Source organism: Rhipicephalus microplus, chromosome 7, assembly GCF_043290135.1.
Source record: "Rhipicephalus microplus isolate Deutch F79 chromosome 7, USDA_Rmic, whole genome shotgun sequence".
NCBI classification, from domain to species: domain Eukaryota; kingdom Metazoa; phylum Arthropoda; class Arachnida; order Ixodida; family Ixodidae; genus Rhipicephalus; species Rhipicephalus microplus.
Window position 1 is genome coordinate 158,046,711 of NC_134706.1, and position 72,089 is coordinate 158,118,799.

Consider the following 72,089-nt stretch of genomic DNA (forward strand, 5'->3'; position numbering starts at 1 on the left):
CATGAATAGCAACAAATTTAGTTATGCAAGGTTAACTCACCGATCGCAGCATTTAGTAGCCGTCAGTGTCATGAGGAACCAAGTGTGCTCTAGGGCCAACAGGTAAAGAACATCTGCAGACTTGAAGCTGCCGATAACAGCAATGAAGGGCTGGCCAGGCGTGCACGTCCATTGAAGCAGTGCAAAAACTGGCCATGACTGGCTGTTCTCAAGGCTCTTGTGCCGTTAGGAACGATGGCCAGACGAACTCGGAAACCTGTAGTTAGCCGGCCTACAACTTCATCCAAAGCAAGGCACCAGTGAAATCTTTGCTATTTTGGGGGGCCGGAAAGAAGCTTGATGTTCACAAGCCCTCGCAGGCACGTATAACTATCAAGTTCTTACAAAAAAAAAACACGTTATTTCAAGCGCGCTGCTAAAGTAATACGATCCAAGCATAATAAAGCATCTCGCAGCTTCGGTTCGTCACATCATGGTGCTAGGGCTATGGTTATCGCAAAAAGGAGAAGTGACAAGTCAACAAACAAAACCACCAAGCTCCACCACCGCAACTTCGCAGGGCAAAACAGTTATCAACGCTGTCTTCCAATTTTCGGTCACACGAGCACAGCTTTTTCACAGGTCTTGGAAACGTCAACACAGCACCACTGTTCACGATGAACGTTATTTTACTCCCAAAGACTAGATTACTCACAAAAAATAGAACCGTATGGGCTAACCAGTGGCGAAACAAGAACCGAACACAGCGCGTAGTTCATACGTTTCTGTACGTACTTTGAATCATTCAAGTAAGGTGCCAAAATGCTGTAAATCCGAAATGTCACGCAGCACCCACCTGAGAGACTGGAAAGGGAAGCGAACGAACTCTTACTAGCGCACAAACAGACATTGCAGCCTCCTGGAGTGCTACTTGACGTAGATTCACAGGCGCGGCTCTCGCTTGATAAACGCAACAAGGCACAGACTTTGCTACACGTCAACGTACACCAATACAGTGCCGTTGGTTCTCACACCACTTAATAGCACCGATATAGCAGCGGTAATCACAACACATCCAGTCGAACGCTGAAGGAACTCGAGCGAGAGGCGTTTGCTATAATTCGCACCGACCAATTTGCTGTTTACGACGCCACGTTTTTTTCGACAACTGCGGAGCACGTTCGAGGACATGGAGTAAGGAAAACTGTAAAATAGCTCTTAGAAAGTACTTGCGCATTTTTTACACCGTGAGTAAATTTGCTCGTATGCGCGAGGGAGATAAGATGACAAACACGACATGCGTGCCAGATGAAAGAAGTGTTTTGGCAACGTCACGGAGTGAGCTGATGTTGAGGGTATTGCTTTACAACCAATAACAAGCTGTGCCTGTCAGCCAAGCCGTCGTCTGCTCGCGTTTGTCGTCTGCTTCGATCAGAGCATGCGACGAGAGATTCGTCTTCGCAACGCAATTATTCCCAGGTCAAGTGGTAGCTGCGTCGCACAAAATACATGTCAGTGGCTTGCTCTACGTTTGAATGATCTTCGTGCGCCAAGTTAAACCGCTGATAATTGTCGCAGGGACGAATTCAGCCATGATTTGCTCAAAATTCATCAGGGTTCTCCTATTCGCGGTGTCATTTTGAGTTTTTTAGGGTCATTTTATCCCGACTGTTTGCCTTATAATCACTTTCCAGATCAGTTTCTCAACAGTGAAGGTGGAAATGCTTGATTTTTTGTAGTTCCATGCGTAATGACGCACACCCCTATTACGCTTCGGTTTACAAAGTACGCGCCGTTCCAGATCCTCCCAAAGTGTATCGACAGCTGTATTTCAAAGATCGCATTCATTAGACAACTATAGCCAATCGAGGTAAACTAGAGCACAAGCTTTAAGAACCACTCACTGAAAAGTTGCCCTCATTTTTATTTCCAAGAGCTTGCAAGGAGTGTGCTCCCATTAACCTCTTTTGTGGCAATTTCCCCCAATAAGGCAAGGATTTCGAGTTGTACTTTTAATTGGATGAGGTGGGGGAAACACAACAACATAACAAATAAAGTTGATACATGCCGCGCCGCGTTTGAATGCACCGACCATTTACGTAGCACATTGGTTTTAGAGCAACCAAAAATCTTTGCATGCATAACTTTACGCCATTGACGCCAAATAGGATTCCTCGATTACTGCGACTTCAAACTTATTGGATAACGGTGGTTTTCAATACCATCCACTGCGTACAAGGGAAACAACCCACAAAACTCAAAGCGTCAAAAGAAAAAAAACGCACCAAGAGTCATCAGGCAGCCATTCTTGGGCGTGAATTAACTCAAAACCAGGCAGGGAACCAAAGTATACCACCGTGGTGGCAGGTTCTAAGTAGCCATAATGTTCCTAAGAGTGATCCAGACCACTCATAAGTTTTTTCTTAGCCACACTAATTTTACGCAACATTTTGCTTCGTGAATCCACTTACGAGCACATTTGGGTGACGTAAGCAAATCTAGCAACTGCGACACCATTGCCTACTTGTTCCCGGGCAGTCACAGCGCGCTTTATTGCAGTGGTCGATGTGACCACGATGACCTCTTACTACGTTTTTCACGTTTCGTGAATCGACCTACGCAACAAAATTTCTCTTGCACTAAAATGTTTTCATAAGTGAGTTTTGTGAATACCACTCCTCATACGCAAGAAGCTAATCAATGAGCTAGCACTGAGAGGGGAAAGAGAGGAATTCAGAGTCTTGCTTCAGAACAGGTACTCGGCTATGATTGACGAAACCAACCTTGGCGTAGATGCAATGAATAATAATCTGACAAGCGTCATTATGCAGTGTGCATTGGAAGTTGTATGTACGGTACCTAGACAAGACACTGGCAAGGTGTCCCAGGAAACGAAAAAAAAACTCATTAAGAAGCGTCCAAGCATAAAAGCCTCAAGTACAATAGACAAAATAGAGCTGCCAGAGCTTTTGAAGTTGAGTAGTAGGCGTAAGGTATCTGATGTAGGAAGGTATAACATGGGGAGAATTGAATACGCTCTGAAGAACGGAAGAAACCTCAAAGCAGTAAAGAGGAAACTTGGGATAGGCAAAAATCATGTGTGTGCGCTAAGTGACAAAGAAGGCAAAATAACTGCTAATATGAATAGGATAGTTGAAATTGAAGAGGAGTTTTACAGAGATCAGTATAGTAGCCGGGACAACCACGAACTCACCGTGAAAAATAGCAGTAACCCTGAGGGCACCCCAATAGCATTCATGGAATTCAGAAAAGCATGCAAAGAAGCAAAGCTGCTGGTGAAGATGAGGTAACACAGATCAACTGAACGATACAGAAAAGATTGTTTTAGAAGAAGTAGCCACCTTGTTTACAAGGTGTCTCCGGAGAGGAAGAGTACCAGAATCTTGGAAAAATGCTAACATCATCTTAATACATCAGAAAGATGACAAGTACTTGTAGAAATACAGGCCGATCAGCTTGCTCTCTGTCATAGTCATGCTGTTTATGAAGGTAATACGTAACAGAATTATGGCAACATGAGAATTTAATCAACCTAAGGAACAAGCAGGATGTATAACAGGCTACTTAACAATCGAGCAAATTCATACTACGATTCAGGTAATATGAAAAAGCTCAGAATACAGCCAATCACTGTAAAAAGCCTTTATAGATAACGAGAAGGCGTTTGATTCAGTAGAAATATCAGCAGTCATGCAGACATTGGACACTGCGGATACTGCAGAGTTAGAGATAAGTGTTAATGGAGAGTACCTTATTAATCTGCGCTTCGCTCATGATATTGCATTGCTGAGTATTTCAGGGGACGAATTGCAAATCATGATTTTTGAGTTAGACAAGAAGAGCAGAAAGGTAGGTAATAAAATTATTCTGCAGAAAACAAAGGTAATGTACAACCTCAGAAGAAAACAGCGCTTGAAAATAGGTAATAATGCACTAGCAGTTGTAAAATACTATGAAAAACGTAGAACAAGTAATAACCGCGGAGCCGGAGCACGAGATTGAAGTAGCTAGAAGAATAAGAATAGGGTGGAGCACAATTGACAAGCACTCTCAAATCTTGACAAGTAGATTGCCACTATCCCTTAAAAGGAAGGTATATAGCTGTTGCGTATTGCCGGTATTCAGAAAAGGAGTGGAGACCTGGAGACTTACAAAGAGGGTTCATCTTAAACTGAGGATGACGCAGCGAGCAATAGAAAGGAAAATGGTAGACGTAACCTTAAGAGACAAGAAGAGAGCAGAGTGGATCAGGAAGCAAACTGGGGTTAATGATATGGCTGAAATCGGAAAGAGGAAATAGACATCGGCTGGGCATGTAGCGCGTAGACAGGATAACTACTGGTCATTTAGGGTAACTATTTGGAGTCCCAGGGAAGAGGAGCGGGTTAGGAGGAGACAAAATTAATGGGCAGATGAGATTAGTAAGTTCGTGGGTATAAAATGGCAGCAGCAAGCACAGGACCGAGTTGTCTGGCAGCACATAGGAGAGGCCTTTGTCCTGCAGTACACGTAGCCAGGCTGATGATGACGATGGTGAATCCTTTATTTCATGACAATTCGCGCAATTCCAGTCTTTGTCTCTCTTTTTTTTGTTCTACTCGATCTTTCGACCAGCAGAGTACACTTATTTACCTATTTTCCTTTTAGGGTGCATTAGGCTTTACAGAAAAAAGTGGGTAGCACAAAAATAAAATATAAAAAGAGACGTAAATGTACAGAATGTAATTAAAATACACGGGAAGCAACACTAAGCTTTTATAAGCTCCAGATGCAATAGGTTAGCGCATCCTTGAATGATAATGCGTCCATGACGCACGTGATAAATGATGACGGCGGTTCCACTCGGCAGTTGTTTTTGGTAAAAAGTAGTTCGAAAAAAAAGCGAAAGCTTGCGCGGAAGGCGCAGCAGAGTCACAGCGAAAGCTAAAAAGAGCGGCCTTTCAGTGGCTTTTCTAAACACTAATTAAGTAACCGCTGCAAGTACGCTTGCCCGGTACTCTCTACGGCTATAATATTAATTCTTGGGTAATGAGCTGGCATTCACTAAGCTATCCTTCCTCATTCTTCTGAGAAGCGTGGTGTCTGCTAAGCACTTGCAAGAAATTATGTGTCAATTGTTCGTGCAGTGGCTCATGACAATGGGGAATTATGGCCGAAGTGTGCATGCGCCACAGTTATTAGGTGACGTATAACAAGCTTTTGTATTAGGTTGGAGCATTAGACGACTCCCTTTTTTACGCTATTCGCAATGCGTGACGCCTGGCTCTTCTTTGGCTATTCTAAAATAATTTATTGTTCATATTAACGCGATTTTTTTCCCGACATCAAGCCTGCCTAAGGCAAGTTTGCCAACAAGTGCCAAGCACCAGCGTGGCTCAGTGGTAGAATACTGGGCTAGTACGCATCGGACTGGGTTCGAGCATCACTGTGTTCTTATACTATGTTATTTCTCTTAATCCATGGGAAGTGATTACGGACACCGGTGGTCGCGGCGGCAGTGGACAACTACTGCACCACGGGTGACCCGAGTTGTGATTCAATTACAGCTTTCGCTGTAAAAAACAATACTTTGTAAGAAAGCAATGAAAACTATAAAATGATGATCAAGAAGCGATGGTATCTATCATGGTGCTAAAAAAGCTCTTGTCTAAGTGAACTATTTTCGTAGTTAATTTTTTTAAACACAATGTCGAGAAATGTGTTATGCGAAGTTTCAAATCAGTAGTTTAGAATTTCTATTTCCTTTGTGAAACAAAAGCTGTGCAGCAATAGTTTGAAATATAAGCGTGCTGAACAATTTTGAAATGATTCAGTGATAGTTGTTCACGTTTGTTTGACCGGAGTACAAGGCAGAAGAAACATTCTTGAGCTTGGCTCTAAATAGTACTTTGTACACATGGTATTTTAAAAGACATAGGGCTCTGTACAAATATATATGTGCCTGAGTGATCAGTTGACATTGATATTATTGTACTCATTGTGTACAGGCTATGGAATGTGAATGGTGAGCTAAATTCCCATATATTTTTATGATATGATGTACTGGAAGTGGACGTTATTGATGTACGAGCTGAAATATGCGGCTGAGTAAGAATGGCGAAAGAAATTCCTGATTCATTATTTAGTGAATTCAGGAACTTTAGCCGCGTTTATCAGTTTTTCGTGTATGTAAACGACCGCTACAGAAAATGCCTCGTTGCCGTAAAAACAAGCCTTGTGCACGAAGCAGAGGAAATTGCAATCGCGCTAGCCTTGCTGTGCTGTTGAGCCCATTCCGCAATATATTCCGACACTAAGACAGCTACACGAATGTTCGTGGCTGTTCTAGTAGCTAAAAGCACTGAAAACCTCACCATTAACGCCTTAAGAAAGTACGAGAGCAAACAAACCCTTATTGAAGAAGAGAAACTTCAGGTTCACGTGTCCTGGTTCCTAGTACACATTATACAGATGCCGGGACTCGACCACTGCAATCCCAACGAAGAGCTCAGCCGCCTGGCGCGTGATTTTACAAGCCGCACCACGGACAACAACCCCTCAAGGCATGGGTGGTACGAGATTCTCTGCAGCCAGGACACAGCACTCACATACCGCGAGATCACTTCATATTACCGAAAACAAAGACGCGCCTTGCGAGCACCACACCCGAAATGTAACAAAGTACAAGAAACATTGCAAACACATACGTACATAACACCACCCTCCTTACGCAGAGTCCCACAGTTGACCCTGACACACCACCCACATGCTCGCTTTGCAATCAAACACATGCTTTGGCTGTGCCATACCCGCAGCACAGCACAACTAAACACCCAAGAGGCTTAGCAGGAAGTCTTCAAGGGCAACGACTACAAGCAGCAACACAGGCGGTCCAGAGGGCCCGGGCTTTTGGCTTGCAGCGCCATCCTGGGCGAAGCCTCCAGGCTGACATAATGGTCGCAATGGCCCCTACTCAGCCTCCTCCGGATATATTCAATAAAGTCAATCTCACTTACGCACTCAGCAACTTTCGTCATTGTTAGCACCAGTTTGCTATGTTATCTAAGTCTGATTGAAGAATAAAGTTATTATGCTCATTGGTTATACAGTGGCTTCATATTTCTAAACAAATACTAAGAGTAGTAGCACAACTGCATTCCACTACTGACCTTATTTTAGTCGCAATGAATTGACTGTTCTTCTGGAAAATTAAGCTAGCTGTAGAGCCTTAGCAGCCATTGGTTAGGGTGTTCAAATATAGTGCATGTCCTCTGGGGAACGAAAAAAATCTAGTATTGCTGCTACTGCTGTCGAGTCAAGGACATTGCTACGGTTCGAACGTGTACTCAGTGATTTCTTTAATGACTGAACCATGATTGACTGAGGTAAGTTACAGACAGAATTTTCTGGAAGCATGACTTTCCTCAATTGAATAGCAATTTGAGACACCATTTACAAAATTGTGTGAATCATTTCGTTTCACGTGTGTATTGATTGTGGTCATGAATGAACAAGATAGATTGAGCTTTGCATGAAATCGCATGAAATCAGCCTTCATAGGAAGCAAGTCCCCATTAAACTTCATTTTGCCATGAACTCTTGCACGGGATAATTTCGCTCAAAACACTGTTACGTCCCACGGGTGGTTTGTTATGCCGTTCCCCGGTTGGTTTTTTTTAAAACACAATTTTAACAGCGAAGTTGTTTTAACTTGGCGTTCGCTGTGAGGTGTTAACAATCCCTATCATAATCGTGAACGTCACCAGTCTTATATTACATTACCAGCCTCCTAGCATCATACATAGCTGAACCTACAGCGTACAATGCAATTACTTGCGTGCACGTACCAATTCTGGGGACACGCAGTTTCTAGCGTAACCCGATTTATTTGTCCCTGCATTGTCGCGTGTACACATCTTAGAAACAAACGGAAGAAGAAGTTAATTACTAATGTGTTCCAAAGCCCAGCTCTGAAACACCCATTCGTCATAAATCGGTAGCCCATCGAAAAGGTTGATGATGGAAGCAGCTCATTCTTCCAGGTAGTGCATTTTGCGGCTAGAAGCTTGGTTAAGAAGAATAGTTATTGTAACCGATACTTGCTAGAAATATGCATGAAACACACAATACTATGCATGTTTAGGTACTTTTACAGCTGTTTTTTCACAGTTTTTTAAATCAAAACGAAAATAAATACAAAAGCTGAGACACAAATTTGAATAAGTGCTTCATACTCCATTTTAAAGCATATAAGACTGCTGTTATGCTGCGTGAAAAATAAGGAATAGTCCTAGTTTCCGATATCACTAAAGTTTCACGAAAATTATATAATGTCAGAAATATGATTAGTAGAGACCTCCATATATTGTTAGAGCAACGCATTTTTGCGGGGGAAAGCATTCGAGGTAGATAAGGTAAGCAGTGTAGTTATTGTTCTTTCTTGCTACATTTAGCGAGTAGTTACTCTGACCAGAATGACATGGCTTTGATTACCACCATGGTGGTAGCTTTACGATGGAAGGTCAATGTACCGTTCAATTCTAGCGCACGTTCAACGATCCTCCGCAATCAAAATTATCTGAAGCCTTCCACTGCAAAGTGTATAATAGCCCAATGTTTTTTTAGAAACTGATCTTCGAAAACAAGTGAGCGTTTTATTTTTGCTATGCTAGGTTATACACCTTTTTCTTTTAAATTATTGATGTTTACTTCAAATGCATGGGGCACTCAAAGAATATATGTTTTAATCATTACTATAGCGATGAGCAAGCACTTCAGACACGTTTTCGCAGTCCCTGTCAGCGACAATGTCAACGCCGGAGTCACCGTGTAGGGCCGCGAAAAGTTGAGTGGTGCTAACAGTCCCCTGTGTGTCGTAGGTTCCGTACACGTGTGAAATCAAGCGCTTGGAGCTTCTGATTGTATTTCAAAATGTGAGGTAATACGGCAGCCCCCTTCCATTATTCGAATAGCTTATGAGGAGTCTTCGAGAAGAGGCTTGCGAGGCTCACAAAAAAAACGGCAAACTTTAATCGGTGGGACGTGGTCCAGGGTGCTGTATTTTTGCAGAGATCACTACAAGTCTTACATCCTTGGACGTGCTGTGATCTTGCCTCTTAGTTTCCGGCTGATGGATAACAGCCCAATGATAGCTTCTCTCGCTGCATTACGATGGCCTCCTGTGTTGCTTCACGTCGCATGGTAATTGTGATCTATGAACCATATTCATAAAACATTTCAATTTCTTGCTCTTGCACTGGATGATTTGTTTCTGAAGCAAAATTGTGCATTACACAAGTTTACGTAATTGTTACAGAACACATTGCATTAATGCAGTCGTTGATCAAACTCAATTCATTGAGATTAACTGAACAGTCTAGAGAGCTTTGTCATAGACATTGCATCATGTGAGTATTCTGGAGTCATCGAATCAGATGAATATATAAACATACTAGTGTGTGAAAAGAAATAGAAACAAGGCTGCACCTATGTAAGCCACTGTTCAATTTTTCGTTCATCGTTTGTAACCGCAGTGTTGTTAAAAAAACAAATAGTTTTGATACAACAAGCAAGGTCGACTCTGGCATCGTTTTATGAAAAAGCAGGTCCTTACATACGATATTGATTGGTTCCGAGTGTTGAAGCTTGCTTAACAATACTGAAAATTATGGAAGCCAAAAAATTTTATCTTAACGAGTGTTCACTGCACAATTGAGCTATAATTTTTTTTCATTACTTCATACAGCACATTCCTAATCAGCGATACACTCATTGGTGTTTTTTTGCATTATTTTGTATACGTTTGGTAAAACATTCAATCAAACACTTCTTCAGGGTACAATTATTAGTACGTATACATTCATTATATCCACTTATATTGTGCTTGGCATAATGAATATACACTTATCCCAGGTTCTTTATTAACTCTTTTTGAGCGCTTACTATTCAGTCGGTGACTTGAGTGAACGGCAGGTCTGTGCCAGTGCTGCATACTGAACACTACTCTTCGCACACTTGCATCACAAGTCAATGTCAATGTAGATCTCCTTTGCGATTCTGACGCACTGCTTTAATATGAAAGTCGTAACACACCATCGGAGTTTAGTTGTTAGGGTTCAAGAGAAACAAAACGTCAAAAATCAACTCCTACAATAGAGTTTATTGAAGAATATTTACGAACGGTGTGTTGCTCGTAAGCATAAAGCGAAAAGGTTGTTCTGTTACTGATCTCCAATTGAACACATTTGCCACAGTCTAAGCAACTGCAGATCACACGTAACATATGATCTAAATAAGAAAGTAGGTTTGCTCAATAGTTCCAGTTAGCCATGGCTCCCCTCCAGACTTCTTTTAGTTAAAGAAAATGTTTAAAAGAAGGTCTCTATAGTTAGGAACAGTTTTTCTCCTTTGCAGCCCACCATTTTTACACAAACAGCATGTAAGTATCATTGTCTCATTTATGATGTTCCTTCAAAGATATGATGAAGCTTAGAAAATGAATAAATTAAGTGCGAACACGCAAGTAGAAAAGAACATACTAGGCTAAGCAATGTGTTCCGCTGTCTCAAAGCAAGCGTAATATGTCTTATAGCGTGATAGCCATAGCAAATGATGTTCTTAGAGCGTACATTTCATGATGTGACTCTTGCTCGAGCAAACTAAAAATCGGGCAGAGCCAAATATTCTAGACGGAATTATTATTTTATATTTTTAAGCCCCACGGTACCAACTGTGGACCTGCCAAATTTTCAACAAGGAACTTCTGAATGACAAAACATTCCGCAATTTACTCAACCGAATTCGCTCTCGACAGTGTTTATGCTATTGGCAGACAGTCCTAGTGTCTTGAATAAAATACATAAAATAGGAGCGTTCACTTTGTCAGAAGCATCAAACTATTAGGAAGCATTACTGCTGTTAAGCCCATGGAGTAATTTTAACGCGCATGTAATGTTGCTTGCAGATGAGTACGTGTACAAAAATCTTTAACGTCTGCGTCATTCGCTTACGAGCACAAAAGTTGAATTTTCCTCCTGCAGCTTACATATGTAAAACAGTAAGACAACCGTGACATAACCTACAAACCCGCATCCAATGTTTTGCTCCGTTGCTTTTCGTTTTTTCACCTTGAGACTCAGTAACAAAATTACAAAAGAATGAATGTATTGCTCTGCCTTAGTAAAAAAAAGTAGCATGCCGTGGAAAATATCTTTTGCCAGAATAGATACTACGCCAAACGTGGTGTATATATGACAGCCTCTAACACTGCTTAGTGAAGTTCAAATCTTTAGCTCAGCAGCTCCTTTCGTATTACAAAAAAATTCTGATACTATCGAGTGTATGGGTGGATATGTTTTTTAAGTGCTGATGTGTTTTAGTATCCGTGTACTTATTGATATTCAGCGATATATACAGATGTGTTATATTGTTGAAATATTCGTTAAGTATAGTTGTCTTGTTTCTTTGTACTTGTCGTTATGCTCAGCATTCTTAACAATTAATTGTATATTTTCAGTTGTTCTTGTGACAGCTCAAAGAATATTTAACGTGAAATCATCAGAAACATTATTTGTGTACACGAGGCTGTAACAAGACGAACAAAAATAAATTGGCCAATCCTACGTACAGTGGGAATTGATGATGTGCGAAGCACGAATAAGAAATGTGGATATGTCACTCTTAAATCAGCACAACGTTACGAAGTGGACGTAAATGATGCCGTACATGACTTCTGTTTCGTGATTGTCGTGTTTGGATGTGTTGTTTACGTTCGCCCTCTATCCACGTAACGTGATACTAATTTTAGTATACGTGTAACTAGGAAAACGGCCGTGACCACACTACTAGCCTGGTATGTAAACATGTTCTTACATTACACTTGTGTCAGGACTATCATGTTCGCACCAGTCATATATTTCTTCATTCATTGACATAACGTAACACCAAACTTGACATATGTGGAGCTAGGAAAATGCTCGCGACCGCATCATGGAGGGCCAATCATGATAGGGCCCTTCAATCATGAAAGGCCCTACCAAGCACAACGACAATACGTTATCAAAACGCGAGCACACTACAGTCTGACGCCAGGCACGGCCAGCATCCGTCGGCATGGCCCGACGGCAACTACTTCGAAACTTGCGCCGATGCATTTCCCGAACAACACTGCGTCTCCCGCTTTTCGTGATGGAGGGACACTGGGCGCGCTAAAACGCGCATGCGTCAAAGCAACGCAGCGTCGCGCGCGCCTGATAGTATATGGAAGGACCGGGGCCTGGCGTGGCAACGCTGGCAAGACGCGACAAAATGAACGCCGGCGAGCACGCACACCACGTTCCGTCAAAATGTATTAGCATCTTGGGTGTGTCATGCAGTCATGTTCTCACAAGACACGCATCTCATGATTATCATGTTTGCACCAGTCACATAACTTCGTCATCCATTGACGCCTCGTAACACCAAATTTCGCATGTGCTAGCGAAACGGCCGCGAGCGCATCATCAGTGTAGCAAATAGTCATGCTGTTACACGACACGCATTTCGTGATTACCATGTTTGAATGTGTCATTTACCTAGGCCACCCGTTTGCGTCGCATAATACGAAGTTTGGCACATGTGAAGCTAGTGAAACAGCCACGAGCGCATCATGAGCGTAGCCTGTAGTCATGTTGTTACATTACACGCATCTCGTGTTTATCATGTTTGCACCAGTCACATGCCTTCTTCAACCATTTACGTACCGTAATACCAAATTTGTTTTGTGTGACGCTAGCGAAAGAGCCGCGAGAGCATCATGAGCGTAGAATGTACTCATGTTGTTATATAACACGCATGTCACGATTTTCGTGTTAGGTTTTGTCGCTTGTGTCCGCCATGCAATCATGTCATGCCATACAAGTTTTGAACCATGTCATATGAACGAAACCACTGCAAGGGCTTCAGGACCATGAAATGTAAATCATGAAATTCATGACATACATATCACAATTTTCATGTTATGTCTAGTCAAATATGTTCTTCATGCAGTCATGTTGTGCCTTACGGAGTTTGGTATTTATACCATTATCGAAACAGCCCGGAGAGCTAACAGTCGTAAGTGGCTAGATAAATAGATAGGTAGATAGATAGATAGATAGATAGATAAATAAATAGATAGATAGATAGATAGATAAATAGATAGATAGATAGATAGATAGATAGATAGATAGATAGATAGATAGATAGATAGATAGATAGATAGATAGATAGATAGATAGATAGATAGATAGATAGATAGATAGATAGATAGATAGATAGATAGATAGATAGATTCAAACTCGCTGAAGTTCGCTATGAACTGCTTCAAATTTATACTGTTCGTGTAATTCTCCATCCATTCACTTTGCTTTTCAGGGTACAGACAGCTCATTAATATACCATATACAAGTTCCTTGTCATCCATTCTCGCTAGGATTTTTCGAAACTCTCAGACACATCAAAACTACAGTAAGCAAGCTGCGCGCTAAGTAATATTAGTATTTCTGACATCATCTAACAAAGCCATTTTATACAAACTAAATATGCATTTTAGTACAACGTTGAAGATTCGTGTTCTTTCCTTTTTTATGCTCACACATTTCCCAGCTTTATTACAAACCTGATGCGAAAATTACAAATCTGCTTCTGCGCATCATTAAAAGACATGTATTTTAAATGAGTCTCATGAAAAATGTTTTCCTTGTTTGATCAATTTCAACCTGCTTATTATCAAGGCTGCGGATTCTAGTTTATTCAAGTGCTGATTTTTCTTCCTGCCCTGTTTAGTTAACTTTTCTACCTTTATGATATTTTTTTGCTCTCTCTTGTGGAACGTAGAGTTTTAGCAAACACGATAAAAAAGGCGTACACACAGTTCCAGTTGCAAAGTGCAATTGCTGCTTGACAAAAACACCGAAACATTGGCGCCAGTGTTCTTACCTGTAGAACGACTTTCATTGTTGCCATCACATTGTCCTAATTATTCTCCTGGTTGGTCCAGCGTTTACATAAAACGTTCTTGTGCTTTTTGGGAGGGCCCAAGTTATTAATAATATACTTTTGGTATACTTCATTTCCTTGTTTCTAGTGTTTTCTAAAGCAGCCGTTATTTTATTCCAGCCCCGTGTGCAAGCGAATCTCTGCCAAACTTTATGGGATTGGGGAAGGTAAGTTTCTTCACCTGCGTATGTGAAGCTTGGGACTGTTTCTTCCCAGTCACAAAGAGCCTCACATTGAGTTAAATATTCACACGAATTACATGATAACATTCATATAAAGCAAAGCGTTTACCTGCCTAGTCTAAATGCTTTAATGATGTTCATAATTTTGGCATTTATAATCCAGTGCTCACTGTTGTTTATTCTTTGCGTTTAAGTCTAAATAAAAAACGGCATCATTTATAATATGTGTACCGGATCATAGTGGCGCCAGCTCTGTGCCAGCTTGAAAGAAGACGTTGATGTCCGTGTGGCTCGTGCTTGCTGGGTTTCTGCCTGTACCATCTTGTTGCGGCTAACACTTCTTCATTAATAACAAGTGTTTTTACGTGAACTCGCTCGTTGCTCGGTGGAAATGTGCTGGGTAACATCCTGGAGCTCCGCAGCCGTAAGCTACCATTTGATTCCGTAATGACCGAGCACGTAGGTCCCCCACAAGTCTCTTCCACGTCGCCGCCTGTCATGTGCCCTGATGTACTTCGTCTGCGTGACCCACCAGTCTACAACGGCACTGAAGATCAAGATGTCGAGGACTGGCTGGTAGAGTACGAGCGTGTCAGCACGACTAACAAGTGTGATGACCCTGCGAAGCTGACTCACGTTATCTTCTACCTGACAGATTTCGCCAACCTATAATTCGCCAACCACCAAGCCGACATCACCACCTGGTCGGTTTTCAAAGAGACCGTGACCTCGTTTTTCGGTCGTCCAGCTATGCGCAAGCTTCGCGCTGAACTTGGCCTGCGGGGACGATTTCAGCAAAACGATGAAAGCTTCACGAGCTACACTGAGGATGTGATCGGCCTCTGTAAGCGATTGGATGCGGGGATGACGGAGGCTGATAGAATAAAGCATATAATGAAAGGCAGTGAAGACGACGTTTTTCATATGGTTGTGGCCAAAGACCCACAAACCGTCACGGCCATGATTCAGCTCTGTCAAAATTTTGATGAGCTGTGCAAGCAGCGAATTTCTACACGTCGCGCAAATACGCAAACAGTAGATATTTCGGCTTTGAAGCGCAAAAAAAGTGACCCCGACTACACCGTACTGATGCCTCTAATTCGGCAGTACATCCGCGAAGAAGTTGCTCGACAGCTCTCTCTTGTGGCCACTATCAACGAGACCCCCCACAGCATGAGACTACTCACTCCGCCGTGCTGTTCAGGCACAAGTTTCCGAGGCTCTCCCTTCGCCCACGACACCAATATCAGGTACTGCACCGCTGACTTCCGCCGACCACCTTCCACACCGCCACTCCCTTCATACTGCCCGGCCACCAAGTACTACAGGTCGCCTGCTTCCGTTTAACAGGTAAATCAACCCTTCTCGCCACCTCGAGCACCTGTTAACTCTTGGCGCACTCCGGATAACCGGCTCTTCTGCTACAACTGCGGTATTCCAGGGCATGTCGCGCGCTACTGTCGTCGCCGTAGATTCTATATAATGAGGATCAACATTCCGGCAACATTTCTCGGCAACCAGAATCACATGTTACACCTGATGCACCTGACCCCCGCTCACGTCGACCAGACTTGAGCCCACGTCGGTCTCCTTCATCCCATCTTCGGTCTCCTTCTCCCATGCTTCGCCATTGCAACCACGCCCAGGAGGAAAACTAACAGTCGCAGTTCCCGAGGCAAGAACTGCGCCACCGACGAAATTTCCAAGGCCTCAACTTTCGCCCCCTAACGAGATTGCCGTGTTTGTGGAAGGTTTTGCCACAACTGCTCTTGTTCACACAGGTGCCGCTATTTGTGTAATCAGTGAAGTGTTATGCCACAAACTGAACAAAGTGATTACTCCACCGCTTGATATTTCCTTACGCACAGTGAGTTCGCAGCACGTCCAGCCTTCTGCCACATGCACTGCTCTTGTGGTGATTCAAGGGGTTCTGTAGATCGTTGAATTTCTCGTCCTTCCACATGCGTTTCATGAAATCATCCTGGGATGAAATTTTCTTTGCGCTAATCATGCGGTTGTCGACTGCGCCCGTGCACAGCTCGTTCTGTTTCCGTTTAGCACGACATTCGTAGATCTCTCTTGCTCACCTAAAAAGGTGACCGTTGCCATTGACGTCGCCATCTCTGCTTTTTCAGTCGCCTTGGTGTCTTTTTTGTGCAACTCCGTCCCTTATTCAACTGCCCTCTTCATAGCGTCGCAAGAATGCGCTCGTAGCCAGAACCTTGTCGTCCCGTTTGCCGCCAAAACGCTTGCCGATGGTTCCAGTGCCGTGTACGTATGCACTGTGTTCCCTTGTCCTGCTACCTCATTACATGGCGAGTGTATTGGTGATCTTGACGCTTATGATGCCATCTTTCCTTTCGATGCCCCTTCCGATACGACGCCGATGTCCGTTGATGCTGTCACGGCTGCCACCGCACCCTCACTACCTGACGAAGACGTTCGGTCGCGCAGCGTGGACACCAGGCCTACGCAAGACCAGGGCAACCAGCTCATTCAATTACTTGACCATTTCCGTGCCTCCTTCGACCACGGACAACCTCCCTTGGGACGCACGTCAGTTGTCGCTCACCATATCGACACCGGTATTCATAATCCACTTCGTCAGCACCCCTACCACGTCTCGCCAGCTCAGCGTGACGTCATCTCTAAACACGTCGACGAGATACTCCAAAGTGGTGTCATTCAACACTCACACAGTCCTTGGGCTTCGGCAGTGGTCCTCGTGCGAAAAAAAGATGTTTCCATTAGGTTTTGCGTCGATTATCAGTGACAAATCAAGATCACACGCAAAGATGTTTATCCCCTGCCACGCATTGATGACGCCCTGGATTGCCTTCAAGGTGCGGAGATGTTCTATTCACTGGATCTGCGCTCTGGATATTGGCAAGTGCCAATGGCAGAACCACACCATCCAAAAACGACGTTTGTGACCCCTGACGGCTTATATGAATTGAATGTAATGCCATTCGGTCTTTGCAATGCACCGGCGACTTTTGAAAGGATGATGAACAGTGTCCTTAGGAGGCTTAAATGGCACATCTGTCTTTGCTGTTTAGATGACATAGTTGTCTTCTCTGGAAATTTCTAAACTCATCTTTCCCGTCTGTAACAAGTTATCCAGTCCCTTACAGCAGCCGGGTTGCAACTGAACTGGCGCCCGCAAACTCACACTGTGAGTTTGTGGGCCTTCTTTCTCCTTCTCAAAGACTCCTTCCTTCGAGACGACGTGGCCGAGAATGATTCTCGGCCACGTCATCTCGAAAGAAGGAGTATCGCCAGACCCTGCCAAACTGCGCGCCGTTGCCGAGTACCCCAAGCCTACCACCCTAATGAAACTCCGTAGCTTCGTAGGCTTTTGCTCGTATTTTCGGCGTTTCATCCGCAATTTCGCTTCTATAATCGCCCCCCTAACTCAGCTTCATTCCAGTAGCGTGGACCTCTCGGGCTGGAATTCCCATTGCGATGTCGCATTCACGACGCTGCGCCGGCTACTCACGTCTCCACCAGTTCTCCACGACTTCGATCTCAATGCACCTACTGAAGCTTACACAGATGCTAGCGGTGTCGGCCTCGGTGCCATTCTCGCTCAACGCAAGGATGGCTGCGAAGAGTACGTTGTCGCCTATGCCAGCCGTACCTTAAGGAAGGCAGAGTCCGAAAAAGGAGTGCTTGGCTATCATTTGATCTACAGAAAAATTTCGAACTTTCCTTTACGGACGTCAGTTTGATGTTGTCACAGATCACCATGCCTTATGCTGGCTAGCGTCCATGAAAGACCCTACTGGCCGTCTCGCTCGTTGTGCTTTACGCCTTCAGGAATACGACATCCGTGCTGTTTATCGCTCAGTACGCAGACATTCAGAAGCCGATGCCCTATCCCGTTCTCCGCTGCCTCCTGATCTTGCCTGCTTACCAACTGCCAGCTGCGACTCGTCATCACTGAGCATCACCGACATGTCAGCCGAGCAGCACAAGGATCCCTGGATCAATTCTCTGCTCGACTTCCTCTCTCACAGTTCGGTAGAATCTAATTCACGGTCCTTCTCTCGTCAAGCAAGACACTTTGCTGTCCGTGAAGGCTTGTTGTATCGCCGCAATTGCGAGACGAATGGCCGTAAGTGGCTGCTTGTCATCCCCCGTCATTTGCGCTCGGACATCGCGCTGTCTTTCACGAAGACCCCCAGTGTGGCCACGCTGCAGTCTTCAAGACCTACTCTCGCCTTCGTCTATGATACCACTGGCGCGTCATGTATCGGCACATTCGCCAGTACGTTCGGTTATGTGCTAAGTGTCAACGCCGCAAGACGCCTTCTCACACCAGCACTGGCCCTTTGCAACCCTTAACCTGTCCAGCGAGACCATTCGACCGCGTCGGAATTGATATTTATGGTCCTCTACCCAACACTCCTCGAGGCAACCAGTGACTTATCGTCGCCGTTGATCAATTGACACGCTGCGCTGAAACATCTGCGCTGCCTGCTACCACTGCGAAAGACGTTGCATCTTTTCTTCTTCACCATCTGATTTCGCGGCACGGTGCACCTCGTGAATTGCTGAGTGACTGTGTACGCGCGTTTCTCTCGAACGCCGTCGACGAGCTGCTCAAGGAATGCCGCACTGTCCATCGGAAAACCTCGGCATACCATCCTCAAACCAATGACATGAGAGAATGCTTCAATCATACCCTTGGAGATATGCTTGCCATGTACGTGTCTGACGACCACACTAATTGGGACCAAGTGCTCTCTTTTGTAACGTACGCGTACAACTCTGCGCCACAAACAACCACCGGCTTTTCTTCTTTCTTCTTTCTTTTCTCCTTTCTGTACGGACGTGAACCGTCATGCTCCATGGACACCATTCTTCCGTACAGACCTCACGTTTCCGAAGCGACGCCCGTTTCCGAAGCAGCTTCTTATGCCGAAGAGTGTCGTCAACTCGCTCGCTCGTCTACCGCGCAAGACCAATGGCGCCAGAAAACTGACCACCATGCCTCTGCATCTAGTGCCCACTGTAACCCAGGAATGTTGGTTTGGGTCTGGGTCCTGTCTACTCCTGCTTGTGTTTCCCCAAAGCTTTCGTCGAAATACCATGGCCCCTACAGTGTGCGGCGACAAACATCTCCCGTCAACTATGAAGTTGCGCCCATCGATCCACCTTCAGACCAACGCTGCCGTGGGCGTCAAACGGTTCATGTATCACGCCTCTAACCGTGCTATGACGCCCCTGTCGTGTCGTTTCCTTAGATCGCCAGGTTGGCTCTTTTCTGCGCAGGGAGTAATTGTACCGGAGCATAGTGGCGCCAGCTCGGTGCCAGCAAGATAAAAGACGTTGACGTCCGTGTGGCTCGTGCTTGCCGGGTTCCTGTCTGTACCAGCTTGTTGCGGCTAACGCTTCTTGATTAATAACACGTGTTTTTACGTGAGCTCGCTCGTTGCATGTTTCATTGAAGTTATTCAAGTCAGTGTTACAAGAATTTTTCAAGCTATTGGAAACCCAGTCTTTTCATATGTGCTGCATAAAGATTATACCAGCGTGGTGTCCGATGTATAGAAACAAATTAAGTTCTATGTATAAATTACTTTGCTTGCTGGCTGCCGGAGGTATTTGAATTCACAGTAGCGTAAATGTACACTGGTGGAAAGCATGATGCAATGTCATACTACCTGCCTGTGACTTCACTCGACAAGAAGCGCTAAATTCAACATGCTTCCGGCATGAGCCACGAAACAACAGCAAACAAGCGCGTTCACCAGCCTCCTTGCTGCTGGCTTACGGCTTATTTGCAACAGATGGAGGGGGGTGGTGCGAATGAGGAAAACAGTGCCTGGTTGCCATGACCATGCTGCTGTAAACAGGAGGGTGAAGAAAAAGCAGGCGCTCATTGATGATGTGCTTGCACAGCAGCTGGAAGCTTTGTCGAACAATTCGCAGGCAGCGATTCGGTCAGCTGGAAAGAAATTTTGACATTTCTTGAGAGAAAACAAAGAAATCAATCGGTCGTCCCGCCGTGGTGGTCCAGTGGCTAAAGTACTCGGCTGCTGACCCGCAGGTCGCGGGATCAAATCCCGGCTGTGGTGGCTGCATTTCCTATGGAGGTGGAAATGTTGGAGACCCTTGTGTTCAGATTTTGGTCACGTTAAAGAACCCCAGGTGGTCGAAATTTCCGGAGCCCTCCACTACAGTGTCCCTAGTAATAATATGTTGGTTTGGGACAGTAAACGCAACATCTCAATCAGAAATCACTCGGTCGCGAGCGGTGCACATTTCGGGGGAGAGGGCACCACCGCCAATGTGCTCGTACCCTAACAGCAATCCCAAATATTAAGAGAGAGAGAAGGAACGTAGGAAAGGTAGCGAGGTGAACTAGACTATGAGTCCAGTTTGCTACCCTACACATGGGGAGGGGGAGAGGGGAATAAAAGAGAGAAGGAACGATAGACACATGTCACACCACACACAATGCCGAGTTTCACAGGCGGTCCCTTAATGAAGTTGCTGACAAGTATCTCAGGAGGGCTCATGTGGCTTTCTGTGCTGATGTGCTGCGCGACCAGGCTCCTAAGATCTTTGCTTCATTAAATGGCCGGTCGTCTAGTCTATTCAAGGCACACTGAAGAGTCCGGCGATCTTCATCCAATGGGGCACAGTGGTACAAGAAGTGTTTAATAGTCTCTATACTGTTGCAGCTTGGATGAAACACTTAGTAAATGGATGAATCCGCCATGCAATGCGATGGCTGAATCACTTAGTAAACGCTACCCCAGTCCACAGCTGGCACAGCATTTTAGCGTCACGTCGACAAATCTTGGATGGCAGTTGTTTCTGGAGTAATGACTTAAGATTCTTAGGGTGATGATTGGAGTTAGGTGGAGAATTCCAGTGCGCAAGCATGGCAATATGCGCAATGTGACGAAGTTCTCTAGCTGCGTCTACTGTTGACAAGGGTATTAACAGTGTGGGCACTCCATTGTGGGCACATCGGGCAGCGCCGTCCACGAGGTGGTTACCACTGATGCCACAGTGGCCCGGCAACCATTGTAAAACAATGTCGTGTCCTTGATCAGCAGCGCGATGACAAGTTTCCTTAATACGATACACCATCTGGTGGTAGTTTCCACGTCGTAGACTTCGCACGCATTGAAGGGCTGCCTTGTAGTCGCAGAAATCGGCCCATCTACTAGGGGATTCTTGCGTAACAAACTCCACAGCGGCTCGAAGAGCGGCGAGCTGATTCGACGTTGGATTTTCTTTTGTAGACGTCGAGCGTCTCGAAGGTCATGAATCGAATTAGTGCGCCTGTACCTCCTCTCCGCCCGCCTACGAATCGTTCGTAGTCATTCAAGTTCTATGCCAAATTCTGTACTCTTTCATGTGTATTTAAAGGCGCACGTAACCTCTTCCATCACATTTTTCATTACCTCCTCGAGGCCGCACACGATATCATCGCATGCCTCTTCCACCTTTGCCTTGTACATTGTCTAAATAACTCTTCTGTTAGTTGATGAGGAGGAAGTTGCAAAAGCTGTGACCGTCAAATACGTCGGAATATGATCACTGCCGTGAGTCTCAATATCAGTGAACCATCGCACTTGTTGGGTGAATTGGCGTGAAACCAATGCAAGATCCAAGCAACTGGTATATCTCAAACCACGCAAATACGCTAGACTGCCGTCATTCATAACGTTAAGTTCATGGTGTGAGGCGAATTCAGCACGTTTCCGGCCTCTGGAAACACTCTATGTGCTTCCCCAAAGCAAGCCCCGCCGTGGTGGTCTAGTGGCTAAGGTACTCTGCTGCTGACCCGCAGGTCGCGGGTTCAAATCCCGGCTGCGGCGGCTGCATTTGCGATGGAGGCGGAAATGTCGTAGGCCCGTGTGCTCAGATTTGGGTGCACGTTAAAGAACCCCAGGTGGTCAAAATTTCCGGAGTCCTCCACTACGGCGTCTCTCATAATCATATGGTGGTTTTGGGACGTGAAACCCTACAAATCAATCAATCAATTCCCAAAGCAAGTGATGAGCATTAAAATCACCAATAACAATCCAAGGTCCATGTGTAGTGGTCAAGATGTCATGTAGTCTTTCACCATCGAACTGACCAGATGGTGAGATGTATGCGCCGATAAGTGTGAAGGCTACCTTCTTCTTTGCAACGCGGAGGCATACGTGTTGATTTCCGTTATGGGGTTGCACCATATGTGGAATGTAGGTCAAATCTGTGCAGATATATATAATTACTTTGCTGGGCTCACCCCATGTCGATGAAGCGAAGGCTTCGTAGCCAGAAAGCTTTATCGCTTTTGACAAATTTGGTTCACATATTACTAATATAGGAAATCTGTTGCGGAAAACGTATAGTCGAAAACATAAGATCCGTGATTTAGGTCCTCTGGCATTCCACTGTTAAACTGTCGCACTACGTACTTCGTCTTGGAATGAAGGCGGTGAAAGAGCCATTTTGTCAATGCGAAGTTGCAAGCACTGGACTAAGGGCATTCAATACTTGCACTGCGCATCGTGCTGTAGGCGTGTTCGTGTTGCCTATAAGCGTGCGAATGGCATTCATGAGAGATTTGATCATCGTCAAAATTTCTCGGCCATGCTCTGTCGCCTCATCTTGGCGAGATGCAGAAAGTGGTGCTACCGGTGCACGTTCCAGTTTTTCTGCAGGGGTTATCGTTGGAAGTGATGGCCATGCTTCTTCCAGAGCCTCCTTTTCAGGGGCAGCATTCTCAGGGGACGTGTTCCTTCTGTCCGGCGGTGGTAGTGAAGCCGATTCAACGAAAGAAGGCTTTACAGAAGACTTGATACTGTGGCCAGGCTTTCTAGATGAGCGTCGCCGACGAGAACGATGTCGCCTGACGACAGCAACCGCTTCTCGGTGAGTTGAACGGTCCCTCACCATTTTCTTCAAAACCGAAATCTCCTGCCTTATTTTCGGACACTCTTTTGATGCGGCGTCGTGGGGCCCTTGACAATTCAGGCATTTATAGGATGTGGTGCACCACATTTTGCCTTACAGTTGTCGGCAAAATGTGGTGCACCACAACGAGAACATGTTGTAGGATTTCCAGAGACATGACCAAATTTCTGACATTTTTGGCACTGAAGCGGCTTAGGAATAAATGGCCGCACAACATGTCGGAAATGACCCTTCTTAACATGTGTCGGCAGGCAATCACTCTCAAAGTCTATCTTCACACATCTCGACTTCCCTAGACGGCACACCTGTAGTATTTGGGGCCCATCATTAGCAGGCTTAATAGGAATCGGCAGATCTTTGTTCGAGATGGTCACATCAATGCCATATATGACGCCTGTAGTTGCCTGATTTCCTAGCGGAATGATAGTGTGAACATTCATGCCGCCAAGGACGGTAACTTTGCTCAGTGAATCTAACGCTGACACTTGAGCGACGTCCACTGCTACAACATTTTTCCAGGGATTCACTCTGATATCCCTAATACTGTTCGGCACCAGTGCCTCGAGCTCGGAAGATACAGCTTGCCTGTTCAGTAGTCTCATGTTGGTGGATGGTTGCATAGGCAAGAATAGGACAGTGTACCTCGGTGGGCTTTGCGGGGCCCTCCCTGCAGATGCGTCCATGCATGCCCTAAGCACCCTCCGCTTTGCTTTCTGGCTCATGACGGTCACGTATGCGTTGTCGGAGCTGTCAAGACTCTCGGCAGTGTCAATGAGGGTAGTCTCGCTGTCACTGAAAAGGCAGTTTCGCTTCCTTGAGGCTGCTGGCGCTGTCGCCGGCAACTCGGGTGGGCGTGCAGATGAGTCCACTTCCATCGCCGTCGAAAAGGGAACTATGTTCCCCGTATAACTGCGAAAATAAGTGAAAAGTCTGAAGATCAACGGCAAACACTCAGCTACAGCAACGCTTCGTCTTCCCCCAAATATTAAATGTAACACACGAGGCAGGTTATTCACAAGACGCCCAGTGTTGTTGAACGAACAATGTATAGAAAAAAATTTTTTCTGGCAGCACACTGTCACTTTTGTCTTGTGTCCCTGCCAACACAGACGCAAAAAAAGAACTACGGCAATATTCAGCATTTTCACTTTCTAGACAAACAAAGAGCTCCGAAATACATATGTAAGTTTCTTCAGTGTGTCGCTTATGCAGGTACAATAATGAAAAAAAGCCTTCTAAGGTCCCGGGTCTGGCATATGGATACTAGCGGCAGCATATATTTGAGAGAGCTGTCTGTTAATTCACGCAATGGTGAGTTATTTACTTATCCCTATGCCTGATGAACAGGTGTAATTCCGTTTATGCAAATGCGCAGACAAGCTACTTTGTCTCCATGATTTTTCGCTGCACTGCGCCTTCTCAGTCAAAATTCGTAATTCCTTTTGTCTTGATTTGTTATCCCGTCTCAGCGTTTGTGCGCATGGCTTATTTTCTATAAACATTTCCAAGTAGCTAAAGTGTCTAGCGATCTGATGTTTTGTGAACAGTTAGTACCTGGTAATCACGCACCTCAGGAGCAAGAAGGTCTTTGTCGATTGCTGCGGCGATTTATAGCATGAAGGAGATATCTTAACTAGCTTTAGAAACTCTGCGAATAGACGCCATCTATAGGAACCACGGAGCCATCTTTCTCAACAGCGTGTCTTTTTCAACAGCGAATCACTTTAAGCTCCCGCAAAATCTATGCCGTACATTTGTTCAAAGTGGATTACCCCTGGTCCACAGAAAAAAAGGCAGCACTTCACCCAATCATCGGGTGAGTGCATCAAAATTGGGTCATTTTCATTGCTTTCCAGTGGTTCACTAAAAACATGAACGCGACAGTTACCCTAGACAATGCAACACAAAAGTCTATGGCGGCTGCGAGAAACTATCATCATCGCTAACAAATATGTGTCACAGAAGTTCCATAAAGCCCGGCTATCGCCATTCTTTCACAAAAAATTTGGTCCTGTATCTCAACGTTAATCAGCAAATGTCGTCGAAAGATGATAGTCTTGCATGTGGAGAGAGTGAACAAAACATTTATTTGATGTTCTGCGCAAGAAATTGGTGAATGGTATTCTGGAGGCGCTGCGTCAGAGTGCCTCGGATGTATCATTTGCCTATGTCGTCAATTCGCGTCGCGTAATACCGAGTTCCGTAGATGTGTTGCCAGCGAAACGGCCGCGAGCGCATTATGAGCGTAGCATGTAGTCAAGCTGTTACATGACACGCATCTTATGTTTATCATGTTTGCACCAGTATCATACCTTCGTCGTCCATTCACGTCCCGTTATACCAAATTTTGTACAGGTGAAGCAGGCGAAATGGCTGCCAGCGCATCATGAGCGTGGCATGTAGTTATGTAGTTACATAACACGTATCTCATGAATATCATGTTTTGCGCCAGTCACATACCTTCGTCGTCCATTCACGTCCCGTAATACCCAATTTGGTATATGATACGCTAGGGAAACGACAGCGAGTGCAACATAAATGTGGCATGTAGTCATGTTGTTACATGACATGCATGTCATGATTTTCATGTTAGGGTCTCCCGCTTGTGTTTGCAATGCAATCGTTTGATGCTATACCAGTTTTGCAACATGCCATGTGAACGAAACCACCGCGAGAGCAGCAAGACCATGAAATGTAAATCATGACATTTATGACAGGCTTGTCAAGACTTTCATGTATTGTCTAGTCAAATATATTTTTCATACAGTCATGTTATATCATACCAAATTTGGTAGCGACACCATTATCAAAACGGCCAGGAGAGCTAAAAGTCGTAGGCGTCTAGACAGATCGATACGCTCAAAGTCACCGAAGTTCACCAAGAAATGCTTCGCATTTAAAAACCGAATGGACGCCTGCCAGAATCGGTGCAGTGGCACATCACCTCTCGTCGGGACAGAGCCATCCTGAATTAGTGATTGGTTCATCGGGATTGTTACGTCATAGTGAAGAGCGGCGATAGTTAGATGCGCAGTATACAATTGAATAGTGGTACACTTTACCTTTTATTATTAGATTGTTGCCGTGTATATAAATATACCATTCACACGGCATGTCAGTTTGAATCCTTCCTTTCACAATTTTTAACCTCACAGGTATGAAAAAAATTGGCAGCATGTCAACGGAGTGAATGATGGAGAGTGCGGCGAAGCATTCCCCGTCCATTCGTTTTTGCTTCCGTCCGTCAATGCGTCCGTCTGTGTGACCGTTCATGCGTCCATCTGCCCGTCCGTGCGTGCGTCTGTTCATGCGTCTGTCTCTGTGTTCGTCCATGCATCCGCCCCTGCGTCCGTTCATGCGTCCATTCACGCATCTGTCTGTGTGTCCATTCGTTCATCTATTCAACACTCCAAGTTCCACCATTTCGTATCTTTTCATAATATAGTGCCCATATAGAAGCACCGCCATTCAGCGGACATTCCAAGGACTAAACGAGAGGTGGCACACGCACACTTTCTTACGGCTTCCGCTTCGGGTCTATTTCCCACCTTTAACCACCTCGAGTTGATGGTACATACTAGTTCACTGTATTCATGGCACTGCGGCCCAACGCACGCTAAATCTTTCTAAAACCAAGGAAGTTACGCCCAGCAAGTATAACGTAGAAACCTTTTCCTGTCAGATAGTGCTCAATGTACATGCCGATGGCTGCTAATGGGAAATGAGAGACAGAAGAACTCGGCTTTTACTTTCTTACGGCTTGCGCTTCGTATCTACTTCCCACCTTTAACCACCCCGAGTTCATTCATGGCATATACCAGTTCATTGTATTCATGGCACTGGGGCTCAGTGCTCGCTAAACCTTTCTTAAACTAAAGAGGTTGCACCCAGCTAGTATAACGTAGAAATCCTTTCTTGTCAGATAGTGCTCAATGTGCATGCCAATGGCTACTAATGGGGATCGCAGCGTGCGCGTTAACAAAAAGCCGAATGCTCCTGCCTCTCATTCCCAATTAGCAGTCATTGGCATGTACATTGAGCACTAATTTTTATTGTTCAACAACGCTCAGAAGAAATCTCCCACCAGCACCACTTTGGAGGTGAAAATGTAACAATTGTTACACACAACGACTACGAGGAACGAACGGGTGCCGCTATAAGGAGCTTCGCCCCTAAAAACTCAAAGAAACGCGTAAAACACGAGCTGTTGAACCTCGAAGATACGCACCATACTAAAAACAAGGTGGGAAATGCTCGTTCTGCGAGAGTGTGACGAACACACAGTTTTCCGGTGTACCAAAACTGCTTGCCAGTTGATGGCACCGCCCCACCTGCTGACGCGGTGCTAGTGGAAGGGATTCATTACTCAGCCCTCCTCCTTTTAAGGTTAGTGTTTGTTACGCGCGGTGACTAGACTTAATTTGTGAGGCAAACTATGAAGCCTGGTGATATATTCCATACCTGTTTCACCCGTTTTATTATGTTTAATTGCACCACGATCGGCGAACGTTTGAGCTCACATAAAACAAGTTGATTTTTCATACAAGACACAATATGCATCTACTAATGTGCAATACTTATTGGTAGTTTGCGTCTAAAAGAAGAAACAGCGAGTTTCCACAGAACCAGCCAGGAGAATAATTAGTGAAATTTAATGCTGTCTTGTAGATTTCCTAATAAAGATAAAAAAATTTCTCTTTACAGAATCAAAGAAAACGGCCTGCTGCTTCGTTATAAGGAAGTTAAAAACATCAGCTTGTATAGTTTTATCGATTCATCGGTAAAGCGTGACCAAGTACAGCCATAAACTGCCCAATTACACAAAATATTTCATCAAGTTTTCCTCAGAGCACTAAGCGACTTCGCATGGAAGTCATGCGAATTGTATTCTACTAATAGTCACTAAATATTGTGGCTCTGCTATGAAAAGAAAAAAAGATATTCCTACACAAACCTTCATTATTTCGCCCATTTTCATCGAAACGTAAATAAATTACTAATTAGTTTATCTCCAACATCTCTTGATAGAAACCTTAAATGGCACTTTGTCTAAAGCCACGGCGAATTCCGCTTTGTTAAATTGAATAGTTTTGCCGTGCTCGCAGTACAAAGAAGGCTTGTACAGCAAGAAATGTTTTTGTTTGTCACACTATTTTCATTGCTACTAGGTAACGCTTCCGACCAGGCATTAACACTAGATGTAATTGAAACTAGGGGATAATAAGCTTTATGATGCAGCCCAATTCAGTTTTCTTTGAGAATTGCTGCGAGCCCAGTGCATCCGCAAATAATGCGTAAAAGACGGAGTGGTTGCAGCCGGAGTTGCACTACCACCTTAAAGACTGATGTGTTTGGAAACGTTGGCTTAGGCGCGGTAGAATAGATAAGCATATTGAGTGCGCGAACGCGTAGGAGCGTTACTTCCGGTTCCATGGCTGTTGTCAGCTCGATGTGCTAACCGCGGAGGCACGAACGCATGTGTAACGCCGGTGCATTAGCCACTCATTTCGTTGCAATTCACGGAGAAAAATTCTTTAAAAAGACATGAACATTCTCTTGTTGCGTCTCATTATATATCTAGAGTTTGATTATATCTTGAAGCAACTAATTATATATATTGTGACAAGTTATATATATATATATATATATATATATATATATATATATATATATATATATATATATATATATATATATATATATATATATATATAGCCATGGTGATTGAGTGGCCGTAGCGTTGCAGATAGTCCAGTAGATCCTCCGTGAGCGGTCACAGCGTGGTTTATTTCGACGTTTCGGCCTAGAGTCTGGTCTTCATTAGGATGATGAAGGCCAGACTCTAGGCCGAAACGTAGAAATAAACCACGTTCTGACCACTCACGGAAGATATACTAGACTATATATATATATATATATATATATATATATATATATATATATATATATTAAAGGAGATTCATTGAGCGGAAAGGTTGATGCTTGGAAGGCTTGGAAGGCGATGCACCAGCCGCAATTTCCGAACTCGAGCCGCTGCTGCACGCTCGATGCTGCTGCCTCTGCGCCGGAGTACTACCTCTTCTTTACCATGGCCCCGCGGAGAAAAAAAAAGGAGCCATTCTGGCGACTTAGTCCTGTGCAGGCGGCGTTGAACCGTGGTACTGCTTGAGCCTCTGGACGTGTACAACCTCGCGGTTGCGACGTCGCAAGTCTGACGGTGGCGTAAAAGGCTGAATGAGGTAATTTACTGGCGAAGTTTGTTCGAGAATACAATATGGCCCATCGTACTTTGGAAGAAGTTTGGAAGAGAGCCCAGGTGTGCGATGCGGCACTGACAGCCACACAAGAGCACTCGGAAGAAAAACGAGAGTTGAGGTCTGGGCATCATCAATTGCTTTTTGTCTGATTTGGTCATCGCAGGTAAAGCGACGAGCTAACTGGCGACATTCTCCTGCGTGTCCGGCAACGTCCAAGATCGGTTGGCACTCGAACGCGTCCTGTCGATAAGGCAGAATGGTGTCAATGGTGGGGAATGGGTGACGGCCGTAGAGGAGGTAAAAAGCGGAGGAGCCTGTTGGCGCTTGCGTTGCCGTATTATAGGCGTATGTAATGAATGGTAGAACTAAGTCCCAGTTAGAGTGATCAGGCATCACATACATATATAGCATGTCACCGAGATTATGATTAAAGCGCTCGGTAGCCCCATTGGTTTGAGGGTGGAAAGCGGTACATGTGCGAAGTACAATAGCACACTCAGCGAGCAATTGTTTAATGACGTCGGACAAGAAGGCGCGGCAACGGTCACTGAGGTGTTCTTGAGGGCTTCCATGACGCAACACAAAATGACGCAGTAGGAAAGTGGCAACCTTCTGTGCTGTAGCCGTTTGAAGAGCAGCGGTCTCAGCATAGCGCGTTAGGTGGTCGATAGCAACTATTATCCACCCGTTGCCAGTCAAGGTCAATGAAAGTGGCCCATAAATATCTATTCCGACCCGTTCGAAGGGTCGCGAAGGGCATGGTAAAGGCTGCAGTTCACAGGCAGAGGCGTGTGGTGGAGCTTTTCGGCGCTGACATTCGGCACAAGAGCGGACGAAGTTGCGGACGAAGGTATACATGCCACGCCAGTAGTAACGATGTCGAAGCCTTTCGTAGGCCTTGAAGACTCCTCCGTGGCCACATTGTGGATCAGCGTGGAAAGAGGAACAAATCAGCAACCTCAGGGTTCGTGAAACGACGAATAGGCACTTGCGTCTCTGTGGTGCGTAGTTGCGTCGATACTGAAGCGTGTCACGTGTCGAGAAGTGTGGAACTTGGCGTCGGAGCATTCGGGTCTTTGGAAGTACAGAAGTGTCGGAGAGATGATTGAGAAGAGACGCAGTCCACGGATTATTGCGTTGTTCGGTAGCAATGGTGTGAAAGTCATGAGATGACAATGTGAAATTGCAAGCGGAGTCAGCTGTGGAATTCTGGGACAGGGGGAACGGGAAAGGGCATCGGCGTCAGCATGCTTCCGTCCTGACCGATAAACCACGCGTATGTCATAATCTTGAATTTTCAACGCCCACCGAGCGAGGCGGCCAGATGGGTCTTTTAACGTCAAAAGCCAACACAGCGCGTGGTGGTTCGTCACGACGTCATAAGAACGACCTGATAGATATGAGCGAAACTTTCCAAGGGCCCACACAATGGCCAAGCACTCCTTTTTTGTGACACTGTACTTGCTCTCAGCCTTGGTAAGTGTGCGAGTAGGTTATGCCACGACGTATTCCTGATGCTCCGGTTTACGCTGTGCGAGCACAGCACCGAGGCCTACACCACTGGCGTCGGTGTGAATTTCAGTTGGAGCTTCACGATCGAAATGGCATAGAATGGGTGGCATCGTGAGAAGCCGTCGCAAGGTGGGGAAAGACTCGTCGCAGGCAGGGGACCACGATAAGAGGTCTTTACAGTTGCTGAGAAGTTGCGTGAAAGGTGATAAAATAGAGGCAAAATTTCTGACGAATCGCCGGAAATACGAACACAAGCCGATGAAACTTCGAAGTTCTTTGATGGTGGCAGGTTGCGGAAACGCCGTAACAGCTCGCAATTTTCGGGATCCGGGAGGATGCCTTCCTCGGAAACAACGTGACCCAAAATGTTCGGTTGACGCATGGCAAATTGACATTTTTGAGGTTTATTTGCAAACCGGCATTAGTCAAGCAAGTAAGGACGTGCTGAAGGTGACGTAAGTGGGTGTCAAAGTTAAGGGCAAAGACCACGATATCATCGAGGTAACACAAGCATATCTTCCATTTTAGTCCACGCAGGATGTTGTCCATCATTCGTTCGAACGTTGCAGGTGCATTGCAGAGTCCGAAGGGCATGACGGTGAATTCATATAGGCCGTCTGGCTTGACAAAATTGGTTTTGGGGCGATCGACCTCCGCCATAGGCACCTGCCAGTGGCCTGACCGCAAGTCTAACGAGAAAAAGAACTCGGCACCCTGTAAACTGTCCAAAGCATCGTCAATACGCGGTAGTGGATAGACATCCTTCAGCGTGATCTTGTTCAATCGCCGGAAATCGACACTGAAACGAAAAGAACCGTCTTTCTTTTTGCCGAGGACCACTGGAGACGCCCATGGACTCTGTGAAGGTCGAATGACGCCTCTGCGAAGCATGTCGTCTCTTTGGTCAGCAATGACGCGGCGTTGTGTAGCGGACACGCGATATGATCGTTGTCGCAGCGGTGAGTGGGACCCAGTGTCGATGTGGTGTTCTACTGCTAAGGCATGGCCGAGAGATGTTTGTTCAGCGTCGAAAGAATGGCGGTAGCACTCAAGAATGGTAAGGAGTTGTGAACGCTGCGAAGATGTCAAATCTGCACCGATGAATGGTTGAAACATGTTTGCCGACGTTGAGTCAGCCGCTGAGACGACAGCCAGTTCACAGACGGAGGTACAAGGCACCTCATCAGAGACGGATATAATTCTGGTAGAACTGATTGTCTCGACGTGGCCAAGGTACTCGTGACAAAGTAGTGATAAAGACGACGACTCATGATTATAAATTGACATTGTGGTTGAGCGCTTTACAAGGTCGAGAGCAGCAAAAGGCCGGGGAAGGGCTCTTCGGGCGACGAATATTGGAGATGGTGTGAAGAAGACCGTGCCGTCGGATATGGAGCTGCATGAAACTGTCACTAACATAAACGAGCATGGATGGATGGAGGTGTCGTCGTTAACGACAAGTTTAGCGGCAGACTGGGTGTCGACGGAAACTTGGTCATCCAGTGAGCAAAATTCAACCTCAGCCCCAGCACAGTCGATTACGGCGTTATGACGCGACAAAAGGTCCCATCCCAAGATAATACTATGGGAGCACGATGAAAGAACCATGAACTCTAGAGTATACAGAACGTCCTGAATTATCACGCGCGCTGTACATACTGTGGTCGGTTCAACAGGTCCAGATTATCGCTTCTCACTGGCTGTGCGAAGCAATAATCAGGAGAAAGGCGTCGTAACCTTACGAATAGAGCAGGAAAATCTAACATCTATAAGAGAAACAGCTGCACCGGTATCTACAAGAGCGACAGTAGGAATATTCTCGACGAACACATCAATAACATTGGTAGGTGACATATGAGGACTTGGGCAAACCGAAACTTGCGCAGTTTTTCCCTCAGGAACTGCGTCGTCTAGTTTTCTTCCTCGTTAGGCGCGGGTCGTCGACGCATAGGAGAAGGCGAGCGGCGGCGTGGAGAGGGCGAGCGAGGACGTCCCGACCGAGGGCGGTGGTCCTCCTGTTAGCGGGCTGGCATTGGAGTGAAAGAACCGTATTGCGCGTTGGAGTCAAGCGGGAAGAAAGGCTCACGGCGGTTTTTATTGGTGATATGCGTCCGGCGGCGGCATTACCTTGCGAGATGTCCGAGGTAACGACAAGCGTAACATATCGGGCGATTGTCGAGGGTGGGCCACGGGTTGGCGGTGTTAGCGCTGGTCCAGTGGACTGGAGCTGGCGGATAGCTCGCGCGAGGCTGTAACGGAGGCGCAGGCGCCTTGCGAGTTGGCATGGCTGCAGCCGCGGCGTAGGTTAGAGGAGCAGCCACAAGAGTCTGCTCGCGAGCAGCTGGTAAGGCCTCGGTAACCTCTCCCTAAATGACGCCACGAAGAGACGACGGTAATGTTGTCGTAGGTTCCAGTGTAAAGGGCACCAAGGAAAGCTGTCTTGCGAGTTCTTCATGGACAAATGCTTTTATTTCGGCTATTAGTGACGCTTGGTCGTGACCATTCATCACACTAGACAGTGATGCCAAATCGTGCGGTGGAGGACATCTTGTCAGAGCTCGCTGCTTCCGCAATTCATCGTAGCTTGGCAGAGGCTAAATACGTCGTTAAGAATGGTCGGGCTTTTTGCCAAGAGCATTTGAAAAGCGTCGCCGTCAATCCCTTCGAGGATATGCTTATATTTTTCAACTTCCGTCATTGTGGTGTTCAAGTGTCTGCACAAATTGATGACGTCTTCTATGTAACTAGTGAAGGTTTCACCCGTTTCTTGTGCGCGTGTGCGTAAACGTTGCTCGGCACGAAGTTTTCGGACGGCAGGTCGATTGAAGACTGCTACAATCGACGTTTTAAGTTGCGGCCACGTTCGGACGTCTGCCTCGTGGTTTCTAAGCCAAAGGCTGGCTACACGCGCGGGGTAGAACGACACGCGTGTCAAGTTATCTGCGTCCGTCCATCTGTTTAAAGCGCTCACCCGTTTTAAAGTCGAGAGCCAATATTCAACGTCGTTGTCGTCAGTTCCGCTGAAAATTGGAGGCTCCCGCTGAAGAACACTGCCTGGACAGGTGGCCGGAAGAGATGGAAGCGTCTGCTGATCGGCGTCCGGCATAGCAGAAGGTAGCCGTCGAGAACGGAGTTCCAGGATGGTAGCGGGAAGGTGTAGGGGACGGTACCCAGCACCTCCATCAATTATAAAGGATATTTATTGAGCAGAAAGGTTGATGCTTGGAAGGCTTGGAAGGCGATGCACCAGTCGCAACTTCCGAGCTCGAGCCGCTGCTGCCTCTGCGCCGGAATACTTCCTCTTCTTTACAGTATATATATATATATATATATATATATATATATATATATATATATATATATATATATATATATATATATATTATAACTAGTTATATATATATGTTTGGGTGCTCTCGTGGTCACCCCCTTAACGTAGCGTTAACCAAAGTTAGCATGGGACGGTAACATGTTTTATGAATATGATGCGCCGGTGAAGACATGAATAATATCACGATCCCGTCGCGTACGTTGTTAGGTACTTGCGGCTAAACAGAGGCACACGCCCAAAGGTGGGTATATGCCGCTGGTATGCGCCACAGTTTATTGACACTTAGTATCTACCCAGGAAAGAGGAGAATACACATGGGCAATTTTAACGCGCGAGCGTAAAGAAAAACCCAACATCGGTAGCGTCGACCCGACGAATGCAAAGAACAAATTTCAGGGTCACAGCTGGAATCGAACCCAAGCATTCTTCATAGCAATGAAGCATTTCACCAAAGAGCTGCGCCAGGTCTCGGAACTACTTTTAAAATAGACGCCAATGTTCGTGGAACGTCAATAGTGGTTGTAGTGCTGCCTACGCAATGTTATGAACAGTACATATGTACTCCTTTCATAGAGCCGTCATGTTGAGTTAACGTCAATTGTGTTTAGTCGCCATACGCTGAAGTTGATTTTTGTCGCGGTGTCCAAGACCAGCATCCTCGCGAGCATCAGTGCTTTGTATCAGCTTCTGGTGTTGGTAAAACGCATGTTCCAGTTGGCATCTTTGCGCAAGTGCAACGAACTGGTTTTGTAAACATCTGCAACTGTTCAACTTATTTCTGTGCGTGCAACATTACTAAATTTATTTACCGTCTTTTCAAGAGGTGTCACTCAATGAAAAAATTGCAACACGGTCACCTTCCCTCCGCATACTTTGCATAACTTTGATTCCCAGCTACGTGGAATCTGCCGAATTATTTTGTGCTAGCTGCCCACCTCATTGCCTTTGCCTGCGATAAGCCTTCTTCGATTTTGCTCACCCATCCATCGACCGAAGTGCCGCTTATAAACTGGAATGATGTCGCTGTAGAAGACCTTCAATGGTTCACAACGGGCTTCATTCGCCATGAACTTTCGCGCCGTAATGTGGAGACGATTGAATCGAAGGATAAAATAATTGAGCGCTTGCTTCATCACGTAGCCGACGACCGTCCGCCATCTGGTGGCTCCGACTGGACAGCTGAGCAGTCGTTTTCAAGTACGAAAGTGCTGAGTGACTTATTGCAACAGTTTTTGAAGTTGTCACAGCGGCTGGTGGTTTCAGTCTAAGTTACCACGTTGCCTGACCTCTCGGATTAAGTGCCAACCTTTAATGGTGACGGTAGCATTTCAGCACACCGGTGACTTGAAGAGCTTTAGCGTACCCAAGTATTGGCGTGATGAACACCGTCTACCCTTCTCGCCGTAGCACTTGGGAAGCTCTGTGGCTCGGCTGCAGACTAGAAGAGCGTGGCAGGAAACTGTTTCGACATATGGGAAAATTTCAAGACTGCCTTCGAGAGCAAATTTGGAAACAACCATACGCTCTTGAAGTGGCAGCACATGTTCACCAGACGCGTCCAATCAACCAGTGAGATCCTCGTTGGCTACACTTTGGCGAAACTGCGCTTAATTTCAAAATGTCCCGTCCAGCTGACAGATTCTCTGCGTAATGAATATCCCTATCAGGGTGTGCGCGACGCCCACGTGGCAACAACTATCGCTGCACAACGACCACCATCTGTGAGCGCATTTCTTGCCATCAACGCCCAACTCAACCGAATTATAGAGCATACCTTTGTTTTTACAAGTCGGCCGCCCATTGCAGCCAGATCGTTAACGTTACGAGTGCCCCTCTTACTAGTGCTGCAGATTGGTTCTAGGAATGACATAGCTTCTTCACAAGTCAATCCGTCTGCTTTGTCAGTGCCACATCGAATTTCGTCGTTACCCCTGGATCAACAAGGCACTCGTTATCTTGCAATTAGTTCCCGAAATGGCGCACCTGCGTTTAGCTCCGGGGAAGATATAGGCAAGGCCATATGTTAAACTGTCGACAACCAGGCCATCTTGCATCGAAATGCCCCCGTTCCGGAACCAGTGCCCCGCTACCCAGCCAGCAAACAAGTTTTCCCTTCATGGTGTGCCTTCAACCTTCAGAACCACTCGAAGGCTCTCTTGTACAGTGCTCTGTGATTCCAGCAGACATTCCACTAATCGGCATTGTAGGCACATTTCCGGACAGTGGTTGAAAGCACACCATTCAATCGCTAGAGGTCATTGGATCTGCCAACCTGCTACCATGAACCGAACCTCTCTTATCTGTTGTAGGTTGTGGTGCCGTCATGCTGGCTGGTACATTTTGTACTCGGATCGCTGTGGGGCCTATTTCGGGAAGACTTGTTCTCGTTCTGACTAGAAACCCCTTGCCTTTATTCTTCGGGGAAGACTTGTTTGAAGCCGTCCACGCTGATTTCCTTGTCCGGCCGTATCATGCACCAGAAATTCACCATCCTGACACGGGTATTATCATGCGATGCCTCGAAAAAGTACTACCATGGATGTGCAAGGTTGTTGTGCTACCCAGCTCTACGCCTTTTGTTTTACACAGACGACGTCTTCTACAGCTTGTTCTCCGTTTTAGCCGTTGCCACACAAAACCCAGCCCACATGGTTATTTATCGAATCAAATGAAGGGTTACCTATTGTGATGCTACATAAATCAAACGCGGTCCAACTTTGCTCGAATTATACGACGTTGAAATAGTCATTGCCGCAGCCACGTGATGCGCACGCAAGTCCCCAGTTACAACAAGAAGACGCTGCAGTTCAACACGTATTGCACCAGCATGTAGACGACCCTGCCACAGATTACAATGATTTGGGGCTTCACAAAGGTACTGACCACTCTACTGCATTTCTGCCAGATATAATATCATATATACGTCTTATGCATAGATCCATAAAACGAGGATGTAGATTTCATTCAAATACATTGTCAAGAGCTTCATGCTAAAGACTCAAGCGTCAATACGGGACGGCTGGTCCCAGAACATCACCAGAAAGATAGCCAGCCACTGCGGGCTAATGAATTCAAAATGCACACACAAAAGGAAGCCAATGGAATCATGCACTCAGCCGTACTAAAACATTTCATGTTTTTGGATGAGCCCCGATAGCATCTCAGCTGTAAGATTGAGGCTCTCAGAAATGAGGGACCAGCACGTGGTGAGCAGAGGGCCAAGAAACAAGCCACCAATCCAGCTGCTAAACCAGCCCAGAAGAAGCGACCCAAGCTGAGACGATGAGTCCTAGCTGCTGCGCACTACATAAAATAGGAAAAGATATTGCAGGAGGCAGCTGCCTTCTGCCGTGACAGCTGTGCAGAAGAAGTTCAGAAGAAGCGGGAATGTCACTGGGCTCTGGAAAAGAAGGAAAAGATCAAGGTCAGAGGTGCTCATATTCTTGATGAAGTCATCGCTGAAACGGTGCGAGAAGAGACAGCAGACCAGCGCAAAATGTTGGATTTATGTACTGAGCAATTGGAACAACGTCAGATAGAGCGCCAGCAGAAACTTTGGGACAACGTTACAGCACGCAGAAAGACCAAGCCTCAGACAAACATTAGTTTCCAAAAGGAGGACCAAATTGTTCCAAGATTCTGGGAAGAGAGTGGTGTTTATATTACTGCTGGACTATCAGACATAAAAAAACAGGGTGGCAAGCCCAACGACCATTAAAATATGGGAGTCAGATGGGACACCTCACGTAATCTGGAAGCCTTGGGCACCATGTTGAGCTAGTTGGGCCACGATTTAGGAGCTGTTACTAGGCGCGCACGCTCGATGACTGCACGGATGCCGTAGCTCCTGTTTATTAAAGTCGTTTTCACCCTATCGCTGCCTTGTCTACGCTGCTGAGTCCTTACAACATATATATGAACTAGCACGTATATATGAATGGTCCTACGTCACTGCAATACCGTGAATGTAGGGCCATTCATATACGTGCACGTCATGCCCTCATTTTCTGGGCTGTGCCAGCGAAAGAAAGGAGGAGCAGCGTGTATCTCGAAATTTGAGCCATTTGCTTGGCGCGCAGCGTTGCGAATTTCGGCATACGCGATCGTGAACGCACCATCTACGTATTGCGCTTGTCAGCTCAAAATTGTGAAAACTGGTAAGTGGCTCTTTCAAGAAGCCCAGAACTGTGCCCAATTGAATTGTTTGTACGCTACACCGTGCCCCCGGTGCTGAAAGCGCCATCTCGGTGCACCTTAATCACGGCCTTCACAAGGCAGGTAATAGGGTTTTAGCATTCTGACGTGCACTGCATCGCTGGGCATGGTTGCAAGTAGGGTCGCCTCAGGGACAAGAACGATCTCATTGGTGACGTCGAATACGTGGCGGACAATACGATGAAACTCGTGTACCAGGATAACAATTTCTCTGATAATACATCCCTATGATCTGGGCACCAGAGGAGAACGTGAAAACCTGGTGAGAAGTAAACGTCGACGTGCCGGCTGTCGTAGAAAGCATTTCGGGTGGCTTGAAAAGCCGAAAGTCTAGAGCGGGCGATCTGACATGTGTGATAGGCACCTGCAATATCGTCACGTATATTTTTGCTTGGCAGGGTTGTAGCGGTCGGAAGTAGGGTTTCCAGTGGTGACGTTGGGTCATGGCCATAGAGCAAATAGTCGGGTGAATAACCAGTGGTGTCATGGCTCAAAGAATTGTACGAGAATGTCACATGGGGTAGCGCTTGGTCCCAGTAATGAAGGCCAGAGGCCCCACACATGGCGAGCATATCCCTTAGGGTGCAATTCAGGCGTTTATTGAGGCCATTTGATTGGGGATGGTAGGACGGGGTCCACCTATCTTTCGTCGAGGAAGAGCGCAGGAGATTGCAAGATTGCAAAATACTCAAGACAAAAGTGCGCGGCCACGACTCGAGGAGCGCAACGGTTTAGCAAAAGTGCACAACGTCAGTAAATGGGCTGGTGGGAAGCGCTCGAGCGATGCCATACTCATTCGCATAGTTTATAGCAATGGCGGCCCTCTTGTTTCCCGAGTTTCACTCAGAAAAAAGACCGAGAATATCTATACAAACATCAAAGAAATGTTGGGTTGGGACGGAGATTGCTTGAAGAAGTTCATCTGGGGACCGAGTAGGTCACTTTCTACGTCGGCATTTACCCCCGAATGCAAAGATGTTACTTGACTCGTTCTTGACTCAAGACAGTCTTGCCGGTCACTATAATTTGCTCTCGAACTTGCGGACGACCTGAAGGCGACTTGGTTCAGTCGAAGTCAGGACAAGTTTCAAGTCAGCTGCAGGGCTAGCTTTAAAGCGACTTCACGCGTTAATCCAACATGGCCACCTCTCGAATGGACGTCACGCGGAGGGTGGCCGCTTTTGAGTTTGCTTATCTTGCCATAAGCGTAGCATTTTTGTGAGGCGCACTGCCTGCCGAAAATTCTTGGACCCGCTTTACGTGACCGAGTGAATCCGATGGAGTTGTACGACGAGGAACAATTCCACGCTCAATACAAATTCACGAAGAATGTCGTGTGGCAGCTGCTGGGTATGTTGCCGCTCCGTGAAAGTGGGGACAACCGAAGACACCCTGTGCCTCCAGTGTTACAGCTACTGATGGCTCTCAGGTTTTACAGCGCTGCCACATTCCAAACAGGCACCTGGAATCTCGTCCGCATTCCGTACTCTAAAGTTTGTCGTGCAGTAGGAAAAGTTACGCTACTCGTCGCAAGTTACTTGTACGCGATGCTGGGGTGGTTTCCGCAACCGGCAGCACTTTCTGTAGTTATGCGGAACTTTTGTGAAGTTGCTGAGTTTTCTGGCGTTACAGGTTGTGTCGACTACACACACGTGCGTATTAATAGCCCCGGTAGTGACGACGCCGAAGTGTTTCGTAACCGCAAAGGCTATTTCTTTTTTTTCTAAAACACGACGAGATTTTCCGTCTATTTCGGTACAAAATTGACTCGGTGCTGTGTCTGTGTGCCTCGTCTATCTTTTCTTCCCGTCTAGGGCACTGTTTCTCGCTCAGAAAGGCATCATTTGTAGCACAACGCTACATAAAATTCCACACACATAAAAAAGAGGTGCCCCTACCGCGGGTTTTTTGATACCCTTCACCACCATGCAGTGAGACATTGCTGCACCCCACGAGACAAAATTCTGCTTAGGGAATGTCCTGACCCCCGCTTTTTGTCTTATTTACCTAGCTCAACAAAAGGATACGAATCACGTTTGTTCCCAGAACTTGTCTTTTTTTCATATATAACTGCAACCTAGCCCACTACAAGCATGTCCACAGGCGAACAGAAAGGCAAATACCGTGAAAATCGCGTTACCTCGTGAGCCAGGTCAGCACAAATACACGCCATATCATTCGAATGAAAAAAATAACGACGAAAGAACCCAACGCGATGCTTGTTTTGCCTCCAAACAAGCAACCGGTGAGAAACGCGCCGCATTTGGGTGGCCACTAACACCAGCGGCCAATGAACGCTTTACAGAAGCAACACCGCGCATCGCTATGGCGGCAGGCACCACGTGCCGCTCGTTAGCCGTAAAATCACAAAAATATGCTTGTGGCCCTTCGTTTTTATAGTTATTTTAAAACGTATCTTCTTTTTTTTACTGTAACACATGCATGACGCGATTAACTTTATTATTACTCTCTTTAGCAGGCGAGCAGCGTGTTTCTGCTTTGAAGCTCGTTCTTGACTTCACCAAGCAAGAGAGTCTGAGCATCTATGAATCGTGAAGGCTGACTTGGGCGTTTTGAAGTCCGCTGCTTGCTTCACGCCGGCTTGCTCAAGTCAAGTCGAAATCGCGAGCCAAGTAACGTCTCTGCATTCGGGGGTTATTGTAGGAGGACGCGTAATGATGAACAGATCAGCTGAGACCGCACCAATATAAGCGATGACGAACCCTGTCATAGGTGTTGAACGCAGATGTTTTGGCACGACAAGAACGAGCTCAGACCTATCATGCTTGAGGCTTTGACGGCACAGCGCGTCATTCAGCAGGACCACGGTGTAAGGAAAACAAATTGTTGACTGCGTACAGCAATCAACGTTCACGTGACCAGGTACGCCAGACCGTTCATTTTTTTTATTCTTTGCCGCCAGTTTTTCAGATTATAAATGAATAAATAATAAAAACGCCAGGCCTGCGCGAAAGGCGCAGCACAGTCACAGTGAAAGCTTGAAAAACAGCCTTGCAGAGCCTTTTCAGACATTCATTGGGTAACTACTGCAAGAACACAAGCTTAATACCCATTAGAGCATTATTAATAAAAATATTTTTGAAGTATGAAGGCATTTGCTATGCTATTTGTCGTCATTCTTCTGAGAAGTGTGGTATCCACTAAACACTTGCAAGAACTGAATTCCAATGGTTCATGCAGCGGCTAAAGACAATGAGGAATTATGGCTGAAGCGGGTATGTGCCACAGTTTTTAGGGAAACAAGAACAAGCTTTTGTAATATGTTGGTGCTTTAGAGGACCCACTCGATACCCTATTTGCATTGTGCGACGACTGGTTGCTCATTCGCTGTTTTAAAACGCTTTGTAAGTCGTATTAACGCGATTGCTTTCCCGACATTAAGCCTGCCAACTCTAATTGTGACAAGTCACGAGCCCCGGTGAAGCTTAGTGGTTAAATACTTGGCTGACACCCAGGGGACCCGAAGGATGAAAGTACCGCCATCTCCCATCTTGCAATCCCTGTAGCACATGCCAGTTTTAGAGCGGGTATGTGCCACCGGTGGCTACATACATACATACATACATACATACATACATACATACATACGTACATACATACATACATACATACATACATACATACATACATACACACACACACACACATACATACATACATACATACATACATACATACATACATACATACATACATACATACATACATACATACATACATACATACATACATACATACATACATACATACATACCCCCGCAGGGGCGCCTGCGCAAGTAGGCGTTTGGTGTGTAGCGACACCACGGACCCGAGCTAACGGGGGAGTTTTGACTCCCTCCCACGCCTAGTCGTGCGTGGCTTTGCCGTGTCCGGGGAAAAGGGGATCCTGGGGGTTGAGCCGACGCTGGGTGTTTGGACCTTTAAGGCCCCCCAGCAGAGGCAACACACAACTTTGGCCCCGGCTTCTTGTAGACGGCACCCCTGGGCTGACCCACCCAGGGGAAACCGGCAGTCACCTTTTCCTGTCTCTCCCTCTCTTCATCTTCGTGTTTCCCTTTTACTTTCAATCTTTCCTGTTCTCTTCTCTCTTCAATTTACTTCTGTTTTCCTGGCGGCAAGGGTTAACCTTGTGTGGCTATCCTAACTAGGGTAAACGATATTGGGTTATAGTAACTGCGTACTGCTGGCGTTGCGCAGACATGCCCACATGCTCTGCCACGTCCCCTTTTTGGACTCCGTGGTGGGTGGTAGGCGCCGTTACCGAAAAATACACATTTTCCCATGGGATCCTCGACCCCCTCTCTGACTGATCGTGCCTCGAAAAGGGTACGCACCGACGCAACTTCACTAGTTTGGCCGAAAAACAGAGAAACTTTCCCAAAATACCGTGTCCTCCACTGCGAACAATCATCTACAAAAGCTAGAGCGATCTCGCCCTTCCTTGTGGCCAAGTGCTTGAGAGAGACCATTGGAACCGGCTATAACGCCACGAAGGAGGCAAGTGGAGATCTGCTTCTCGAATTAAAAGACAAGGAACAGTACAATAAACTCTCGCATCTCGTAGCCTTTGGTAACACCCCTGTCTCTGTGAGCGCACACCGTACCATGAATACAGTGAAGGGCGTGGTATCGGACGAAGATTTGATGACACTGAGTGAAGAAGAGCTCTTTGATGGATGGAAGGATCAAGGTGTAATACAAGTCCAGCGCATCAAAATAAGACGTAACAACAATGAAATAGCAACAAAGCACTTGATACTCACCTTCAACTCAACCACTTTACCTGAGACTCTCGAAACTGGCTATGTAAAACTCCATGTCCGACCCTTCATTCCAAACCCGAGGCGTTGTTTCAAATGCCAGCGATTTGGTCATGCATCCCAGAGCTGCCGAGGACAGCTGATGTGTGCTAAGTGTGGCACAACTTGCCACAGTGCTGAAGAATGTAGTCATGACGAGGTCCTCTGTGCAAACTGCGAAGGTAGTCACCCCGCATACTCCAGAGCGTGCCCAGCCTGGAAAACAGAAAAAGAAATAATAACTATAAAAGTAAAGGAAAATATCACATTCAGGGAAGCAAGACAACGAGTCTCGTTTTCACTAGCACTAAATACACCTTTTGCCGAAGTGGTGCAACGAGGGGCGACACCAAAAAGGCCCTTGGCAGTTGCCCGGACCGCGCCTAGCGTGCCGAGGCCAATGCCACAAGCCCCTGCGGCGGGAGCAGCCACCGCTGCCCTGCCCACATTCAGCCTGTGCACACCGGTGACCTCTACGGGCTCTGGCAGCAGCAAGGGCAATCACGAGGCCAAGGGGGCTCCATCAACCTTCAGCTCGGTGGGGACAAAGACTTCGTCGATCGAGGCGAAGTCTAAGCGACGCACAGATCGCTCTTTAGAGCGGGTGTCCAGTGCCTCGCAAGAGGCTATGGACAGCAGTTCAAGCCAAACGGCGCAGGAAGCGCCGAAAGAGCGGCGAGCTTCGCTCGACCGCCCCGAAAAGGACAGAACGCCAATACAGGGCCTGACAAAGGCCCTGTAAAATGAGTTGATTTCCGTCTTCTTTGCACACAGCACTTTTTCCCTTTTTTTTCCACTATGGACAAAATCATACAGTGGAACGTAAGGGGAATACTTAGAAATTTAGATGACGTCCAAGAACTCCTGTATAAGTTTAACGCGAAAGTGCTATGTGTGCAGGAAACGCTCTTAACTCCTAAGCACAAGGACTTCCTATGACAATATATTATTTTCTGAAAAGACCGGGAGGATCCTGTCGTACCACCTGGCGGTGTAGCCATTATAGTCGACGTAGTATAGCATGCCAGCATTTGAAGCTCCAAACGGCCCTGGAGGCAGTGGCCATTCGAGCTGTACTTTTTAACAAACTCATTACCATATGTTCTGTGTACATACCACCGCATCAATCGCTACACAGACGTGATCTGGAATCATTAATAGACGAACTCCCAGAGCCGTTTCTGGTTCTAGGTGATTTTAATGCACACAATGTCCTGTGGGGCGATGCTCACTGTGATGCGCGAGGACGTCTCATTGAACAGCTCCTTTTCTCTTCTAGTTTATGTGTTTTAAATATAAAGGAGCCAACGTATTTTAGCCTTGCAAACAACACGTACTCCTTCATAGATCTTAGCATTTCATCACCGTCCCTTTTACCTGTTTTTAAGTGGAACGTTCTTAAAAACCCTTATGGGAGTGATCACTTCCCAATCATCCTGAGTGCGCCGAACAAAGATCAACTACCCCCGCAGGTTCCTCGATGGAAGATTGACTCAGCTGATTGGGAAGGGTATAGAACTCTTACACATATGACATTGACTGAGCTGTCTGCCCTGACCATAGATGACGCTGTCACGTATTTTACAGCTTTTATACTTGATGCCGCATCTAAATGTGCCACAACGAGCGGCATGTCTTCTAAACGGCGAGTCCCATGGTGGAACGACGCATGCAGGAAAGCACGGACCACTCAGAACAAAGCATGGGCGTTGCTTCGCGATTCCCCTACAGCAGAAAACCTGGAAAATTTCAAGCGGGTCAAATCGCAGGCAAGGAGAACGCGTCGACAAGCTAGACGAGAGAGCTGGACAAAGTTTATATCGAATATCAACTCGTACACAAATGAGGGAAAAGTGTGGAATAAGGTAAAGAAAATTAAGGGCCAACAAACGTATTCTCTTCCACTAGTAAATAGCCTCGGGCAAAGCTTGGAAGATCAAGCCAACTGTCTTGGCACACATTTCGAACACATATCGAGCTCCTCACACTACTCCGAATCCTTCCAGAATTACAAGGAACGAATAGAAAAACTAAAGTTAGAAAGAAAATCCGCAAGAAATGAGGCATATAACGCACCATTCTGCTTAGCAGAACTTCGAACAGCACTCAGCTGCTGTAATACATCTACCCCAGGTTCTGACAACGTAATGTACGCGATGCTGAAGGAACTACCCTCCGAAACTAAAGAAACCCTCCTCTCTCTTTATAATCGCATATGGTTTTCAGGTGTGATCCCCTCCTCCTGGAAGGAGGCTGTTATAATTCCCATTTTGAAGCAGGGAAAGGATCCCTCTACTGTATCAAGTTACAGACCTATAGCGTTAACATGCTGCCTGTGCAAACTCTTTGAAAAAATGATTAATTGCCGCTTACTCCACTACTTAGAAACAAACAAATTGCTCGACCCATACCAGTGCGGGTTTAGAGAGGGCCGATCTACCACCGACCATCTTATACGTATCGAGGCACACATACGTGAGGCTTTTGTTATAATCAGTTTTTCTTATCTGTGTTCCTCGACATGGAGAAGGCCTACGATACTACGTGGAGGTTTGGAATATTGAGAGACCTCTCACACATAGGTATACGCGGTAATATGTTCAGTGTCATTGAAAGCTATCTGTCTGATCGCACCTTCCGCGTTAGAAAACCGGAGTGCCACAGGAAACCGGAGTGCCACAGGGTGGGGTGCTCAGCTCTACGCTCTTTATTATAAAAATGAATTCTCTCCGTCTGTACATCCCACGTAATATCTTTTATTCAACATATGTCGACGATGTACAGATAGGTTTCCAATCGTGTTCTCTTGGGATCTGTGAGCGACAGGTTCAGCTCGCCCTTAACAAGGTATCCAAATGGGCTGATGAAAACGGGTTCAAACTGAACCCACAGAAAAGCACCTGTGTCCTGTTTTCACGAAAAAGAGGCTTGCACCCTGAACCTGAACTGGTCCTTAAGGGTGAGCGTCTACCCGTAAACACAGAACATATGTTCCTAGGTGTAATTTTAGATGCGAAGTTAAGCTTTGTACCGCACATAAAACATCTTAAAAATAAATGCTTGAAAACAATGAATATCCTAAAGGCGCTGTCACGAACAACGTGGGGCAGCGACAGAAAGTGCCTCATGAATCTGTATAGAAGCCTTATACGCTCACGTCTTGAGCATGGGTCAATATTCTTTCACTCTGCCACGCCAAGCGCTCTGAAAATGTTGGACCCTGTTCATCATCAAGGCATCCGCCTGTCCACAGGCACCTTCAGAACAAGCCCAGTTGAAAGCCTTTATGTAGAATAGGACGAGTGGTCACTCCATCTGCAGAGAACATATTCTTCCTTCATATATTTCCTTAAAGTAAATGCGAACAGTGAGCAACCTGCATATTCCACCATCAACGACCTGTCCCGCTCTCAACTTTTTTACAATCGACCCGCAACGGCACGCCCTTTTTCGCTGCGTGTTAGACACCTAGCTGAAGAAACAGATGTCCCACTGCTTGAATACCACCTCCGCCCCCCCGCTCTGCGGCTCCCGCCACGGCAGTGGCAGGTTATAGACTGTGACACATCTTTCGTAGCTGTCACAAAGCATGCCTTCCCCATACACTTTCGGATGTATTTCTTAGAGCTGCAACATAAATATGACTGTCCAGAATATTATACTGATGCATCCAAGTCTCATACTGGCGTGTCCTATGCGGCGGTCGGCCCATCCTTTTCGGAAGCCGGCGTTCTGTTCACCAGCACAAGCATTTTTTACAGCCGAGGCTTACGCGTTATTCGTTGCCGTTAAACACATCAAAGAATTGAATACGCCAAGGGTAGTTATATACACAGACTCCCTGAGTGTCATAAAAGCGTTGAAAAATCTTAAAAAACACAGAAACCCTATAATTATATCCCTCTATTCAATACACTGCGCGGCCTATACTTCCAAGCAACAAATCGTCGTGTGCTGGGTGCCAGGACATCGCGAGATCGAAGGAAATGTGTTGGCCGACCAGCTCGCCACGTCAATTAACGGAAGCTCCGCCAACTCTTCAGTTGCTGTCCCTATAATGGACCTAAAACCAAACATACGGAAAAAGCTCAGGGCTTACTGGCAGAAGTTATGGGATCAACAAACTCATAACAAGTTACACTTGATTAAACCATACCTCGGTAACTGGCCACCCACGTCGAAAACACGCCGTACAGAGGTCAGTCTCTGTCGGCTTAGAATAGGACACACACACAGCACGCACACACACCATTTGTCCGGTGGTGACCCACCCAGCTGTCAAAGATGTGGCCGTCCACTTACCGTACTTCACATACTCCTTGAATGCTCTGACCTAGAGGCTTACAGGAAAAAACATTTTCCACTAGCGTACAAGGAACACATACCCCTTCACCCAGCTATGTTTATTGGTCACGAACCTCTTTTTAATTATAATGCATTGAATGCATTCTTAAAGGAAGTAAATACCTTCCATGTTATCTACTCAAGTGATCGGTATCACGGCCTCCGAAAGGAGGCTGCTGCTGCGGATGCTACATCCAAAAGAGCACCTGTCTCCCGGCCCTTGGGACCAAGGGCGCTGGCAAGAAATCGCTGCTAATATAACGCTCCTATTTTATGATGTCATGATAACCAAAGACTCATTCTCACGAGGCATGCTTCACTTCCCTTTCATGATTTTAATAAATATATGTCTTACGCATCTTTAGAGCGCAGAATTTTAGGCCCTCCTACAGCCATTTACCATAACCATTGCGCTCATCCGATATCATTTCCTGGCGCTCTTTGGCCATCAATTGCCCTTGCGCCATTAAACAACATATATCATCATCATCATACATACATACATACATACATACATACATACATACATACATACATACATACATACATACATACATACATACATACATACATACATACATACATACATACATACATACATACATACATACATACATACATACATATGGATTAGTGACTGGCCCTCGCCACAAGGAGCTTCGCCGCTTAAAATCACAGCATATCCTTGAGGTGAATAATGACGAGTGCAGTGAAGCGGATGCATGGGCGGATGCACGGACGAATGGTCGGATGGGCGCGCTAATGGTCGCATGAACGCACGGACGTATGGACTGGCAGACAGGCAGACGGGCGGATGGATGGACGTACAGGCGGAGAGAAGCACGGATGAACGGACACGAGCACGGACGCATGGACGATGCTGGGTTCCACCGACGGTTTTATTTCGAGCTTGATGTACCGAAGTGTTCGTGTTGACACCGATGCTTGACGACGCCACCGCCGGTTACGTTTCACGCTCGACGCATGTAACGTGTTGACGGCGATGCCGGACACCGCGGATGGTTACGTTTAGAGCATGATGCATAACGTGTTGACGCCGACGCTGGACGACGCCACCAATGGTTACGTTTTGAGCTTGGCATGTTACTTGTTGACGGCGATGCTGGACGACGCCACCGACCGTTACAATTAACGCTTGATGCACCTAGTACTTCATGTTGACGGCGACGCTAAACGCCACCGACTATTCACGCGTAATGTATCGAAGGCTTTTGCCTTAATAAGGTTTTAGCCTGAAAAGGGGCCTTTGAAAATACATTGCAAGTCCGTAATAATCTTGCAGATCCTGTGTAACTGGCGAAGGGGGGTGGCGGGTATTGTACGGTTGGCCACAAATTGGCCGCGCAAAAAGAATTTATACTAAATTTGGCGGAAGATGGCAGTGGTGTTTTCAGTTGCCCACTGATTTTGGCTAAGTTTTTTATGAAAGTTTTCAAGATATCTACACCCTAACAAAAGTGGTCATGTAGGCTCTCTATCGGCCGGCGTGTCGCAGCGCCCCCTACGCCGTCACAGCCAGCGCATGTACTATAGTAGAGCTGCGTGCGTCGCGTCAGTAAAGGCGTTGCGCACGTGAGAACTCAGCGTTAAAAGTATCATGTTTTCTTTTCTTTTCTTACACCTTGAAACCAATAGTGCCGTTCGCCGCACGTACAGTTCTGCTGCGAGAAACGCGATATGTGTTTCCAGCTCAGTTAGCTAGCGTGCATGGTCAAAACATACTAGGGAGCTTTAGAATAGCGGTAGCGGGCATTGAGGGCGCAGCGGCTGCGTATGGGCGCCATATGAGTTTTAGACTAGCGTTTGCCCCCCTGCAAACTCAAACGCATGATCACTGTGATACCGTAGCGAAACGTAAAAATAATTCACATGCACAGTGAAGTAATTATTTATGAGTTTTAGGTTGTATATACCTATAGGTACGCGTAAAATGTTTTCCAGGTGTCATTTTTTTGTTCGGAGACACTTAGTCGATATCGCAGCCAAGATAATCCAATCTCAAGTTGTTTTTCTGTAGCTCATGGTGTAGTGATGCTTGGCTGTTTCGTCTACCGCCATAATGCATCGGCGTTGACAAATGCGTCACAGCGTTTTGTGCCGTGCAATGACTTATTTCCTCATGTCGTGGAAATATTTTGAAGACCCAATATTTGAAGTACTTGCGATACCCAGACCACGCCTCCACAAATCTGCTGGCGGCTTTAACACCAGCTGCCTGGACCCCCAAACTTTCCGACGATGGTTTCATTTTTGAAAGGACCATCTTAAACAACTGATGGTTGTCTGCTCATTCTTTACGTCGCGCAAAGCGCGCTGAGTGTAGTGCTTGGCGAGGAGGCGCTTGTAACGACTATGTGACGGCTTGCCTATCGGAACTGATGCTATGACCTCGAACCACTGTTTGGGCAAGCTCCTTGTGATGTCACCTGCCGCCAAACGCGTATGCGTGAATGTCATTGACATGACGTCACACTAGAGTTAGCATATAACTGACTAACTCAATATACCTGTGTTCATTCTACTTTCACCATCCATTACTTCAGTGGCGATGACGCGATTAACACCCAAGCCCAGGGAACGGTATGGCGACGCATGCTTGACCGCCTAATTTTGACGAAGGGGACGACAAGTGGGAAGCATATCAGGTGTTACAAGAAGCTTTCTTCGAAGCCCATGAAATTGTCGATACTAAGAAGCGTCGGGCTCTGCCGGTTAGCGCCCTCAGTACCATGACCAGAGACCTTCTGGCAGGCCGTTGTCCACCTGAAAAGATTCTGGATCTGACGTACGAAGCAGCAGTTCAAAAATTGGCCGAGTACTTTGCGCCGAAAGACAACGAGAAAACGGACTCGTATCGGTTTTTTACAAGAAATCAGCAAGCTGACGAGTCAACAAGTGATTTCATTGTCGAGCAACGAAAGATGAGCCAATGGTGCAATTTTGGCCAGGCGCTGGATAGAATGCTGCACGACAGACTTGTTAGCGGCCTGCACGATGCTGGAGTTTGTCGTAACTGCTGGCACGGTCCACGCTATCGCTGCAGGATGCTTAAGAAGTGGCGTTAGCGGCTGAGTTGGTGGCGCGCAATGTACAACATTTTGGTAAATGTACAAATGAGTAACGGCATCAATGCACTCTGGAAAAAGCAAGAGGGGCAGCTCTTAAGGACGTCGCAGCTAAGGTGGATGGCACAATCCAGCTACGAGAACTAGAACAGATGCCTTTGCTTTGGCATTGACCACCACAGGACCACCAAGTGTAGGTTGCGCCGCGCTGAATGTTTCCGTTGTCGTTAAGGCGGGGGCACCTGGCTTCTATGGGCAAATCCGACCCACACCAAGAAAACGTAGCGCACTGTGAGGAACCATCTTCGGGCAACGTGGACTACGGACAGTTTTTACTACACCTCCGTGAGTCGTCTACTGCAGTGGTCGAGCCATTAAGGCGAACGTTTCATTGGAAAGGCGTTCCGGTGAAGATACACGCAGACACTGGACCATCAGTGTCAATAGTAATGTGGCCAACGTATATCCATCACCGTCACCATTGGCCCAAGCTTGGCAAGTCGTAGTTCCACTTGACTTGCTTCCTGAGGAAATTGCCTGTGAAAGGACAGCTGCAAGTTCCGGTCACCTACACTGGGAAAACCATCAACGTGCCGCTTGTGGTTCTCGCCTGCTCTGGCCCAAACCTGTGTGGTCGGGACATAATTCAAGCATTCCAGCTGACTGGAGGCCCAGTGCTCAGCGTGGACATCAACGACGGTAAGCTACCAAAGACTGATTTGTTTGCGCCAGGGCTGGGATTAATCAAGGGTTATCCGGTTCATTTACAGGTGCGTGAGGGAGTCGTACCGCAATTCTGTAAGACCTGTTCTATACCATACGTGCTACTAGAGACTGTAAATGAAGAAATCGCAAGGCTGGTTGACACCGAAATTTCAACGCAGGTTGCCAGCGCCGAGTGGGTGGCGCCTCTTGTTCCCGTCGTCAAGAAAGATAGATCCTTCTGCCTGTGTGTTGATTTTAGAGCGACCATGAACACAGCATGCCACACCAAGCAATAAGCATTGCCGAAGATAATAGATATATTTTCGAAGCTCGGAAAAGGGGAAGTATTCAGTACAATAGACTTCAAGGACGCATACCACGAGCTTCCAATAGATGACGCGACAAAGAAGTTGTTAGTAGTAAACATTCTAAAAGGGCTGCATTTCTTTAACCGCCTACCATTTGGGGTTGTGTCAGCACTGGCGGTTTTTCAGAAGCGAATGGAAACTATACTGGATAATCTGACAGGTGTGCAAGTGTACTTGGATGATGTGGTGGTCTCCGATAAAAGAGGAAATCGTGAAGCTCTGCGCAAGGTGTTCCAGCGGTTCATAGAAGCCGGTGTTAAGCTTCACCCGATCAAGTGCAGATTTCGTCTTTCGGAAGTGCAATTCCTTGGGCACCGAATTAGCGCCGATGCTCTGAGGCCAAATACTGCGAACATCGGCGCGCTGCTACAAATGTCTCAACCTTTATGCGTCGCCGAGAAGCGCGCGTTACTTGGCCTGGTCACGTATTACAACGCATTTTTGGGCAACTTGGCTTCCGTACTTTCACCGCTGTATGAGTTGCTTATAACACTCCATGACAATGGGAAGCTAAGCGAGAGGATGCCTTCGAGGCAGAGAAGCGGTTGATAAAAGAGATGCAGGTTTTGATGCACTATGACCCGAGCAAAGCCCTTATCTTGGAGACGGATGCGTCTTCATCGGGCATAGGGGCGGTCTTTTATCACAGAGTTAATGGCGTAAACCAACCGATCGGTTTGATCTCGTACCCTCTGTTCAGCCAAGTGAAATTATGCCCAGATTGAGCGCGAAGCTTTAGCAATGATGTTCGGCGTGGCGAAGTTCCGCGAATATTTGCTGGGAAACAAATTTACATTGGTAACGGATCATAAGCCGCTGATGCACCTTTTTAATCCCGATAAGGCAATGCCACCTTTGGCAGCGGCACGAATACAGCGTTTGGCTTTTTTACTCGGTGGCAACAAGCACTGCATTCAGTACAAACTATGAAATGACATGATTGTGGCCGATGCATTGAGCCGTGTGCCCGTGCAATTGGCAAACGATGACAAGACAGTGGAGTCAATGTTGAAAGACGAACGAAAGTATGTGCTCTTTGCAAACCAGCTAAACACTGGTCTGGTGTCATCGCGAGAACTGGCTGATTTAACAGCATGTGATGTTATGCTGAAGCCAGTTATGCGTTACATTTGCGAAGGCTGGCCAAAGAAATTGTCCTCAACAGAAAAAGCGTTTCAGCCTTTGTTCTAGAAGAAACATGAGGTGACTTGCTACCATGGTCTTGTCTATTGGGGCCATCGTGCCATGACACCCACCGAAGCTCAGAAATTAACGGTACAGGTGCTGCTCGACACGCATCAAGGCATGACAGCGATGAAGAATCTGGCTCGGGCACTTTTCTGATTATGGGGCTTGACAAAGATATCGCTAGCATTGTGCACGCATGTGCAGTGTGCCAGCAAAATAGTAGGATGCTACGTGCAAAAGAGCCGGTACCGGGGCTGGACACCTTTGAGCAATGGTCGAGAATCCACGTTGACTTTTCTGGACCAGTGGAAGGGCGAATGTTGTTGATTCTAGTGAATTCTCATACAAAATGGATCAAGGTTGTTCCAATGAAAACAACCAGCGCAAATAACAGTATCGAAGCCTTGCGGATGATTTTCAGCAGGTCTGGACTGCCACGAACTGTCGTTTCCGACAGCAGCCCCCCGTTGGCAAGCAGACAATACCACCAATTTATAAAATAGAATGGGATCGTACATTTACAGTCTCCTCTATATCACCCGCAATCCAACGGGCTGGTGGAGAGGGCGGTGCGAATAGTAAAAGAAGTGTTGCAAAAAAACGTGCACGGGACCATAGAAAAGCGCCTGGCCTGCTGGTTACTGCGTTATTGACGCACGCCTCTCCGCAGCGAACATGCGCCAGGCTTCATGCTTCTGGTTTTTGAACTACGTTAACTCTTGGACAGTATTGTGTCATGACCTTTTTCTACCGCAGACTCACTTCCCCGGAGACATTGGACCGGAGAACCCGTATGGTGCAAGAACTATGAGACAGGCGCCAGCTGGAGACCTTCAGTGATACAGACCACCAGGTGTTCCCACCTAAGCACGGTCAAAACGGTGGACGGGGAGCTCTGAGAGTGCCATCAAAATCAGCTAAGATACCACTTTGATGGGCAGCCATTAACGTCGTCAGACTGGGAAGGAGAAGTGTCGGCACCGGCCAACGTAAACGCAGATGTGCGAGCAAGCTTTTCACTTACCAGACCTACTCAATTGCAGGTTGAATAGCAGGAGACAGGACCTGCTACCACCGGAGTTCCGGAACAGCCTGAGATGCGTACTGAAAATAATGAACCCCTGGACAAGCCCCTTCGCAGATCAACTCGGTGTCGCATGGCACCAGACCGTTTCTAGATTTGCCTATAAGCGAGAGGAGTTGTTGTGATGTCAGCAGCCGCCAAGAGCGCATGCTTGAATGTCAGTGACATGACGTCACACTAGAGTTGCCTATATAACTGACAAAATTAATAAACCTGTGTTCTCTCTTGTTTCACCATCCGTTACTTCACATTTCACCAATGCAGACTGTGCACAACTGTGGCCACCCCTTCACTAACTTCTGAGGCTTCTCGACGGCACTGCACAACCGAACAGTTGTATATCTGTCGACCAGAGGGAGTACTTCTCATGAAATATCGGGCTGTAATTGGTGCCCACGGAACTGTGTGCGACCTCAACGGCCCGTACGCTGACAGCACACACTACGATGGGTAATGGAGGTCTCTTGCTTTTCTAGCACCAAATGTTCGCAGTAAAGCTGACGCATGCTACACGCACAACTTCAGCGTTTGTGCTGTGCGAGCGCGGAATGGGCAATAACGTGAACCCAGCGATTTGTTGCTAAAGCAAATACATCATTATTGTTGCGACTCACAATGGTAAAATTAGTGCTGGTCCGTGAAAATGTTACCTTTAAACTCTTTCCTGTTACGGAGCACTGCCGTCACGCTGTCACTGTTCATGACTATAATTACAACTTTTTAATGACAAAGTTTGTCGCATGCCTTATATTTCATGTTGAAAACATTGCATCTTCAAGAAACGTTTTTGTCATAGTAACAAAGTGCCGTACCTGCATGTGCGACCTCGTGATGTGCAAACCTAGAGCTAAAGGTTTCCTGAAACCTTTACACCTTAATTTTAAAGGTTACTTTTAAATAGTATACCTATTTGCCTTCGGTCTCCACCTTTACAGACAGGGCATAGTTTGGTTAAATTTAGGCCATAGGCGTGAACGCTACTCTGGAACAATCTACTACTGTAAGCACATTGACTGGTGCTACAATATCAGCCACGTATTTTAGCGCAGTTGCCGCTATCTCATCAAAACCAGCTGCTAAATGATTTTTCATTACGTTTATCAATTCTATTACTCCCTCTGATGTCGCTGCACAAGAGACACAGAGTTTCTAAATCTATATTCTCACCCCAAACATTCCTAGAGTCAGTTTTTTTATTCATAACCCACTTTCATAACATACTTCTTTCGTTCACTTCAACTTTGTGGTCAACTTGTTACGGTACTTTTTAAACTCTGACAACGCTTGAAAATTTCTTGTCTCAACGAATGTGCCTACATTTAATTTTTTGTGTTATTATTTTAAGTAGTTTCCGTCAATGCACAGCCTATTTACCCGTTTGTGTTTCTCAATTTGCAAAGTCATAGGAACCGCTTGATTGCCCCGCCGCCGGGGTCTAGTGGCTAAGGTACTCGGCTGCTGACCCACAGGTGGCAGGATCGAATCCCGGCTGCGGCGGCTGCATTTTTGATTAAAAGGGAAAGGTTGTAGGCCCATGTGCTCAGATTTGGGTGCACGTTAAAGAACCCCAGGTGATCAAAATTTCCGAAGCTCTCCCCTACGGCGTCTCTCATAATCGTATGGCGGTTTCGGGAAGTTAAACTCCACATATCAATCAGAAAACGCTTGATTATACCATGCTTTGAATTTTTTCAAAAATACCTCGTATGGTACATTGGAGTTTCTTTGTTCAAGCATTTCTTTGTTCAAGCGTTTCTTTGCTCAAGCCCATTTTATGTACAAATATGTAAGCAGAAAGCCTCCTAGCCAGCACCACTGACGCTGTGAGATAAGGCTTCCACTGTGGTTTTGCGTTTAACTTGAGTGTTTGGCAGTAACAAAAAACAGGTAGATAGTCACTTCAGTCGACTGTTAGTAGTCCAGCGATACAGTCTCGTGAATCAATGTTTGTTACATATATGTCGAGTAACAAAGGCAATGGAGTAACGTAGCGTTTTGTCAAGTAATGTAGCGTTGATCATTCATGCAAATCGGAACTCTTCAGGTACGCATGATTCTATCACACGATGTTTTTTTTACATCAACCTCTTGCCTGTCTGTAACGTAGCCCTTTATTGATTAACGCAGCGTTGAACCTTCCTGCAAAACTCTTCAGGCACCTGTAAGCACAACACGTCATGTTTTTTTTTTACTTCGATCTTTTGCCTGTCTACCCACGTGGTGACTTTTCTTAACTGAGAGACAACTCGAATTTTTTTCTTGATTTTTCTGTCTTTCAAAGCCCCTCCCTTGGAACTGTTGTGCGCAAGCTCAGTGACGTGCTTACAAACAGATTAGCGGCGTCGCTAATGGCTCTTGCCTCTCATTGTCAAATATATATTAAACTATACCACCCAAAACTATTCATTACACTCGGCATTGTAGAGCTCATTCATGAACTCAGTGTACAATCAGCTCCTAGCTGTGATGGTATTTGTATGAAAACTGAGAAACACCTCAACCTAGGCTGCGTCAATTCTAACCAAACTTTTCAGCAAGTTCTTTACAAGTCTTTTCTTTCAAATCATTGCGAAATTTGAAGCCTATTCATATACACACGTCTGGCAGCAAATCATATTCTTTTAAAGTGGGCCCGTTTTTTTTTTAACCAGAGGAGAGGTATTTGTGAAATGTTTCACGATAATATTTTCACCAACTTGTTGGTTTTTTTCAGATGGCCGTTCCTGCTTTTAGGCAAGCCTATTAGGCTGTTCCTACTATTACGCTTAGATAACATTACTCATGTGATGTTCTGGAAAAAAGCTTATGCACTATATCAAGTTCTATATTGGTGATCAGTGGGCACTTTTATACTCTCAGACTTTAGAGGGCATCCAAGAAGCTGTGCCACATACTGCTACTGCTTAAGCTATACACGCTTAATATTCATTGCAATTACTGAGATACATTTAGTGTCTTGCTCTAGCCTACTCAAAATTCATTTTTTGATAGCTTTAGCTGTGGGCTAACAGAGTGTATGGATGTGTTCTCTATGCTCAGTCCTTGGGCAATATATATTTAGATATACAATAATGATCATCCTTCCGTTGTGAACTCTAATTTTCTCCCACTCACGCATGACAGCGTTTTTTTCGGAGAGGTTAACTGATACTAATCATTCTTCCCTAATCCAGTCTGTTTTTATCACATTCGCAAATTTGTGTAAGCAATGGTTATGGCTGGATATAATGCAACATAATAACAATTCGTTAAAAGTTATGGCGTTTTTTGAAAATACTTCGGGGCCACAACTGTACAACACGGGTCACGTTCACTTCAGATCAGTTACTTTATAAAAATAGCCAGCAAAAATCTTTATATGATTTACAATATTGTTGAGCTAGACGACTCTACTAGTGTCGAACACCTAATCTAAGTAATTTAAAAAAAGTAATTGCAAGTTAGGCTCTTTTTGTGAAATCTTATAACATATGCCTTCTTCCTTGAAGCGCCTGCAGTATAAAAACTAGTTAGATGGAAATTGGAGTATGCTACACTGGTGTGGCAATCTTACCATGTGAATGCAATTGCCGTTCTAAAAAAAGTTGCAGAATATTTCCGGACCTTTGAATGGCAATAATTACAAATTTTATTGGCAGTATTACGTCTCTGTGATTAGAGCTTTTTATCTCATCAATGTCGCTGCTGAGGAACTTTCACGCATTGCCGTGTTCCATAAAGTGTGCCATTGCGCCACAATACGTCACCGTTTAATCCCTGAACCATTTCATGTGTCACATCGCGCTGACCAACGTCACAAAGTAGGCTTTGCTGCATGCGCTACTATGAACTTACCGTTATTGATAATTTCTACCTCGAACTTCTCGCTTTGGAATAGCATTCGTGTGGACATTAAGAACAATACTTGATTTGAAAGTTTGATATAAAATTTAAAATCACTAGATATGAAATAATGCGACAGCTGACATTCTGTAATGAGGCTCTTTCAAAGTTATCTCATGGTTTTGTTGTGCCTGCATATCTTGTTTCTTCATTTATGATTGTTTGCTTACTGTTCTCGTTCTGTAATTTGCCTGGCCCTGAGGGGTATACAAGCATAGAAATGAAATGAAAATTAGGCATGAAGGAAAATGGCTGCGTATGACAATAGTGCTTAGATGTTTCCTCGTGGTAAGTGAATGTTTTGCTCTTTTTATTTCAGCATACTGCAGCCTTAATCGGCTTTTGCAGGAGTGGTTACCTAGAACAAAATAAAGCCATTCAACGAAAAAAACAGAAAATCAAAATCGTGAACATAAATGAAGGGCGTGCACCTCAGCAACAAATGATTCCACAGTAATGCAAATCACAAAACTATCCGGCAACATGTTAAATTGAGCAATTGCCGAGGGAAACAGTGAATATTAGCGAATAATAATGTGGCTTGAATGTTCTCTGATTACTATACTGTGGTTAGTTCTCGATGAGTGCAGAAAAGGATGACGTAAATAGCGTGACTTAAGAGTTTTGAAACGATCTCGGGACAGAAGAATAATGAATTTAATTTTGGAAACTATTCTTCGCTGTAAAGGTTCTTCAAGATTTGCTATCGTTAAAAGCTCTTAGACGCTGCACCATCTCGAATACCCATAGTATATGAATCTGGGCACTAGTTTTTCAATGCGTTCAATTTTAGTTGTGACATAACGACACCATTTAAAAAGTAGTTTATTTTACTACGAACACCCGAAAGCTGATATGAAAAGTACTTTCGTTCCTATAATTTGTTGCTGGCCGTCACAATGGCTTCAAAAGTGCGAGATATCCTTTTGTGTACACCGGCGTTACCAATTAGGCTTCTAACACTTTTCAGCTGGGTGCCTGGCTAGCTGCCTTCTCATGCTAGCTACTAGTAGTAGCATATAAATATTTCTACTACTTTCTGCTAATGCCGAAAGCAGTAGGCGTTTAGTGCTTGACCAGTTACGTGGTCAGGAAATTCAATACAAACAAAACAGATAGCTGATTGGTTGCTGCATTTTGAGCTAGTCGATTGAGATGAATTTTCGACACTTGGGTATTCTAGAAACAGTTTTAATGCATAGAAAAAGATCCGTTATTGAATTCAATACTGTATCTCATACTACATAATTTTTCTCCGGAAATACGAGTTGATACTCTAAGCTTTGGCAAGCTTTCATGTTCTTACTTGCTCAAAATACACTTCAATACTGGGAATACTGCGAAAGGAATCTGTCTCCAGAGACAGACTTTACCTTAAAGAGATTCCAAATTCAACATAGAAAGTGTACTTACTCCTCAAAGCTGACAGTGAATGGCACGTAAGACCCAGCTTCAGTTCAGTGACTGATACGCCGGCATTAAGAAGTTCGGTGAAGCAAAGCAAGATAATTCCATTTTCCTCCTGATGCCATTTGGCACCACGGGGTTTGAGACTCTAAATAAGAATAAAATCTCCTATCTCAAGCAGGGGGCCGCTACCCATTGTGGGGTGGTAAATAAAGAGTGAGATGATAGAATTGCGGTGTTTTTCTCTAAAAAATCACACTTGCTTCAACATGTTTCCCAATCATTGACAGAGAGTACTTAGATGAGTACCATCAAATTTTGTACAACAGTTAAATTTTCAAATTCTAATTTTCGACACCGTTTTCTATGGGCAGCAATCCAAATAACATACGTTCACGAAAATTTCATTTTTATTATAATATTTTTTGGGAATGAGGAAAGCAGTGATAGTTAAAGAGATGTTTAGTATTCGCTGGTCATTACTGCTCATGTTAACCTCTATATGTCTTTATTACCTATGCAATACTGATAAACGCTTGTTCCTAAGCCAAAGCATGCCTGCGATACACAGGAGGAAGGTTTAACTTAAAATATGCAGTGAGTCAAGTTTACTGTGAATAGTTTCCGCCGGATGACAGGCAACAATTCTCAATGTAGTTTTTAAATACATTCACCTTCCACCTGCGCTGTGACGTTAACCTTTTGTTTTTCACGGTAACATCCTGTGTGATAGAGAATGAAAATGTATGAATAGCGACAAGAGTAACATTATGAAGTGTTGGAGAAGGTCTGAAAAAAATTGACATACAATACCTGCACATTTTTTTGCACCTGCATCCACCCACTTCTATGATAGAAGTTCTTATAAATATAAGTGCTGCTCAGTCACTGCTAGCTGCAGTCTTGTTCGCATGTTCCACTCTAGAATACACAATACAAAGAGTGTGAGGTGGAAAATACCAGTGTAAAACGTAACGAAGACTTCTCACGTCAAAGTAAATAATGTCTTTTTGTTCACGCGCTTTTTTGTTGTGCTTACTTACTTTTAATATAGCGTATTCTATGGCGTATATATGGCTCTATTATATGGCATACCAACTCGCTTGCGTCGGTGTTTTGCTTTACATTCACAACTAAATGTCCGTTAACCATTTGTGTGAGCATCTCTGAACGCAGGCTGTTTTATTTCTGGTTGTTGGCACCGTGCAGCCACAGTTCATTTGCAAGCTACCCATTAAAGTGAATGGCTATTAGTATAAATAAAGGCAGTAAAACCTACCTGGAAGGTCGTTTTTAAAATTATTTGTCGCCATTAAAAGCTTTCTACCCTAAATAATATTGCCACTTAAGTTTAACACCTCCAACTTTATTTATTACGACAACTCCTCCAAGTGTGCCTGAAAGTTTAATGTTGATCCAATCCCCAGGTGCCTTGGTTGTAGCCCCACAAGCGACACTTGTTGCGCCGTTCCTGGCTGCGACTGTAGTAGTATATCATGTTGTTTTAGTTAACCCTCTTGTATGATTTTGCTGTCACCATCATGTCCGATAAGTATATATATATATATATATATATATATATATATATATATATATATATATATATATATATATATATAGTGGGAGTAATATTTCAATGGGCCAGTTAGTCTTCGTGAAGGTATGGAATATGGCACAACGGGAGCGTTGTCAACAAGGATAAATATATTTATGTCCCAACAGTTTCGGGAGGGGTCCTCCCTTCATCAGGATATATATATATATATATATATATATATATATATATGGTGAAGAAGTGGATTCTCAAGGGCTCGTTTTTCGACACAATAATAATGGCACCAAACAGAAAATAATGTCAAGGCAAGTATAGGGGAGGTTATTAGGCCAAATTGTCAGGTAAATGTGAAGAAAGCAAAGTGGGTGAAAAGATAACTTGCCCTGGGCAGCAACCCAACTTGCGACCTTCGAATAACGAGTTCGATGCTCTACCACTGAGCTACCACGGCGGTTATCCTCCCAGTCACTTTATTGGGTATATATGCGAATTTAAGCGTGGGAGTGTCAGTCAGCCTCATCTGTAGCCTTGGCGGTTAGTGTGGCACACTCTTTTATGAGCCTTTGTGGCGTCACTTAGCACGTGAGCTTATTACGGGCTGGCAGCTGACCAACTGTCGCTCGTATACAACCTGAGGCACCAAGTCTGCCAGCACGAGACCCTCGTTAATGAATAAGGGAAAGAAGTGGATACTTGAGGGCTCTTTTTTCCGTGTTTGGACACAATAATGCTCCGACGCAATCACGACGCTGATGGCCGGTAGTGGTTACTCGTGATACCCTGCAGTCTGAGGTCGGAGATATGTCGCTAGTCGCGCGAGTGAGACGCCCAGTTTATTGTGCGGCTCGCCGATTGCCTCGGGGGTGCTTCCGTCTTGTGCGGGGACTTCAACTCTCGTCACACTGCGTGGGGGCGCGTTAGTATCAAAGCCAGTGACCGGGCCTTATTGAATGCTGCCCTGAGAGCTGGATTTCACATAATCAACGATGGCAGCCACACCTTTGTGCACCCCGGTGCTGAGCGCAGTGCACTCGACCTCACCCTCGTGACGGACGAATGCTTCTACTCATAGCGTTGCGCGTTGGACACTGAGGGCTAGGATCACTATCCAATCCTCTTCGAGCCCTTTTATACCGGCGCTCCGCGCACCAGTGTGTACAGTGTTGTGAACTGGCCCCGTTTCCGCGAACTGTGTGCTGCCAGTCGCGGGCGACTTTCTTCAACACATTGTGCAGTGCGCGAGTGCCACCACGACGGCGTAACGAATGCCGACGGGCACGCCAGTGCCCGACATTAAGCTCCTCAACCTTCGCGCAGCTCGCCGCCGGGCGCAGCGCAGAGCGGAACGTTCGGACAAGGCAGAGGACTGAACTGTTTACAACCGCATCGACGTGGTCTGTCGACGCCACGCCGACAAACAACGGGATCGCGGCTGGTCCAGCCTCTGCCGCACTTTCGACGACCCTCGCTACCAGTGGCATGCCTGGCGCGTGATCCGAGCCCTCCTCTGCTTCGTGTCTCCCGGCATCCGGAGCTATCCATCGCGGTAATGCTCGGCATCAGCACCACGCAACTTTTCGAATTACTGGCTGACACTTTCGCGAGTGCGCCCACTACCAGTGCAGCTCTTCCTGTGCCCGCGCTGCTGCCACATGCACGGCCTGAACTCTTTGCGCCGTTTCACTTCTTCCCCACACCAGCCATCGTGGAAGCGATCGGTGAGCCGTGCACGGCCGACTTCAGCATCCGGGAGCTTCGCGATGCGCTTGACTCACGGGGGCGTCACTCAGCTCCGGGGGGTGATGGCATCACAAATCATATGCTCCGAAACTTGGATGCCAGCCTGGGGCACTTCCATCCTCGTTGGGGGAAAGCCTTGGTGATTCCCGTCTACAAAACGGGGAAGCTGGAGTTCGAGCCTTCATCGTACCGATCCGTTTCGCTCACTTCGGCCGCGGGAAAACTTTCTAGGCTATGGCACTCCGGCAATTCCAGTGGATCGCTTCTGCCCTTGATACTCTTGCGGCTGAACAGTCCGGCTTCAGAGCCCATCGAGCGACAGCGGACTCGATCTCGGACGTCGTGAGCCGTCTTGTGGAAGCCAAGCACCGAGGGGAAGCGGGACACCTCGTTTTTTTCGACGTCAAAAGTGCTTTTGACTCACTCCCACACAACATCATTCTCGACGCTCTTCGTGAGATGCGTGTGTGCGGGAACATGCTGCGTTATGTTGAGGCTTTTCTCAGTGACCGGTGTTTCCGTGTGCGCGTCACCGGTGAACTCAGCGGTCCTCGGGTAGTGTCAGCGGGTGTGCCGCAGGGCAGGGTGTTGAGCCCTTTCTGTTCAACGCAGCTCTCGCACGCCTCATCGACCACATCCCGCGAGGCACTGCCTATGAATTGCGTGCTGCTGTTTACGCCGACGAGGTGGTGCTCTTCTACAGTGGCCCCAGCCTTCGTGGTCATCAAGTTTGCGAGGGACGCCAGGCTGCCATTGATGCAGTGGACGGTTTCATCACGGGAATCGGGCTCGAGCTCTACGCCACCAAGCCAGAGGCGATGCTCGTCCACCCGAAGCACTCGGGACGTTTCGGAGCTGTCCCGAAGCTCGTCCTTCGCGGCCACCGGCTGCTGTGGAAGCGCAGAGTGCGCCATCTTGGTCTTAACATCGACCACCGGCTCAGCTGGACGCCCGCGCTGGCTTCCATTCGCAGCGGCTCGCGCAGGATTGGCGGCATGGGCTCCTGCATCCTCGCCAGTGGCATGGGCTGCTCCCCGGACATCGCGCTCCCGTTCTTCAATGCGGTAGCCTCGACCAGGGTTCTCTACGCGGTCCCGCTCGTCGTGCTACGACCAGCGCAATGAGACGGGCTGGACACCCTTCACCGCGGCGTCCAACGCCGCCTGCATGGCCTGCTGCGCTCGTCGCCAATCGGCCCCACCCTGACGGAAGCTGGCGAGACGTCCCTCTCACTTCAGGCGAGAGGCAGCTCGTTGCACCACATTCATCGCATGTACCTCACGCCCGAGGGACGACGTCTGGCTGGACGACTCCTCGACCGTCGCCACTCGAGCATGGGTCAGCACCCCTTGGAGTACTCTGCGCTGGTGCCCGAACAGCCTCATTGTGGCTGGCTCCCGATCCCGCCACACCAGGATCCCGGCCTCGGGATCATGGCCACAATCCCCGGCACGAGGTTGAAGAAAAACACACCCCAGTCTGCTCTCCACCAGGAGGCTCTCACGATGATCGAGGAACGGCTCGCCGGCCGAATTCTACTCTACAAGACGGCTCGGTTGCAGGAAATGGTTTGGCGGCAGCCTCTTGTTTTGCCCCATCCCTCGGCCTCCGCGAGAACTGCCGGCTTCCCATCAGTGCGTCTTCCACTGCTGCTGAACTTGCTTCGATTAATCCCGCGGCTAATCAACTCGCTGACTTCCTTCCGCAGTCGGCAGCAGTGATGTGTGACTCCCGTGCCGCCCTTCTGACACTCGCGCGTGCAGAGCGCGGCGCCCTCGTTGCGCAACGGCTTGCGCGGAAGTTCGTAGTCATTGTGCCGAGTGGGTGTGACGTTGTTTTCCAGTGCGAGCCGTCTCATGTGGAACTACTTGCAAACGAGACAGCGGACGCCCTCGCCAAGAAGGCTCACCACCCCAGCACACCCGTCTCAGCGTTCATCCGCGCGGAAGATGTTGCGACCTTCGTATTGCGCGCCAAGTGCGTGCTTTACACCCACACTCACGTGTGGCTACAGGAAACCCCCCGCGACCGCTGCCGAAGACCGGCATCAGCAGGCATGCGCGGGCCTTCCTGCTTTGGCTTCGCACCGAATGTTTCCGCACCGCTGAGAGGCGATTTCGCTTCACCAACAGCGGGAGCCCTTCGTGTGCCAAATGCCTCGCGGTGGAGACGACCGAACACATCCTTCTGGAGTGCCCTGGATACATTGAACAACGCCAGCGGCTCTTCGACGCCTATGAACGTCTGGGGCTGCAATACGTGAGCCTCGACCACCTCCGGTTTCCCCAGGCCCACCGCTCTCGGCTTATGCGGGCCTTCGAGGCCCCACTTGAGTTCTTCGGTGACGCCGATCTGATCACGTGCCTCTAGCGAGGCCCGCATCAACGTGTTGTTTGTTTACGTCTGTGGCTCCGCCCGCCTCCACTGATGCTCGTCACGTGGTGCTCCCATTCTCCTCCCGTGCTGGCTTGCCTGACTGCTTTCTCTTTCCCGGTGGCAGCGCGTACCCCGCGTGACACAGTTGAATGCGCCCTTCCTCCTCCCATAATTTTCTCCTCCTTTTTTACCTCCCCCTTCCCATCCCCGCGCAGGCCAGTGTCGGTGCCTTCGTGTTGAAAGACAATAACAGCTCCGCGCTTTTCTCTTCTCTTTTCCCTTTCAAGAACCTCTACAGCAGTTCGTACGCTCTTGCCTCGCTTGCCAACGCTGCCAACCACCAGCACACATGTCGCATGCCGGTCTGCAACCTTTACCTTGCCCTGACCATCCGTTTGGGCGTGTAGGTATATTTGTATGAACCTCTTGCACTGACGTCAGCTGGTAACCACTGGGTCATCGTTGCCGTACACCATTTAATGCGATACGCCGAAACCACCGCTCTCCCAGCGGCTACTGCGCGCGATGTTGCGTCCTTCCTGCTGCGTCATACTGTGCCACGGATCATACTGCGCCACGGACCACCCCAAGAGCTTCTCAGTGATGGAGGCCGTGTCTTCTTGTCAGAAATCGTCGAAGCCATTCTGACGGAGTGCAATTCTGTCCACCGCAAAACTAATGCTTACCGCCCACAGACGAATGGCCTCGCCGAACGCTTTAACCGCACCCTCGGCGACATGCTTTCGATATACATCGCCGCCAACCACACAAATTAAGATAATATACCGCGCTTTGTCACCTACGCCTACAACACTGCCTCTCACAGCACGACTGGTTTTTCACCTTTCTTGTCGCTGTACGGAAGGCACCCGTCGCACACCATCAACACGATACTCCCGTACACGCCGGATTTATCTGAGTGTGCACCTATTTCAGAGACAACCAGGCTTGCTGAACAGTGTTGCGAGTTTGCAAGGACATTTACGACGCATGAGCAAGAGCGGCAGAAGTGTATTCGTAACGGCTCCACCACTTTTGAGCTCGCGTTCTTTCTTGGTGCGCTTGTATGGCCCTCGATCCTGACCTGCGTAGCTGGCCTCTCTTCCAAACTACTTCCGAAATATGAAGACCCCTACCGTGTCATAGAGGCCACATCTCCGGTCAACTATATGATGGAACCCGTCGAACAATCTGCGGACATGTGCCACTGCGGGTGCTAGATCGCCAACGTGAAGCGCCTGAAAGCTTATTTATTATGACCCGCTCATTGTAACAAACTGTTACGTTACCAGGCGGCTCCCTCTTCGACCCCGAGGTAACTGTAGCGAAGCCACCGAACTCTGAAATGGGTCAAACTCTTGAGTACCTTCTAGTGGGGCTACCCAACAAAGACGTTGCTCGCGCTGGGAGGCCGTGCTTGACCGTCACTGTCATCATAGCGTATGATCGCTGGTTGCCGGCTAATAAACGCCTTAGCAATATATATATATATATATATATATAAATATATATATATATATATATATATATATATATATATATATATATATATATATATATATATATATATCGGCCTTCTACCCACTCTCTCTGATTCTTTGAGCAGAGCACTCTTTCCTGCGACCAGAACGACAGTGAAGAAATAGGAGACAGGTTTAAACCCCTCGGTTGCCCCTTCCCATTCTCTTCACGGCCAACCAATACAATTCAGTCCTTTTATTGAACAGATTAAGCACATTTGTTGCCGTCCTCTCTTCTCACTCTCTTATTCAAGCTCTCGACCTGTTGGTCAGAGAGAGAGACGAAAGGACCAGCCTGCACACTACGTTCCGCGAACTGTGAGAACGCACACAATGGTGACACCGTTCGGCCGTGGGCCCTCCACCATTACTGCGAGATGACTATGCTTTCCAACGTGAAAGCCGCCCCGCGTACTCTAATCCGAATGGATGGGTGCTAATACACCGGATGTCTTCAAGTCACCCGCTGGCACTTCGCTGGCCGGGGGCCACCTAGCTGGTTGTCAAAAGTGGCGACCAACCACGATATTCTTACCAGAACGGACGTCCTCACGCCGGGATTATCGTCTCCCGAGAATCGGCTCTATGGGAAACTTTTACCTTGTACGTATACTTCTTTACTTCAACGTGTTACCTGTTACAGGTTTACGTTTACCTTCCTACCGAAACGCATGTCTTCGAACGTTTTGAGCTCCTCATACGTAAACGTTTACGTACGTACGTAAACGTGTATACCTTTACGTTCTCGCAAAAAATTAATGGTGATGCTAACTGCATTGACCTTACATATTTTTGAATCACCGTTGCGGCAAAATCACGAGACTTTTGTTTTTATCGCGTACAGTATACTGGTATAGGCAAAAAGGTGAAAAAAAAACAAGGTTACTGTAACGATGGTGTCCACATCTTGTGACACTTCGTCCAACCACATTCATGAACACGCTGGCTTACGCGTAATGTTTCCGAGGTGAAATGATTAAAAAAGTAACTCAGTTGTAATAACGCCACCACGCAGTTTTCGCACGACGCGTGCAATGAACAATGTTTCTGCAATAACAGTTTTGTGACTGCCTGGTTCACCATGGCCCCGCTAAATGGTGCCACCTATTCAGCTGGTTGGGGGCTCGCACGTTCTTGGTTTCTATATTTTAGGCCATTCGAGGTCTGGTAATCTGGCTGAAACAATTTAATCACTATTGATCCACCACCGGTGAAGGTGAGTGTGAACTGTGGCTCGCCGTAAAGGTGAGTGACATCCCGATTAACATGATGCGCCAGCATGTGCGCAAGGGCAGCTTATCTCCGCTAGGAGGCCAGTGGTGGCAGCGTTGTTTTATGCCACGCGAACGCATGGCCCCATCACCCCAGTGATCTCGCGACGCATCTGTTTGGGGTTTCGCGCATGCGTAATACCGCCGCCCCATCGTCCTGGGTACGCAAGCCGCTTGGGTACCCAGCACCAAAACTCTCTAATGCCTTCCGCTCCCGCGCCCTCCTCGGCTATCTGCCGTTTTACCTTGGCATGCTTCTATTCGCAAAACTCCTCGGGTGCGCTTGTATCTTTCCTGGCAGCTGCTTGCGATCCATCGGGTGATGCGTGGCTGCCTTGTGGTTTGTCGACGTCCCCGCTCCCTATAACAACATAGGTGATCATACCCTTTATTGTCGCGGTTTTTCTCTGGATTTCAGGGCTCTCGAATTGTAACTGCTGCACTTTGCCCGTGTTCAACGGGCCACTTTTCGGCGTCAGCTGTATGCTGCCTGTCTCCTCCCCGCCTTTGAATATGCTCTCTGAAGCCCACCGATCTTTAAGCAATTTCCACGGTTTTCCTAACAACAGGCAATCCGCTCGTGCTCTCAGTCGGTCAGTTAACATGCAAAGAACGGGAACCAACTTATTTAAGTCTGTGCTAACGCCGCTTTTGCTACCCATCGTCAAGGGGACCACCACGAGCTTCGCCTTCACTGTACCACCGAACGCAGATTATAAGTTGATAGTGCCTTGCGGCTTCACCATCTCCGGTGGGATCGCTCTCTCCCGCAACACAGTGATCTCCATCCCCGTATCTAAAACCGCTCCGATATGTGTATCCTTACAATCGATTGACATGGCGATAAAGTCTTTGTGCGCTACAACCGGTTCTGCCGTCAAACCTTGCGCCACCAAGCTTTTGCTCTGAGCGCCTGCAACTTTTGGTCGGCTGTTCCTGGCGCTGAGGGCGATTCCACTTTTAGTTCCCTGCGCTGCTGCAACTGCAGCATGCCATGGACTTAGGTTTTCCTTCTGCACCTAGGCTTTCTCCGGCACCGCTACTCTTCGCTGTCTCATTTTCAGCCTCAGCTTTGCTCGCGCCTTGCAATTCGGCTGGCTTTTGATTCACCAGTCTCGCAGTGCTGTTTGCACCCTACGCTTCCTAAACGTTCGCCGCAACGTGGATATCTCTTGGGCTCTCATACACGTTCTCCCTTCTTGAAGTGTCACATTAATCATGGCCACCTCCGAGAAATTTTTCTTTAATTGGTTGGCAACCAAAGGCTTAAACAGATCCTAGAATGTTGACTTCCCCCTTGCCTCAAGGTAAAAGTGCAGATAGCTCTCTACACGTGTCAAAAAAGGTATCCACCATTCATTCGCACGCTTCGCTGACACCAAGAATCTTTTCAGATATTCCGCTGCCGAAAGTTTCAGATCGTCAAACACCGTTTGCTTGATTACTTGGTAATGGTTATGATCTGTTGGGCTTAGCCGCATGGACAAAAATGGGACCCTCTTCGCGACCAACGGGAAAACCACATGTCTCCAAAACTCCCCTGGTACCTCGAACGCTTCTAGGGCGCTCTCCACGAACTCAAACCACACCGGGGCTTCCCCCATCGACTGGAAATTTGGGTAACGCCCAAGTGAGAATTTTCGAGTAGCTTCTCAGTTCACTACACAAACCCTGCCTGTTGAACTCAGGTCCACTCAACCGAGAGCTTCCGCCCATATTCCGCGACAGCCTCCCCATCTGCAACCGCAACTTCAGCAGTGTGCGCCCCGGCGTGAGATTTCCGAAACGGTCATGTATATGGCTCTCCCACGCACTACCCTCTCCCGGGTTTGCCGCGTCGCTCTCGTCTCCCGACTCACGACTCTTGGCCGGCACTCGCCTGTCCGGGTTTAAGTGGGCAAACCTGGTGTCCATAGAACACCTAAAACTGAAGCAGGCAGTGGCACCCCTGAGATATAAGAACACCAGAGGACTCACCCCTTGTGAAGCTGCTGCTCACTGTTGTTGACCGTCGCCTTGACCGCCGTCAGACGATCGACATCGCCAGATGTGGCCAGGGTTGTCGCCGGAACGATGAATTTAGGACGACATATACTGGACCACTGACACCCTCGGGTCGATGGCTGCCGAACCTCAGCTTCCTCAGCTCGGTGGCTTGCTTCTTCGTTTGACAAGCCGTTGTCTTCGATATCGTCTTCCCTGTCCTCCGCAACACGACGAACTCCTTGGTACGCAGAGCGTTTCTTGTCGTCGTTGTCTCGATCTTGTCTGACGGCACCAGAAAAAGTCAACATTCTACCCCCTCCCTGTGTTCCCTTGAGTAGAGATCTCTCAGCTGCGTTGCTATAGAAGAGAGTGGAAGGTTGGTTTTATTTTTATTTTATTTATTTTGTTTACAGAATAATGTCAATCGCCCATGGGGATTATTACAGGGGTGAGCATCACTGTCACGACTTTTGATGTTTGAAATAAGAAAATCAGAATAATAAAGAACACATAATTACCGAACAGAGCAGTACGGCGTAGAACAATCATATATAGTTATTTGAAGCATAACCAAGTACAAAGTACCCCAATGGTACACCTATAAAGAAACAGGAATCGAGAAGAAACGAAGCATAGAAAGAAGAAAACAGAGATCGGTTATTATTATCAAGGAATCATAATAAACAATAAATATATGCAGACAAGTGCTTTGGTATGACAATTGGAAGCAGGAAGGACTGCGTGAAGAAAAACAGGTTATCACTGTACTTGGTAACTAGGTTAGACTAGATCAGTACTTTCAATTAGTTTCATAAACTTCTCTAATGTTGGCTGCTGTGTAATGACTGGTATCAGTGTGTTCCATTCTCACATTACACGCGGGAAGAACAAATAAGAAAGGGATCATTACTAAATGAGTATTCTTCGAGTTCTCATACACGCCTTAGCCTCTTCGGTCTGGTGTCTACAGAGTTCAAGTAAAGCTCTGCGTTTATGAGGAATGATCTGTGTAAAAGTAGATAAAAAAATTTAAGCCAGAAAACCTATGCACGACTGCCAAGGGTGGCTAGACCAGCACGGTGTAATTGAGTAGTAGGTGACTCGTTGCGCGCGTATCTGTTGAAGATAAAGCGCACTGCTTTCCGCTGAACCCTTTCCAGTATAGCGATATTATTCACAGTGTGGGGAAGGCACACAATATTAGCATATTCTAAGACCGGGCGGACAAACGTGACGTAATCAAGAAGCTTCGTTTCATGTGTGGCGAATGACAGAGCTCATTTAACAAAAAATAATTTACTCATCGCTTTTTTGGACACTTGACGCACATGCTCTGTCCAACTAAGATCAGGCGAAATTGTGATACCAAGGTAAGTGTACTCGTTCACTCTTCGTAGTGGCACATTATCAACATGGTATTGAAAATCAAACTGAGACACCTTGTTGGTAATGGGCATAAATAAAGTTTTGTCAATTTTATAGTCATTTGCCAATCAGCGCACCACTCTATTTCGTTTAGTGAATTACTTAACTTCTCCTAATCATCGTGATCACGTATTTCATTGTAGAGCAAACAGTCGTCTGTGAAGAGTCTGAGCTTAACGTCTGCGTAGTTAGGTGTCTGTCTTGTCTTGTCGTGGCTACTGCTGTGTGTAAAGAATGGAGACCAGCGCCTTTCATTACGTTGCAACAACTCGAATTTATGTACAGGAACCTATGTACATATTTAGAAGACTCTTTCACAGCTGGAACCGTCTCATGTTGCCTCGGCAAAGCGTTTAGTGTAGATCACTCTTTGATGCGACCAGAACAGCCATGAGGAAACGGGATCCGGAATTTAACCTCTCGGTAGCCCCTCCCGATTCTCCTCGTGGCCAGCCAATACAATTCAGTTGGTTTATTGGACAAACAAAACCTATTAGTTGCAGTCCTCTCCTCTCGCTCTCTTATTCAAGCACTCGACCTCTCAGTCGGAGAGAGAGAGACGAAACGACTGGCCTGCACACTACACTCCGCCAACTGTGCGAATGCACACAATGGTGGCATCGTTCGGCTGCGGGCCCCCCGCCATTACTGCGAGATGACTACGCTGTCCTGCGTGACAGCCGCCCCGCGGACTCTCATCCAGATGAATGGGTGCCAATACGCCGGACGTTTTCACGTCACCCGCCAGCACTTCGCTCACCGGGGACCACATAGCTGGTTGTGAAAAGCGGTGACCGACCACGATCTTCTTACCAGAACGGACGTCCTTACGCCGGGATTATCGCCTCCAGAGAATCGGCTTTTTGGGAAGCGCCCCCTTCTGCAACAAAGAAGACTCACCCCCTCCTGGCC